The sequence below is a fragment of the Cucumis melo genome, chromosome 6 (assembly GCF_025177605.1).
Source record: "Cucumis melo cultivar AY chromosome 6, USDA_Cmelo_AY_1.0, whole genome shotgun sequence".
Lineage (NCBI taxonomy): Eukaryota > Viridiplantae > Streptophyta > Magnoliopsida > Cucurbitales > Cucurbitaceae > Cucumis > Cucumis melo.
This window is the reverse complement of record NC_066862.1, coordinates 19,530,828-19,602,916: the sequence shown is the minus strand read 5'-3', so window position 1 is coordinate 19,602,916 and position 72,089 is coordinate 19,530,828. Positions and strand designations below refer to the sequence as shown.

At 34.1% G+C, this 72,089-nt stretch overlaps 3 protein-coding genes and 1 long non-coding RNA gene across 17 annotated transcripts; 2 read left to right on the top strand and 2 right to left on the bottom strand.

Moving 5' to 3' along the window:
* The first annotated feature begins 12,704 nt into the window (after positions 1-12,704).
* LOC103493278 (uncharacterized) lies at positions 12,705-18,055 on the top strand. 4 transcript variants are annotated; one of them, XM_008453958.3, is made up of 6 exons: positions 12,705-13,159; positions 13,932-14,203; positions 15,207-15,443; positions 15,562-15,779; positions 16,387-16,614; positions 17,468-18,055. In XM_008453958.3, exons 2-6 carry the CDS (start codon positions 13,952-13,954, stop codon positions 17,601-17,603), a joined length of 1,071 nt encoding a protein of 356 aa, XP_008452180.1. In that variant the 5' UTR covers positions 12,705-13,159; positions 13,932-13,951; the 3' UTR covers positions 17,604-18,055. The 4 variants fall into 4 exon arrangements, with proteins under 4 accessions (XP_008452180.1, XP_008452181.1, XP_050941445.1 ...); XM_008453959.3 differs by having other exon boundaries at positions 12,739-13,159; positions 13,939-14,203; XM_051085488.1 differs by having other exon boundaries at positions 12,739-13,159; positions 13,506-14,203.
* Positions 18,056-18,102: 47 nt separating this feature from the next.
* On the bottom strand, positions 18,103-21,815 carry LOC103493279 (endoglucanase 25-like). The gene is given in 6 exon segments (NM_001297520.1): positions 18,103-18,881; positions 19,050-19,222; positions 19,352-19,487; positions 19,714-20,175; positions 20,408-20,715; positions 21,292-21,815. Coding segments are annotated over 6 exon segments (1,869 nt in total). The 5' UTR covers positions 21,671-21,815; the 3' UTR covers positions 18,103-18,470.
* Positions 21,816-30,391: 8,576 nt separating this feature from the next.
* On the top strand, positions 30,392-58,283 carry LOC103493280 (uncharacterized). 11 transcript variants are annotated; one of them, XM_051086265.1, is made up of 20 exons: positions 30,482-30,642; positions 30,765-30,868; positions 32,754-32,806; positions 35,610-36,242; positions 36,337-36,543; positions 36,639-36,725; positions 36,805-36,912; positions 49,325-49,957; positions 50,048-50,254; positions 50,342-50,431; positions 50,509-50,616; positions 55,193-55,849; positions 55,942-56,148; positions 56,243-56,332; positions 56,410-56,517; positions 56,940-57,009; positions 57,097-57,344; positions 57,436-57,522; positions 57,685-57,949; positions 58,048-58,283. In XM_051086265.1, exons 3-20 carry the CDS (start codon positions 32,804-32,806, stop codon positions 58,050-58,052), a joined length of 3,813 nt encoding a protein of 1,270 aa, XP_050942222.1. In that variant the 5' UTR covers positions 30,482-30,642; positions 30,765-30,868; positions 32,754-32,803; the 3' UTR covers positions 58,053-58,283. The 11 variants fall into 11 exon arrangements, with proteins under 11 accessions (XP_050942220.1, XP_050942222.1, XP_050942221.1 ...); XM_051086264.1 differs by having other exon boundaries at positions 36,669-36,725; positions 56,940-57,344; XM_051086267.1 differs by lacking the exon at positions 56,940-57,009 and having other exon boundaries at positions 57,204-57,344.
* LOC127149895 (uncharacterized) lies at positions 52,633-54,360 on the bottom strand. The gene is made up of 2 exons (XR_007821754.1): positions 52,996-54,360; positions 52,633-52,789 (listed from the first exon to the last, which is right to left on the bottom strand). It is a non-coding gene; the product is annotated as an uncharacterized LOC127149895 (long non-coding RNA).
* Positions 58,284-72,089: the final 13,806 nt, after the last annotated feature.

The window sequence follows — 72,089 nt, the reverse complement described above, 5'->3', positions numbered from 1 at the left end:
TCGAAAATGGAAAAAGCCCAGAGACCCAACGTGAAAAATACCAAAAATGTCCCGTCAACAATGCGCGTAATATATTTGGTAACGCTATTTGGTACACAATCGTTTAGATTTGACTAATTTGTTACATGATAGTTTAATTAATTAGGTTACATGATTGTTTAGATTTAGTTGCATGATCGTTTAGATTTAGCAGCATGATCGTTTAGATTTGGCTGCATGATCGTTTAGATTTAGCTACCCCAAATCTAAACCATTTTTTTCAAAATTTGGTTACGATGGTTTAGATTTGGCTACACGATCGTTTAGATTTGGGGTTCCAAATCTAAACGATTTTTTTCAAAATTTGGTATACGATCGTTTAGATTTGGCTACACGATCGTTTAGATTTGGGGTTCCAAATCTAAACGATTTTTTTTTTCAAATTTTGGTATACGATCGTTTAGATTTGACTATACGATCGTTTGGATTTGGCTACACAATCGTTTAGATTTGACTACACGATCATTTAGATTTGGCTACCCCAAATCTAAACGATTTTTTTTCAAAATTTGGTATACGATCGTTTAAATTTGGTTACACGATCGTTTAGATTTAGGGTTTGGCTACCCCAAATCTAAACGATTTTTTTTTCAAAATTTGGTATAAACGATCTTTTTAATATTCTTTATACACAATCATTTAGTTTTAGTTATCCTAATTTAAATGCTTAACCAATTTTTTCAAGATTCTTATACACCATTAGATTTGGTTACCTAATCTAAACGTAAAAAAAAAAAAAAAAAAAAAAAAAAAAAAAAAAAAAGACGATACAATGCATGTAGTGAATGAAAAAAAGAAGAAGAAATAGAAAGAAAGACTTGCACGTATCTAAAAAAGAGAGAAAAACAAGAAAGACGATAGAAAGAAATAGATTTGGTTACCCAAATCTAAAACAAAAAAAAAAAGAAAAAATCGCAACTAAAAAAAGGGTATAGAGGAAGACGATTAAAAAATCGCAGGGAGGAGAAAAAGATGGAAGGGCAAACCTGAAATATTTAAAAAAATGACTAACTTTATGGACTTTATTACCCGAATCGTAAATATTTCAATATTTTGTTATATTTAGGAAAGCTTCCCTAAACATAAACTATATCAAATATATTACCAATATATATGAGATATATCAAAGAGGATAAAACTAAAATAATGAAATGGTGAAATAAGCTTTTTTTTTTTTTCTTTGCTACGTTTGTAAATTTCAAAAACCAATTAGTAAATTAGAAAAAAAATTAAATGTCTTTTTCTTTTCTATTTTGCAGCTGCTTCAGCTTCAATGTATAAACCAAAAAGTTGAAAGGATTGTTTAGCACATATTCTAAAAAGCAAATGTCTAAAATCCAATACCGATAAGAACTACAATGTCTCAATTTCCCGAATGTCAATGTTAAATAATGCATGTGAAAAAATTTATAAAAACAAAAAAATTATAATAAAAAATAAATATATATATTTACACATTTTAATGGTATAATAAAAATTAATATTTACAATCTTGACAAATTGAAATAGAAATAACCAAAAAAGAAAAAAAGAAAAAAAGAGAGAGAGAGAGAATAATTGTTTTTTAAAAGAATTTATCAAATTTGAATATCGTTATTTTTTCTATTTTTTATGTTTTACTTTTGAAAGAATCATTAGGGTTGTTAGGTGTTCCAATATAAATCACATGTTGTTATCCCTAGCCATGATGCAACATGTATAAAATAATAATAATATATAACTCTAATTTAAAAAATAATAATATAATTTAGATTGGGTTATTTAGCTAGGGTAATGTAGGGTTGTAAGAAAGTAAAAATAGGATAAGATAGGGTTATTTAGGGATTAGGATTATTTATCATATTCCTTGGGCCAAACACGGTTTGGCCAAATTTCCTAATCCTTTTCCCCCTAAAACCTCATCTCAAACACACCCTTAAAGTTAAATTCAAATGTAAGGGAGTGGTTGAAAGTGATTTTAAGATACCAAAATTACATTGTTTGACATTCATTTTAGAGGAATTAGGTCATAGATATTTTTGTTATATTGTTGGTCAGTCATTTGTGAAAATTTTTTTCTTTAATTCTACGTATTTGAAGGAAAGACTCATTAAATTGTTAATTATAGGATGAAAAATTATAAAAAATTATGAAACGTTTATTACAAATTAATTATTTAACCGTTAAACGTTACAAAATTAATTTTTTAACCGTTAAACGTTACAAATTAATTTTTTGACCGTTAAACGTTACAAAATTAATTTTTTAATCGTTAAAGTTTTATTATAATAAATTTTGTAACGTTTCAAAATTAATTTCTTTTGACCGTTACTAATCCTCCACCACTATAAATAGATCTCTCACTCTCATTCTCAGAACATAACAAAAAATAATCTTTTCTCAATTTCTCATTCTCTTAAAAGTTTTCTGAGCTGTTCTTTTTTTAGTGTTTCGGTTCCAATTAGTTTCTGTGCAAAACTAATTGACGAAAAAATGGTTGTTTTATCCTGGGGACGACGAGGCATAATTCTGTTTGCATGATTCAGAGCAGAGCCGCGAAACGTCTTAAAGAGAGCGTGTTCAGCGACTCAGCCTTTCACTAATCCAGTTTCTGTTTTGCTGTCTTTGTTCCTTTAACAATCCATTTAGTTTCTACCTCGTTTCTTTCATCATTATTTGTCGGACTTGGACGATTTTTTGCATTGAAGACCGAAGTGGAACAACAATTTTAAGACGTTCTTTTTTGCTGTGATGGCCGGACAAATCCAATCCGACTTGATGTCTTCTGATCTCAACCGTCTATTCCGTTTTGAAGGAGCACATTTCAAAAGGTGGAAACAAAAAATGTTATTTTTCCTCACGCTGAAGAAGGTGGCTACTGCTTGTACTACTGAAAAGCCAAAGGTTTCAGAAAAAAATCCTACAGAAGAACAACTAAAGAACCTTGACACCTGGACAGAAACTGACTTCATCTGTAAAAACCTAATTCTTAATGGTCTTACTGATGAACTATATGATTATTACAGCACCATGACTACTGCAAAAGAAGTGTGGGACGCACTACAAAAGAAGTACGATACTGAGGAAGCGGGGTCAAAGAAGTACGCTGTCAGCTGATATCTGAGATATCAAATGACAGATGACAAATCCGTAGAGGCACAGTCACATGAAATTCAGAAAATAGCCCACGAGATTATCAGTGAAGGTATGCCACTCGATGATCAATTTCAAGTTGTTGTTATTATTGATAAATTACCTCCACTGTGGAAGGATTTCAAGAACACCCTAAGGCACAAAACCAAGGAGTTCTCACTGGAAAGTTTAATCACGAGGCTAAGGATAGAGGAGGAAGCAAGGAAGCATGATTAAAAAGAAGAGGTGAACGCTATCCCCAGAAAGAAGCCCACTGCAGTTCTGAAATCGGACCTGAAGCCGAAAAGAAACAAGATGAAACGAGGATCAAACAAACAAAACAACCCACAGTCCAGAAGTACGGTACAAATTGTTTGTTATAATTGTAATAAGCCTGGTCATTTAGCTAGAAATTGTAGAAACAAGAGTCGTCCTGCTGCGCATGCGAACCTGATAGAAGATGAATTAGTAGCTATGATATCTGAAGTTAATGTGATTGAGGGGTCTGAAGGTTGGTGGCTAGACACTAGTGCATCCCGCCATGTCTGCCACGACCTTAGTCTTTTTAGAAAATATAATGAAGTTAAGGATAAAAATATCCTTCTAGGAGATCATCACACGACCAAGGTGGCCGGCATTGGAGAAGTAGAACTGAAATTCACATCCGGCAAGATGCTTGTGCTGAAGGAATTTCTGCATCCAGAAATTCAAAAGAATTTGGTCTCCAGATATCTCCTCAACAAGGCTGGATTCACACAAACCATAGAATCAGACTTGTTTACTTTAACTAAAAACAATGTGTTTGTGGAGAAGGGTTACGCTACTGATGGCATGTTCAAATTGAATCTGGAAATTAATAAGATTGCATCTTCTGCTTACATGTTGACTTCTTTTAATGTTTGGCATGCTAGACTTTGTCATGTTAATAAAAGATTAATTAGTAACATGAGTAGGTTAAATCTTATACCTAAGTTATCTCTGCATGATTTTGAGAAATGTGCATGTTGTAGTCAAGCTAAGATAACTAAAACCTCGCATAAGTCTGTAACTAGAGTAACAGAGCCTTTAGAATTAATTCATTCAGACTTATGTGAATTTGATGGCACTTTAACTAGAAACAGTAAAAGGTATGTAATTACCTTTATAGATGATTGTTCTGACTACACTTTTATTTATCTGCTTAAAAATAAAAGTGATGCCTATGAAATGTTCAAAGTCTTTGTAACTGAAATAGAGAACCAGTTTAACAAAAGAATTAAGAGACTTCGTAGTGATAGAGGAATTAAATATGATTCAGTTGCTTTCAATGAGTTTTATAGCTCAAAAGGAATAATACATGAAACTACTGCGCCTTATTCTCCTGAAATGAATGGAAAAGCAGAAAGAAAGAATAGAACTCTAACTGAGTTAGTAATTGCTATCTTACTTGAGTCAGGAGTCGCACCATCTTGGTGGAGAGAAATATTTAAGACTATTAATTATGTTCTTAATAGGATTCCTAAATCAAACAGTAAAACTTCACCATACGAAGTCCTTAAACATAAAGCACCAAACCTATCTTATCTTCGAACTTGGGGTTGTCTAGCTTATGTTAGAATACCTGATCCAAAAAGAAGGAAATTAGCAAGTAGAGCCTATGAATGTGTCTTCATAGGATACGCTAAAAATAATAAAGCCTATAGATTCTATGACTTAGAAAACAAAGTAATTATAGAATGAAATGACGTAGATTTTTTCGTGGACAAATTTCCTTTTAAATCTAGAAATAGTGGGGGCCTATATAGTCAAACTAGTGGGGGTTCAATTTCCAATAGTCTACCTTCAATTAGGATCCAAACCCAAGACAAGGAAGTAGATCCTGAACCTAGAAGAAGCAAGAGAGCTAGAACAGTAAAAGACTTTGGAGAAGACTTCGAAATGTACAACGTAGAAGATCCAAAAGATCTAACAGAAGCATTGTCATCAGTAGATGCTAATTTATGGCAAGAAGCTATCAATAATGAAATGGACTCTCTTGAACCCAATAGAACTTGGCACCTAGTTGACTTACCCCCTGGATGTAAAGCTATAGACTGCAAATGGGTTTTAAGGAAGAAACTCAAATCTGATGGATCAGTAGATAAGTATAAGGCTAGTTTAGTAGCAAAAGGATTTAGGCAGAGGGAAAACATAGACTTCTTTGATACTTTTTCCCCGGTCACTAGAATCACCTCTATTAGAGTGCTGATATCTATATCTGCCCTAAACAATCTCTTAATCCATCAGATGGATGTTAAAACAGCTTTCCTAAATGGTGATTTAGAAGAAGAGATTTACATGGAACAACCTGAAGGTTTCATAGTTCACAACCAAGAATCCAAAGTTTGCAAACGAGATAAATCCCTCTATGGCCTAAAACAAGCTCCCAAGCAATGGCACGAAAAGTTTGACAACTTACTCATGTCAAAAGGATTCAAAGTAAATGAAAGTGACAAATGTATCTACTATAAGACTGAAGGTAGACTATGTATTATTATATGCCTATACGTAGATGACATGTTAATCTTTGGATCAAACTTGCACGTCATAAATGATGTAAAATCTATGTTGAGTGTAAATTTTGACATGAAAGACCTAGGTGAAGCTGATGTAATCTTAGGCATCAAAATTACAAGAACTGAAAATGGAATTTTCTTAGATCAATCTCATTACATAGAAAAGACTCTAAAGAAGTACAACTACTTCCATAGTAAACCAACTTGTACACCTTATGACTCTAGTGTGAAATTATTCAAGAACACTGGTGACAGTGTTAACCAAACTGAGTACGCTAGTATCATAGGTAGTTTGAGGTATGTTGCTGATTACACTAGACCAGGCATAGCTTATGCTGTAGGATTACTATGTAGGTTTACCAGCAGACCCAGTCTAGAACATTGGAATGTGATAGAGAGAGTAATGAGATACCTTAAGAAAACTCAAAACCTAGGATTACATTATAACAAGTTTCCCGCTGTACTTGAAGGTTATAGTGATGCTGATTGGAACTCCCTCTCAGATGACTCAAAGGCTACAAGTGACTATATTTTTAATATAGCAGGAGGAGCTATGGCTTAAAAATCCAAGAAACATACAATCTTAGCCCAGTCAACGATGGAGTCAGTGATGATAGCACTAGTTGCTGCAAGTGAAGAAGCAAGTTGGCTTCGAAGCTTGTTATCAGAGATTCCCACATGGGAAAGACCGATACCAGCGATACTAATCCATTGTGATAGTACTGCAGCTATCGCAAAAGCTCAAAACCGTTATTATAATGGTAAGAGACGACAGATACGTCGTAAGCACAGTACCATTAGAGAATTGCTCACTACTGGTGCAGTGATAATGGATTATGTACGATCTGACAATAACTTGGCTGATCCTTTGACGAAAGGACTTGCTAGAGAAAAGGTTTTTAAAACCTCAGAAAGAATGGGACTCAAGCCTATCAAAACTTGAATTACTGTGAGATAAACCCAACTTGAAAGACTGAAGATCCCAAGAAACAAGTTCAATGGGTAATAACTGATCACAAGTAATATGATAAGAATCATGCTAAATATTTGTCTCATTCTTATGGTTTAACGATTAGCATGATATTCTGAAGCGTATGATGAGGCTGAACTTTGTTCTTAATGAAATCTATGCTTGATCTCAAGTAGGGTACCTACCTACAAGAGTACTTTTGATAGATTCACCTTTGTGAATGTGGAAGTGAAGGCCGCTTTCTATGGAATTTTGGGCAGATTCCTAGAGCATTCACTAAACTGGGATATACGTGCAAGGCCATAAAGCACGGGCTATTTTAGAACTTCACTCGAATAATGTTGTGTGTGCAATAGCGTTAGAAGTAAAGTTCAAAACTACGAGTTACTTTACAATACTCTAAACTATTGACACTACGTAAAAGTTCAAGTCACCAGACACCTTTACTTAAGCACAACATTATAGAGACAGACATTGCTCGATGAAAATGTTTTTAAAAAATCTTCAAGTGGGGGACTGATAGTAAAAAAATTTCAAGTGGGGGATTATAGGATGAAAAATTATAAGAAATTATGAAACGTTTATTACAAATTAATTATTTTATCGTTAAACGTTACAAAATTAATTTTTTAACCGTTAAAGTTTTAGTATAATAAATTTGTAACGTTTCAAAATTAATTTCTTTTGACCGTTACTAATCCTCCACCACTATAAATAGATCCCTCACTCTCATTCTCAGAACATAACAAAAAACAATCTTCTCTCAATTTCTCATTCTCTTAAAGGTTTTCCGAGCTGTTTTTTTTTTAGTGTTTCGGTTCCAATTAGTTTCTGTGCAAAACTAATTGACGAAAAAATGGTTGTTTTATCCTGGAGACGACGAGGCATAATTCTGTTTGCACGATTCAGAGCAGAGCCACGAAACGTCTTAAATAGAGCGTGTTCCGCGACTCAGCCTTTCACTAATCCAGTTTCTATTTTGCAGTCTTTGTTCCTTTAACAATCCATTCAGTTTCTGCCTCGTTTCTTTCATCATTATTTGTCGAACTTGGACGATTTTTTGCATTGAAGACCGAAGTGCAACAACATTAATAAAATAGATAATTATATATGTTTTGAATTTTCTTTCGATAGGTATATACAAATATATATTAATGATTCTGATAAGAATTTAACAATAAAATAAATAAAAATAGTTCTTTGCCATAGTTATTTAGTTAGATAATTATTTCTCAAATAAAATATAATTAATAATTGGTAACACTAAATTAACTTTGGTAATCAATATAATTAAGACATTTTTAAATATATAAAAATCACTATTACATACATAAATTTGATGGTTTGAAGATCAATTCGTACCTAAACCTCCATTTTTAAAATCAATATTACAACTATTACTTCCAAACATATCCTAAATTGATCATGGACGATATTTTTAAGAGTTCAGTAACAGTTTTAAAAAATTGTAAATATGATAAACTATATTACTACATACTTATTAGCGATGTATAGTCTATCATTGCTAGATTGTGAGAATTGAATCTAAACATTTTTATACATGCTTTTTTATTTATTTATTTATTTTGCATTTTGTTATATCTGTTAATACTTTAGGTCTTACCACTATTACTGTATTTGCAACTAAATGAGGCATATTGAATACATAATTGAAAATTTAAGGACTTATTGAACACAAGATTGAAAGTTGAATAACTTGGTACACTTTTTAAGTTATCAATTAATACAAAATTAAAAGTTTAGAAATTTATTAGATCTTTCATTCAAAAAAAAAAAGTTGAGACAAGATAGACACGTAAACAGCAGATCCAAAAATTTTATTGACAGAGGTTTTAAATATTAGTAAAAATAATATTGGAAAAATATAAGAAAGAGGCTTGGACCTGGGTTTAAAGGAAGCTAGGAGGCAATTTTACCACCATGATAACTTTTGAAATTAGTATTTACTTCAATATTTTTAGATATGTGTAATATAAAGAACATTAAGTTGAGGGGAACTCGATCTAGGCTAAATTTATGAATGTATGTACAACTAGACTTGTAATTTAATCAACTAATAAAATAAAAGTTAATTACAAATTTATTTTCTAACTTTTATGGTTGTTTATTTTGTTCTTAAACTTTTAAAAGTATATCTCTTAAAAGTTTAGTTTTGTGTCAAAGAAAGTGAATTATAAAAATGTACCTAATAGATTTATAAACTTTAAATTTTATTTTCATTAACTTTATAAACTTTAAATTTTATTTTGATTAACCTTATAAACTTTATAGCTTGTCCTTTCCTTTCAATTTCTTGATAGATCCTTAATGGTGCGTAGTTTTAAAATCTTATGCCTCAAAATATTAAACATCATAGTTTTGTTGTGAGGTTTAGGTAGCCTAAGTTTAGGAAATTGTATTTAGAGTGCAGATTTTGGTAGTTACTGTCACACTCTGTTCCAAATTACTTAACACAACTTAAATAAAATTTAAATAAGTACCATGCAACGGAAATTAAATCAATAAACTTCTCTTATTAATTCCAATCCAACAGTTTCTACAACAGAACATAACATATATACAAACTTTCTCAACAAGAATTAAACAAAGAAATGTTGAAAGTCTTCAACCTTTAACAATCGTTTAGGTTCCCAGTCTAATTATGTAGCTTCTTGACCGATGTTTACCCTTTCAGACACAACCGCTTAACTACCTAAGTGATCACTTACCTGTGATTTCTTACCTTTCTAAACGATCGCTTACCTCATACAACCTAGTGAGGGAAAACTTAAAATGTAAGTCAAAAGACTTACTAAGTGATGCTTTTGAAAACCTTTTGGGAATACAGTTTATAAATCATTTTTGTTTAACACAGCTGGCTCACTGTCTAAATTCAATAACACATTTCAAATCATAAATACACATTAGTTTCACTTATTCCTTTCACCAAGACATGAACCATTCTCGTGCATGGACTACTGTGATGGTCTTTTCATCAACAACATCCTTGAGAATTTCCCAGTTCATTCCTTATATATTGCTCGGGCTTCCTGGCGCAATACACATCTTTTATGCATTGTCCTGCTTCATTCCACCATACAGACCTTCTCTACATGGTTACTTTTACTCATTACGTGCACATAATAGCTAGCTCATTTATAGGAATAAAACTAATGGTTTACACTCAAACAAATCATACAATACAACCAATAGAACATTAAAATTTAACTTTAAAACATAACATTAAAGCTTTCTTTCTAATCATGCTTTTCTGTACACGTAGACACGCATTACATGACACATGAAACGTGAGACTTAGAAAGCAAAACTTTTGAAAATTATAATCATTTAGAAAAATCACTCATTGTCTAAATTTTCTTTCTTAGAATGCCCGGCCCTTCTCTACAACGCGTTCCATCTCTTAGCTTTTCTTCATAAAATCTCAGATTAATCGTCTTTTCCTTTTGTCTTCTTCTCTTATTTACATTAATCCTAAGTTGGATTAGTCATTCTTTAAATTTCTATAATTTTGTCACTCCTGCTTAACTAAATTCTACGTTTTCGCATGCCATGACGCCTGGAAACCACCCTACTAATTTAGTAATTAACCTGAGAACCTCTTTAATTTTCTACATAATCGTTTAACCTTTTACACGATAGTTTAACCTTTTACACAATCGTCCATCTTCTTATACGATTGGTTGAGTCTCTTATACAATCGTTCTATCTCTTTTACACGAACTTTTATCCTCGTTTCTATTTTCTTATACGATTGTATAGCTTGTCTTACACGATCGTTTATGTTCTTATACGATTGTGTAACCAAATCACATTTTATTGAGGAACGGGTCTCACAATCACGATTTAAGCAAACTGTGTGTTTGGAGTGTAGGCTTAGAAAGCCTGGAAATGGAGTACAAATTTTTAAATCTTAAGTTTTGGAATATTTTCTTGTATTTAATCACTTGTTAGATTTTATATCAGATTAAATTTGTCTTCTTAATTATTTTAATAAAGTTAAATTTAAAATAAACTAAAATTTTAGAAGAATATTTGTTTTTTCCAAGAATAAATTGAAATAGAGATTTAACTAAAATTATAATTTTATTTTATTTATGGTTTAATAATTTGATATTTTTATTTTAGATGTTGAAATAAATTATTCTAGACTTTTGTTCTTTTAACTAATTTGAGAAAAATTAGGGTTTTTTAGGGGTTCTTTCAAAATATAACAAACCGACAAAATATTTACAAGAACAATTTTGAAAACGAAAAAAATCCGCAATGAAAAATACAAAAAATGTTTAAGTCAACGCGCAATTAATTGACCGCACGCGTGTTTAATATTTCTTCTTCTAAACGATCATGATACATGATCGTGTAGAAAATGATACAAGATCGTATAGTTCTTTTTACGATGAGAAAAATAGTTTGTGTAATTCTTTTTCTAAATGGCCGTAATATGCAATCATGTAGGATATGATACACAATTGTGTAGGAAATGATACATGACCGTGTAATTTTTTTTAACGATGGAAAAAATGTTTTCTATAATTCTTCTAAAAAATCATGATACACGATCGTATACACAATCATGTAGGAGATCATACACAATCGTGTAGTTCTTTTTAATGATAGGAAAAATGTTTTGTGTAATTTTTCTTCTAAACTACCATGATACACAATCGTATTGGAAATGATACACGATCGGGTAGGAAATGTTTCAAATCTAAACTATCGTTTAAATCATATCAAAGTGATATTTAAGCGAGCTTGATATTCTGGAAGAGGAGCTGTAAGAAAGAAAAAGAAGATGAAGAAAGAAAGAAAGAAAAATAAAGATGAATAAAAATAGAAGAAAGAAAATGTTGGAAGAAATTTGTAATTTATTTACCCAAAAGAAGATGAAACTGAAGCTAGAGAAATCTAGAAGAGAATATAAATAAATCGCAAAGAAGAAGTTGAAAAATAAGTGACGAACAATCTGCAATATCATGGACATATTTGAATTTATGAAAAAATTCTATAGCATGACTTTTTTATTTTGTTACACGTGTCGAAAATATTTTGGTGTTTTTTTATATATATTTATGAAAACTAATCTTTTATTATCATAATATGCTAATCTCAAAATAAAATAAACTATTATTTCAATCCTAAATCAATTCTTGAAAAATTACAATTTTTATATCAAATTATATATGAGAAATAAAATAAATCATAAAATTGAAATTTTGACTTTTATACGGCTCCAACATTTTAATTTTGAGTTTAAAAAATTGATTCTATATCTTTGAGCGATTAAATGGAAAAAAAATGAAAATATTATTAAACAAAATTAGAGCTTTCTATCCAAAAAGATGAATGTAAATGAAGTCTATTTGATATGTATATATCACTGTATATTTGAATGTTTTATAAGTAAATTAGTGCACATTTGATAAGTGCGTGAAAAATGCAATTTGTAAAATATATTGTCCTAACAAATTGTCTTACTAATGCATTTAAGATTGCTCAATAGTGACTAAAAGGTGGTTGATGGTTGGTTGCAAAGTTGGTGGTTCGAAGTTTACGGTCAAAATCGCTAGTAACGATAACTACAAGTTTTAGGTAAAATCATTTTCAATAAAATTAAAGTGTTTTGTAACTTTTCAAAACGTATTTTTAAAAAAATGAGATTGAAAAATAATTCATTTTAAAAAAACGCTAAGAACCTAATTTTAAGAAAATAAATTTTTAAACCAAATTATATTTAAATTTTAAAATGATTCTAAAGAAAATATATATTTAAAAAATATTTTCTTTTATATAGATAATCGAAAGGCATTCTATAATAACCAGGGTGATAGTCCAAATGCCAAAAAGAGTATACAACATTGAATATAAATCTTAATAATTTTATTTAATTTAGATTTTTTTTTTCTTTTAAGAAACAGTGGAAATTATTTTTCAGAACATTCCAAGTAGCTCGGAAGCCACTAATATTTTTTTCCAAAAAGAAAAATATCAATAATAATAATATAATAATAAACCACAAAAATCTGGAGAGAAGAAACGTTGGCCTTCAGAAAAGAAAATGAAAATCATTTCATACGAAAGCCAAAAAAGAAAAAAGAAGAGGAAAAAGTATTTTTGTGGGGAATCTTCCATGGAAGTACGAACGCACAGCATTGAGCGGTGTAGCGCAACAGAATCATTTTCACATTTTTCGTTTTTATTTATTTAAAATCCATTCTCTACTTTCAACTTCTTGCTTTCAATTCCTTCTTTCTTTCCTTTCTTTTTTTTCTTATTTTTTATTCTTAATCAGCAAAACACATTCTTGTAAGCAAAGCAATCGCCCAATTCCCAACTTCCCTCCCCCTCTCTCTCCCTACTCTTTCTTTTCCTCCTCCCCCTCCGGTGGGTCGCCACCCTTTTCGACGGACTTCCGACCAACCCTCTCCTTGATTGTCTTCACCTTCTCCTCAATCCTCCACAACTTCCTTTAACTCTTCCATAACTGGTGGGTATCTGTAATTTGTTGCTCACCTTCTTTTCTTAATTGTTTTTCCTTTTCCAGTACTACTCGATCATTTCTCCAAACCCTAGTTTTTCGTCTTCTTCTCTTGATTCCCCTTCCCCCCTCTTCTTTGATTTCTATTGTTTTTTGATCTGTGATGCTTAATTTTACTTTTTTTCCGACTTGACTAATTTGTAATTACCCTGCTGCTTCTCTCCAAGCTAACAGAATTTCTTGGAGGGGACGCTTTTGGGTTGTTTCATGGCTATGTTCCGTTTTGCATGTCATCTTCCTCTTTTGTGTTATCTTTATGGGAGTAAATAGTTTGAAGTATTTTACTTTCTTGCAGCTCCTTCATCTTTATGTTGCTTCAGAATCTTGGGACGTTGATTTGTTGAGTGACATGCATGCTTGAGAACTTGATTCTACCTGTTGATTATAGAAAGTTTCAGTGACCACTTTTATTCTTTCTGGATTACTTCTGTTTGTAGTCAAATGAGCTTTGCTTTACGAAATAATAGCTTCAAACTCCGTCATGTTTGTTTATAATATTCTTGGGAATTGTTTTTTCTTTTTTGCGAATCGGTAGCTGAAACGCTTGTACCACAGTCATGGCTGCTATTTGTATGTTTGATTACGGGGCAGGATGAAATATTAGAGAAATTTTTTGATGAAAGTCGTCACTTTAGAGATGCTTTACTACTACGTTAAATCTGGTGATGCACTTGTATACCCTGAATTATCTTTTTAAAAGTTGCTGCTTCTGCTGTCTTAGACTCCAGGTTTTTGATCAACATGCTCAAATCAACGGAAGAACTAGGTGAAAATGAAAGTAGCAGGCATGAAACAAGTCAGAACAATGAATATGTAAGGCTAGTCATTGCCAATGAAGCAAGTCCTTTGGAATTAGAGATTCTACGGCCTCAAGAAAAATCAGAAAATACATTTTCTTTGAAGTGGTGGATCAAAGTCTCACTATGGAGCATTATTAGTATAATATTTCTTCTTGCTTTCTTCAAGTGGGGAGTGCCATTTCTTTTTGAGAAGGTAGTTCCCCTTAATTACATCAACTCTTTTTTCTGTTTTTACCCTATATTTCAGTTGAACTGCAGTTGCTTTAACCTGTCCCTGTTACTTATATTTAGATTTCCTCCTTTGTGCTCATAATCTTTGATATACTTGCAAACTTATGCAACTAAGTTTGATTGAATATAGAATAAGCATATCTGTAACTTGATATATATAATCATTGTCATATTTGCAAATCTTAATGTTGGTTCGTGATAAGAGCATCCTTACTGGAAACAGAAAGTAATTAGTATTTGATTGTCTTAGCTGTAAAGCATCAAATCATCTTAAAGAATGCAAATTTGTTGAGCTAATATTAATCTTTTTGGCTTTTGGAGAGTAGGACTGGGAGGATGAGGTCGTTTTTCCCTCTTATAAACATCTTTCTTTGTTCTACCTAATGTTCCTTTTTTAAAAAGAAATGTAATATTACATGAATGGCTTTCTGCACTATGCCAGATTGGCTGAAAACCAGTTGTTGCTTCCAACCTGTTGATACGGCACCATTTTGATTTGAATAAAAAGTATTAAGCAAGAGTGTTGTAAAATATGCTTATACAACGAGGATGGTCAATTTCATATGTTGAAGAGGATTTTGTGCTTGGGGATTTTTTTAGTATTGTTTGTAGGCGCAAAATTCATATACTTTGAAATGGGAGGTCATCGTGATTATTGTATGTATTATTGGGAGAACTACAGTACTTGTTCTACCGAGGTCTCTAGAGCTCAAACTATTCTGATTGCAGATGCATGGCCAAAATTATGTGACAAAACAAACAATTTAATGTAGTGAAGATATGATCAGCCAAGTGGTATATATTATGAGTTGTGATTAGCCTACTGTATGATTTTGTTCACTTGTCCAGAATATGCATGGCCTTTTTATGGTGTTTTTAGTGATTTTTGCATATTGAATCTCTCTCTCTAACGTCTGTTCTTCCTATGATTTATTTGACCTTTTTTATCCCTGGGTTCATTTCAGGTCATCATCCCAATCATGAAGTGGGAAGCTACTGCCTTTGGTAGACCTATGCTTGCACTAATGCTTGTGGCTTCTCTGGCATTATTTCCCGTATTTTTTATTCCCTCTGGCCCTTCAATGTGGCTGGCTGGTATGATCTTTGGCTATGGCCTTGGGTTCGTTATAATAATGGTTGGAACAACTATTGGGATGGTCCTGCCATATTTAATTGGATTACTTTTCCGTGATCGAATTCATGTAAGACTTCTATCGGCTTTTTTTTTAAATAACTATCCTGGTAGACAACTGGAGCCATACTTTATATCTATAATCTTTCATTTGGTTCCCTGATCTCTGTTTATTCATTATTATGCAGCAATGGTTAATGAGATGGCCTAAAAAAGCTGAAATGCTCCGGCTTGCAGGGGAAGGAAGCTGGTTTCGTCAGTTTCAAGTTGTTGCACTTTTTAGGGTTTCACCATTTCCCTACACTATTTTCAATTATGCAATTGTGGTAACAAGTATGAGGTTTTGGCCCTACTTGTGCGGGTCAATTGCAGGAATGATACCAGAGGCTTTCATTTACATTTACAGGTTTCTTTCTTAGTTCCTTGGATGACTTACCAAACAATGGAAGAGAAGTTTTTTTTTTTTTTTTTGCATGCATATTCATATAGAAAATAAGCCATCGTGTTTATATTTACAAATATTCTTTCAAGAATTGTGGATCCGTTTTACCTTTCAAAACTAGAATGTATCCCAAATTGCTTAGATTATTCTTATGAAACAGGAATTATCTAGCGAGATAAATATAAAGATGGGAGTGCATTTTTTGGTCAATATTAATATATTGCTATAGTTAGAATGTTTAAGGTGACAATATGCGTAACTGTCTATTCTGTTGCCATCATTTACGTCAAAGGTTCTTTTAATCCTCAGTTGTCTCAGACATGAGTGATGCAGTTGATTTTGTACATTCTTTTTTATCACTCGGGATGTTTTCATTATTAAAGTAAAAAAGAACAGTGAGCAATGTCAACATTCGTTTTAGTGTTAATATTCCCAATTTATCAATGTCATATGCTTGTGTGGATTCAGGCAAATAAATGTAATCTTGTTTTGCATAATCGGATGTTTATTTCTGCAGCGTTCTTTGCACTCATTAACATATGCTAAATATATCGACTTTACTTTTATGCAGTGGTCGGCTAATGAGGACACTAGCAGATGTACAATATGGAAAACAGCATCTGACAACTGTTGAGATTGTGTACAACGTCATCTCCTTCATTATCGCCATCATCACTGTTGTTATTTTCACTGTTTATGCAAAAAGGATGCTGAACAGCCTTCAAATGGCAGAAGATGATCGAAAGTATTCGGTCTCCCACCCTGGCAGTTTCGAGGTGGAGAATCTTTCACATGAAAGGTACAAGTAGTTTGGTTTACTATCTGTTGATGGACTCACTTCAGTTAGATGTAGGTTAGTTTCTCCAAAATTAACAATTAACCCAAAGTATTCTGAACACTTCTACTGAATTTAGTTGTGTGTAAAGGTTTTCAGGCTCTTAGGCTTAAATTTACTTATCCTACAAACTGTTTCCCCTATTCCTTTCCTTTTTCCATCCCCAACGAATCTTTAGAATGTGGGAGAATAGGGTTCATGTAATGGAAATGGGTTTGTGTGAGTCTGGTTGATTTTGAGAGGAAATGTGGGAAAAAAGGAATTTTTGGATGATTTATTTCTAAAGTACTACATACGATAGCTGTCAGCTGACTTTGAAATTGTATATTTAATTCATGAATTTGTACTATCAGCACCGAGACCATTTCTTTAAGGAGTCTGAACTTTTTCAAAATCTAAAGTATGAGCTGGGGGTTGTCATTAGACCTTGGAAGAACTCACGTTCTCTCTACAAATAACAAAGATACAGAGTAAAATTCTTGTAAAGAGGAAAAGAATCACCTTCAATTAACTGTTACTACACAGTGAATCTTGATGACAAATTAAGTGAGGTAAAAGTAAAACTTACAAGGTTCTAAGACTAAGAACAACTACAGACATACAGTTCTACCGTGTATTAATAGGAACTTGCAAATTTAGGAGAAAAATAATCATTATTAGAATCATTTGCAGTTTGATATAGAATTCATTAAGAAACTAGAGAAGGCTTGCAATATTTTCATTAAGTCTAGCCAATTGACAATGTGAGGATACATTGGTCGTCTATGTTCGTTTATATGAAACCTTGCCATCCTGACTTGGAAGATGGGGTGTGCAGATCTCCAATCAATGTGATGAAGGAAGATAGAGCGGTAGAAGAGGTCGTAGCTGAGATTACCCACAAAATAAGACTTGCTGGAATACTCGATAAAGTGGAAAGGGCTCCTAAACCAAGCGATCAGTTTAGAGGGTGATGAAGGAAAGCCTAGAGGCTTTCTAGTCAGAATATTGATCTATTTCTTGCATCGATCAACGAGGATTTCAACTTACTAGGGTGGATATTGCGGCTATGCTTGTCTTAGTACATTGCTTACCTACCTACAGCCGCAAGCTCAAGCTCAAGACAGTACATTGTTTACCTACCTACAGCCGCAAGTTCAAGACGCCCTCCCTCTCATGATGCAATTTAATTAACTTCTAGTTCGAATATAATTTTTGGGCAACTTCACTTTGCACGTCTTCGCTTATTGTAAGCGAATGACCACGGAATGTATAACCTATAATCCCCCTTAACTATACCATCAAACTTCATTTTCCCTTGCCTCAATTTCCTTATGTTCTCTCTTTTTAAGCCTACGATGTGCTCAGAATGAAGGCTGCTGTAGTTTCACCTTCCTTGTTATGAGTAATACAAGGGAAATTGCGACACGTTCATGTAAAATATTCAGAAATTTGATCAGAACAAGGAAATTATAAGAGAAGAAAAGACTTAACCTGCAAAGAAACCATGGCAACTTATTGTCAAACATTTTCACCTCTACAACTTTTTTCGTGTTTAAAGAATACATTATGTACTATCTATATCACAAACTCCAAAACAAGAGTTGCAGAATTAATGGATTAAAACAGGTATCAAAAACACCATCTCCTCCCTAAAGCCAAAATCCTTATAGTTTATCTCAATCATTTGGCTTGTGGTTTCTCTGCCAAGAAATATTGTTTTACATTCTTGCACTAAAGTCCTCAGTTTCACCTCGACAGACAGTATCAAAATCCAACCACAACCAACAGCATTTCTGCAACTTACGTGACATGCTTCCAGAAGAATGAGTCATATATGATCAAGGTTTCCAAGGGGCTGGAGGTGGTGGTGGAGTTGGAAACATGGGAGGCACAGCAGAGAATATGGTGTTCTTGTCAATTCCAGTTGCCTTTTCACTATTTTCACCAGACAGTGCAACGAGCGCGGCAACCAAGCCTGCATTTCCAGCTAGAGTTGGCTCAGTGTAGTTATAATTGGTGCGAACGTCGTGAAACCCGTCACGTCTGTCCGGACCAGCAACCATGGCACCAACAAGTGTATTTGGGTTAGGCTTTGTTGTGTCCCTCCATTTCCATCCTCCTTTGCAGTTATATTTGATCTTATTCTTTGGGATTGATGCACCTCTATGATGCACGTGTTTTGGATAATGATTGCCAAAACCAACAACGTAGCTCATCTTACGGGGGTTTTTTCCCAGGATATAATCAATCTGTAGAATACCCAAGAAAAGTAATGAATTAGATGTCTGTAATTGGAGGGTAAGAAACTGAACTAGATTGATGAACCAAGCTGAACCAATAGTCGAGTTGATTCAGTTCGATAAATCATTAGTGTTCAGTCAGTGGTTCATAATGTGTAAAGAAGAATGTAATAATACCTGGGTCTTGGCAAAGTCACGCAAAACCTCAGTTGAATAGAAATTGGGTCCACAGTACCAACCAGGTGTATCTGCCGCTTCCAAGTAATCACTGTAAAGGGTAGCTAAAAAGGCTGCATTGACGATGTACTGAAGAGGTTGTGGCCTTCCATGGTTTAGCTGAATTAGGCCTCCTAGAAGATCACCCCAACAAAATAGCAAAAATGTAAACTATATTAGTACATTATGAAAACTAATAATGACGGTGCAAGGTACTAAGGTTAAGCTTTGAAGTGTTCAATTTCCATGGAATGGTTGGATACCTCTAGTACGATTAAATTTTGTGAAAAATGGCAGGTAGGAACACATGACTATGCTCGTTTGATTGTGGAAAGTCCTCAAGATTTCCTCATATGGATATCCAGGGCTCAAGAAAAGTCGCAAACGACTTAGAAGAACCTACAAGAAGAGGTAGAAGGTTTAGTTCAAGCAATGAATTGCACACTACTTTATGACCTTCCATAGTTATTAAAGTAAGATTTCCAACAGATAGCCATAATCCATAGCAAGAAACTAACGAGTGCCCTTCAATATTGTGACAATAACGTATTAAATATTAATTCATCACAAGTCTAACAGAAATGCCACATTACTTATAAGAAGAAACCGAAACTGTAAAACTAACCTGAGCCCCGGCAAGCTTGTTGTCCCAGCTCAACACTCCATAATCAGGTCCACCCCAGAAAGCACCCGCATGTTTGGCAATGCCAGGAGTGGTAGAAAGTTGAAGATAACTAGAATTTCCAGTAGCATAATACAACCAAGCTCCACCCCACACAAACTCATCCCAATAACTTGTTGAATTGTAGAAGATTGCAGCTTCTGCATTACCTGCACTGTATCTGCCTCTCTGCTCTCTGGCAAACTTGAAAAGTGTTCTGGCACCATGGACAAGTTTCTGTGAGTATGCCTTGTTGTCTTTGAAAACAATGGACGCTGAAGCTAAAGCAGCAGCCATTTCGGCAGCAAGATCTGAGCAACTACTGCATGTTAGCACAGGTCGTACATAATCAATGTCCTCTGGGCGCATCCAGCAATAATGATCATTTGGACTTGTATTTCCTCCAGAGGTATCTCCCACTCCGACCTGTCACATGATGGATTAAAACATATTAATCATCGGTGAACAGCAAAAAAATCAAACAAAAAGCTATCAACAACATCCACATGATAGGAAAGGAAATTATTTGTTGGGGCCTTACATGTGACATTCAGAATTCACTTATAATTATTTCTATAAGAATTTTGTGGGATATACACCCCCAAGTCATCCACAACATTGAAAATAAGCATTGAGCCCGAGTGAGAATTTTTCATACCTGCATGACAATGGTACTGATCGAATCAGCAGTATGGTTAAAAGTCTTGAGGAAGTAATCACTTCCCCACTTAATAATATCTTTCACATGGTTGAGTTCTCCAGCAGCTTCATATTTTGCACTGTATTCAATGACACTCCAGCTTAACATGGTCATGGCAAAAGAGGCAGGAAAGTTAAACTTAATTGCATCTCCAGCATCATAGTAGCCACCAGAAAGATCTTTAAATAGAGACGATGAACCATCGCCATCCCTTGTGCAGGAATTGCCCCTCCAGGACACATTATTATGCTTCGGGAGCTTACCAGCTACATTCGAACGAAAGCAAAGTAAATAACACCATTCCAAATCATGTGCTCTCTTGATTATTAAACAATAACAAGCATAAAGCTAATTCTTTAAGGCCTAAATCTACAAGTTTATCAAGTCCGATTTCATCAGAACTTGTCCATAGCAAGTCAAATTTCAAATTTTTTAAGGGTTAGCAATTAATAAATTTGGAAATTGACAGGATGATATATCAGTATGATCTATTTATTCACCGAAGGGATCATCAATTCACATGTAGATCTTAAGATGACACAATAAACATTTCCATTACCAACTAATTTCCTTAACTATGAATCCCAAATTTTCAACAGACAAATCAAAGAAAAGAAGACAAATTTTCAACGAAAACCAATTAATTATAAACAAGAACTTCAGGGAACGAATTAAAAAAAATGAGATCTCGTGTTCTGATTCAAACCCAGTTGGAAAAAATAAGGCGAAAAAACCAGATCTAGTTGGATAAGCAAAGAAAGGAACAAAAAAATAAAACCAATCTTAATCCACAACGATCAAAAACCAGGGCAACAGTAGTTAGGAATGCACAATATACATACATCGCTGAGCGTTGAAGAACATGAGAGCTTTATGGAGAGCGAGGGTGTAATTGTCCGGCGGGGGATGGGGGTGGTGGTGGCGCGGCACCGTTTTAACGATTAAAGTAATAAGACCGGCTAGAAACCCAGAAACAAGTAGGGTTCCAACAGTCCAAACGAAGATCTTGCGACTGACAATAATGCAGCCAAGATCGACATACTTCTTCTTCTTCTGCTCACCAGGTCCAAGCAACCAGCTCTGTTGAGTCTCATCAAGAGGCCGAGACAGAGCAGCCCTGTCCAAATCCTGCAAATTCCGACTCCGATCATCGTCGGTGGCGGAATCCGCGGCGTTAATCTCAAGCGGACCCCCCCACGGATCTCGCCCGTACATACTCATCCTCAATCTTTCTCCTCTTTAACACTGTGAATCGGAAGAAATTCAGATGAAAGAGTGAGAAATTGAGAGCAAAGGGATGGGGATTGGGCACCGACAAGTAGAGAGAAGAAACCCAGATCTGGGAAAGCAAGGAAATGGAGAATGGGGAAATGAAGAGAGAGAGAGAGAGAGAGAGAGAGAGAGAATAGAATTAATGGCAGTGAAGCAGAGAAGGAGTATATGAAGAAGAAAGGAAAGCAGAGCAATAGCTGTCTGTGTTCTGTTTGCTCAAACACTTTATTGGATTTTATTTTATTTTTTTCTTTTTAATTGATATAATTTGATTTTAGGAAAGGCAAGTGACGGTGCTCAAAATGAGTCAAAAATTATTGTATAATTAGTAGTAGACTATAATTATATTAATACTAATAATAATTTCTTGAATTTACTAAAATGCCCTCTTACATTTTTTTTTTCTTGGATTTTCGTGAATTTACTCCATCTATGGACTTTTATCACTCCTAGTTGGACATGTTCGCTTAACCATGGATTAGATTGGAGAATATTTTATCACATGAGGGAGAGACTATGGAAGGGAGCGACCAGAACAACTTTGATCTAAATTCTCTCATTTTTCATCTCACCTACTTTCTTTGTTATTATTTTTATTATTCAAAATACGAAGATTTAATACTTTAACTATACATAAACTATTGTTTCTTTTATTGTAAAATTTAAAATAATCTTTTATTTAAAGGAATATTGTAATGTTTAAAAAACAAATATTTTATTTGAAAAATTCTCATCCCGGGGCCAATTTCCCGATTCCCCTAAACTAAAATCAAAAGTTGTACTATAATCAATATTAAAATACCTCCTTCATTTCAAAATCTTGACATAATATATATATATATATATATATATGTATATGTATGTATGTATGTATGTATGTATTCAATGAATGTGTGAAAAAAATTATTATCCTTTAGTAAAATCACATACATACATATTTTGGAAACACTAATAAAAAGAACATAAACCAAATTAAAAATTTTTAAAGCCAATGGAGACAACAAGAAAAACTAAATTTTGATATTAAAAAAAAAAAAAAAAAAAAGAAAGATGCATTTTCTATATCCTTCCTCTCTAGAGAATGAAACTATGAGGCTGAAATAGTAATTTCAAATATTTATTATAAAAGAAATGTTTAAAATAATAAACTCATAACGTGGACGTTGGAATTAAATAATTCAGTGGACAAATTTAGGGGAAAAAAAAAAGAAATAAGCATTATGATTTGGTGTAGAGAGGGAGAGAGATTGTGACGGAACCACTAATCGACGGCGACAACCTGTCTACCATTTCTTTATTATCAATTTATTACAAACCCCTATTATTTGTTTCTGTCATTTTCTCCTCATATAATTCAATCGCAATTCCCCTTTCTTTTTTTCTATTTTAGTTTCACGTCAATTACATTATTAATGTATTTTCCTATTAAAACTTTAATTGGACATATAAAAGGTTTACTTTCTATGTTTTTTCTTTCTTAAACCCAAATTTCATATTTTTCTTTTTTTTATATTTGAATTTTGAAAAGGTAATGGTTGGATTTTACTATGTCTCTATCCTCAACAAACCATCTCTTGCAAGAATGAGAAATTTTCACCCCAAGTTTAGTTTTGGATTAAATTGTACCTTAAATTTAAATTATTTGTTTTTAAAATTGAAAATTTATTATAAATGATAAAACGGTTGAAAATATTTACTAACACAATAATATTTTATAATTTATCAATCATAGACACTATTATAGATTTTGAAATTTTGATATGCTTTGTATATATTTTGGTTTATTTTATTATGTTTTGTAAACATTTTGGTTTATTTTATTATATTTAAAATCAGTTCTTTCAATTTTGTAGGATGAAATATCAGACTTATCTTGTTTTAAACATACACATAAGTAAAGTTATAGCTTCTCTACTTCATTTGAAACCATTTAGATCTAAGTTGTTGAATTTTATTTAGATCTAAGTCGTTGAATTTCAAAATCGACATTGTTTCCCTCATATAAAATTTCTGTCATTCATCTTGAAGATATGATTTTCTCATCTCGTTCCACGTGTCATACACAAAAGGTAGGAAGAGAGCTCTAGTAAGCCTACCATCCTTCTTTCCTCTGATAAATCCTTCATGTAATTAAAAAGGATGAGGCCTAGAAACATGTTTAAAATATAAAACAAAGTAAATCTAGACACTTAAAAGAATATATATATATATATATATATATATATATATATATATATGTTATATGATTTTTATTTTCCATGCAAATTTGTTATTATTATAATATAAAAGTTGGTATGTTAAAATATTTTCATTTAATATTTAAAGCTAATGTAATCGAAATTTAGATAATGAATGTAAAAATTTTCATTCAAAGTTAGAGGTTTAAATTCTTGTATACAAAAATATATTATAATAAATAAATATAGAAGTACCAGTAAGATAATATCCGATGGAATGTTTTTTCCTAGTAAATTACAATGTTAAATTAATTGGAAAAAAAAAAGTGAAAAGATAGGGTTTGAGGTGGTGGGTTTGCTTGGTTTACACTTTTATTATGGTTATATATTATATATAAAAAGATGAAGATATGTTGAAGAAGGAATCTAATTCTTTTTCTGTGTTTGGAAGCATTTGTCTCCAAAGTCCAACTAACGTTAGGTTTAACCAAAGCCTCCAATTACACACTCACCCCTTTGCCGACACTCAAAGAAACTCCTTTTTTTTTTTTTTTTTCTTTTTTCTATTTTTCTACTTTTCTATATCCAAACAAATAAACCATACACTTTTCTTTGTCTCACATTATTTCATTTTCTTCTTCTTACCATTTTAAATTCATAGCTCTTTTCTTGGTTCAATAATATATACTTGAATATTCTAACTATTTTAACCTTTTAACTAAATATTGTGCTTTTCTAGTTATCATGCATTCACTTAAAATCCGGATCAATAGAATTGTCTCAAGATTACTTAATATATGTATAAAAAAAATGAAATATATATATATATATATATATATATATTTTTTTTTTTTTTTTTTTTTTTTGCTTGAAACCATATAATTCAACCAACGGAAGATGAAATCATGCCTCAAGGACTACAACGAATATGAGACACATCTAGACTAATAGCCTTACAAAGCCATCTAGGAAGCAAATAAAACTGTAAAGTAAACTCAAACAATGGACATCGCCAATGAGTGCATGTGTTACCATCACGAGGAACATATACAAGCTTAGAAAAAGCAAAAGAGGACGTACCAGAACAAACATCATGCACCCCTATTTTAGCCAAAGATGGAGAAGACGACAGAACCAACCGAACGAGAGAAAGACAATCATAATCAAAAGATACCAATCAAAGATGCAACTGACGAGCAAAAAAGAGGAGAATAGAGAACTAGCACATGACCAACCGAGGTAGCCACCATTGAACAAAACTCATAAAAAACGCACATAAACATCAGCCAAAGTGCTAAAAACGTTGGGATATGGTTTCCCAAAGCAGAAGGCGATGTCGGAAGAAATGCGTCGGGAGAACAATTTTCAACATGTCATGAACAAGGCGTTAGGAATAACCTTCTCCCGACATACCCTTTTCTGACGCCACCGCTACGTTGGCAATATGTAATTCTCGACGTCCTCATTGTCGACGTCACCTGTGCGTCGGAAATACCTACTCCCGACGTCATGATATCCGACATCACTTGTGAGTCGGAAAAAATATTATCCCCGATGTCTTGTTTGCAACATATTCCCAATGTTTTTTGCGTCGAAAGTTTCTTTTATATGTATTTTTTTAATATGTAATTTTTATTTTTTTCCTAAAATAAACTATAACAAATCAAGTCTCTATTTTGTGAAATATTCACATTCGTTTTGGATTAAATTAAAGGAAATTCAAAATAAATCAGTAAATTACAAAATATTGATAATTTAGATAATACAAAGAAGTTCAAAAAATATAATAGCGTTCATAATACAAAAAATATAATGCTCATAATAGAAAAAAGCGCAAAGAAAGTCGTACGTCTTCTAACGAGCCTCATTCGTCATTCTACACCTGGGGTCCTACAGTGATACAAAAGTGGTTAAGTTTAGTACATATATATCCATATCATCACTGTCATTAAGAATAGTGGAAACATATATACGTACCGCAAAGCTAGGGATCATGTGGTGGTCCTTGCTATGCCCGAGTCATATCTTGTATCAGCTTCCGCATTTGTTCCACTTCTGAAGCTAATGCTTGGTGATTTCTTGTATGCTCTTCAATCTGTTTCAAAGCTTCATCAAGCTTAGCTTGTAATTGAATCTCTCTTTCTGTGGACTGCGAACATGATGTCGAGGAACTGCTTCAACTTGTCATCTTGCGAGCTTTCGACTTGGGTTCCTAACCAAGGCCTTTTGAGTAGCTTGGTCATCTACCCAACACCTGATCGCATATCTCATCCTCAGAGAGTGGCTGACTATCCTCTATGGTAAGCTGGGATGGCTAACTACCCTCTAGGGAAGGCTGGGACTGGAGTTTCAACATTTGATTCTACAACAAATTACATCGACAATATGACCACTCTCACCCGTACAAATCAAAGAACAATTCCTCACAAATAATAGTTCATAATACACTCAGGATTAAGACTAAGTTACCTAGGTCATCCTAATGAAATAGAAACCTAACTAGTTAACAAAGTTACATCTAGTGGTTACTATTTCGTGGTCCGGTCTTATGTAAACTCATTGCATAGGATACCCTCACTCGCATGTCACCTACACGAATGCATTGGATCATTGCGTTTGTATCAAATACAAAGTGAGTCGTATCCATAGTGTTACCAAGATAAGGTACCCAACTTTATCCCTATACTATAGACCCTTTAAGTTGATCTCGAACATTGATCCTTGTATGTCTCTACATACTATTCAAGACTCATCAAACAACTTACAATATTAATTTATTGGATTTAAGTTATTAAGACAAAGCTAATAATATAATCAATAACACCCATTGAAATTACAGCAACAACACTTTATATATTAACAACGATCAATGAATTATATTTACTATCTTTGAGTTTTAGGACATAAAACCCAACAGTACGAGCATATTGAAAAACAAGCGCATATAAAGGTTTAGTCATCTCCCACAATCGGCCAAATTTCGAAGCATAATTCAACAACCAACAACATTTATCACCTACCTCTAGAGCAACACTCCTTAGTCTTATAGGCATTTCGATCATTCCAAAGCCCTCAATAGGGCAAACACCACATGGAAAAATCAGAGACAACAAGCTTCTATAAAAAAACAACACACAAATCTTGAAAATGTAACATATGAACTCTACTTGAAAAGGGCATGAAACCAACTAAAGCCAGACCCCCTGCGCTCGTTGACAATCACAAAAAAGATGTAAAGCAATCTCAGGGTGCTTATGACATACCACAAATTAGGGAGAAGCCTCAAAATCTCTATCCACGAGCGTTGTGATTGAAGAGATGCATTGATGAAAGGCTCTCCACATAAATAGTTTTTCCTTTTGAAGGAATAGCAAGCTTCCATAAAGACTTCTACCAACCAACCATATGCGAGGAATTCGAACTTCCAACACCACATTTTAAAGACATGAACAACTTATACCAACTCTTCACACTGTAGTGTCCATTTTTATTAAAGTGCCACATTCATGAATCTTCAGCCAACTGACCTCTAATAGGCATCCAAAGCATAGTAGCACCTCTTCCTCAGTTAGATAAGGTTCCATCATCGCAGATTTTCAACATCGGTCTATTGTGATAAAATGATTCACCAACAATGTCTAAGGCACACAATCTGGGTTAGCATGAGAAATGGGCTTGAAGGAGTAAAGATGTGGAATCCAAGGATGGAAGAAGAGAAAAGTTGTCTCCCTATTGCCAATATAGATGGACTAGATAAAACACGCCAGACCTTATTTGACTACTAAAGCCTGGTTGAATCCCTCTGATTCATGGAAATTTAACCCCCCCCCCCCCCAATTTCTTAGGTTGGCACATAAAACCCCAATACCGACTAATCACCCAGGATGAAAGAATTCTACCTTTAATTCATTCGATCTTGAGAGTACACAATGTCCCAAATGTTGAGTTTTATGTCCTAAAACTCGTAGATAGTAAATATAATTTGTTGATCGTTATTAATAAAGTGTTATTATTATAATTTCAATAAGTATTTTTTTATTATATTATTAGTTTTGTCTTAATAATCTAATCTCAATAAACTAATATCCTAAGTTGTTTGATGAGTCTTAAACAATATGTAGAGACATACAGAGATCCATGTTTGAGATACATCTTAAAGGGTCTATAGTATATAGATAAAGTTGGATACTTTATCTTGGTAACATTATAGATATGACTCACTTTGTATTCGATACAAACACAACGATCCAACGTGTTCGTGTAGGTGACATGCAAGTAAAGGTATCCTATGCAATGAGTTTGTATAAGACTGGACCACAAAATAGTAACCATTAGATGTAACCCCGTTAACTAGTTATTTAGGTTTCTATTTCATTAAGATGACCTAGGTAACTTAGTCTTAATCTGAGTATATTATGAACTCTTGTTCACGAGGGATTATCCTTTAATTTGTAGGGTGGGAGTGACCAGATTGTCGACTCAATATACTTATCATTTTGGGGACAAGATCGTGTAGGGAGATGAGAACATAATCATACAAGATCAAATTCACTCATTCCCGACTTTAGGATAAGTAGATAAGTGTTTCTTTAAATGGTGTATCTGAGACTTGAATAAATGGGTCCTACCCTCTCTATGACATAAGAGCGGTTTCTGTTTATTGGTTGGATCATAAACATGTTTTTCATTAGATGAGCATTAGTATTTAAGAACTAGAAGTAACCTAGGGGTCAAACGGTAATTTGTGACCTAGTTGGTTTTACGAATACTTGTGAAAGATTAATTTATTGTTATTGGTCTATATCTATGGACACATAAATATGTCTATAGTGAGAAAAGTTTAGTTGTGAGTCTTTAGTGGAGTATACACACAATTAACAACCATTGATTAATGTGGTTAATGAGTTTAGCCAATTAATCTCATATCGTTGTAGCTTCTGATCTGTAGATCCATCAGGTCCCTTTTTTAGCTCGTAAAGGGTAATGAGTTTTGTTTGTATTAATTGTAATTTGAAATGTTCAAATTTACTTTGGGAATTAATATAATGTATAGTGATAGATTATAATATAAAATTTATATCTTAATTAAACTTTATTATATAAATTTAATTTTGGATATGATTCAAAATTAATTTATGAAAGAATAAAATATTTGAATGAGTTCAATAATGTGAATTAGATTCATATTAAAACTATAGGTTAAAATTTAATGTGTATATGATACACATTAAAACTATAAATTATGAGAGATTTATATTTGAATATGATTTAAACTTGGACTAAATTAAATATAAATAATTAATTAATTGGAGAACTAATTAATAGATTAGTTGAATTTGATTTAATTAAATTAAAACTATAGATTATGTGAGAGATATTCATTTACGTATGATTTAAATGAAATATTAATTAAATATGATCTAATTAATTATTAATTTAATTTAATCAACTAATTAATTTAATATTAATATTAATTTAATTTGTTAAATTTATAAGTAACGTGGTTGGTTTTCCTACGTTTCTATATTCTCTTTAACTTCGCTCTTCTTTAGAAGAAACAGTTATATGTACGACAAATATACATAAGTGCTTTTGGATTTTTGATGTACTGCAATTCTCTCCGGAAGAAAATTCTCGCTCTGTAAAAATTATCCTTATCTAATTTTTGTTCCCACAAACCAAAATCTTAGTCTAGAGAATGAAGAGGTCTCCAAGTGGTAGTGCCTAAAATTGGTGATTGTCAGATACAAAATCGTCAACGAACATAAGTTTCCTTTATTTATTCTCTGTATTTTTTTAGAAGCATGCTTAGACGCCTTAGAGTAATTTAGTCTCTGTATTTATTTGCCAATGTACTAGTATTTTTAGATTCTAATTAAATTGACTAATGATTTTTGTTAAATTTTCCACTGCATAGAGCTCTCATCCCTCCACCGAGATGCCTCAAGATAAAAAAAATTCTTCCTTTAGTTAATGGATCTTAGACCTTAGTGGCACCGAGATGGTTCAGATGAAAGAATTCTACCTTTATTTTATTCAATCTCGAGAATATATTGTCCCGAGATGCCATAAGATATAAATCGTAAAGACTTTTGCCTTCAGTTATTCGATCTCAAGCTTTCATTGCACCAAGATGAGCTGATATTAATAAATCGTAAATAAGATACAAATCACAACGACATATATGGAATTTATGAAAAAATGGCGTCATGGGCTTTTCTTATTTTGTTATATTTATGTAAATTAACCTATAATAAACATGTTATTACTTATGTAAAAGATTATTTTATATGAATCGTATTCATATGTCATATGAAGTAATTGCGATTACAAAACCTTTGTTTTTCGAAAACTTAAAACAAAAACAAAAACAAATTTTAAAAAACCAAAAACTAAAAAAATAAAAGTTTAGCAAAGGATGCCTCAAAATTTTATTCACTTGATTCCCACAATTTTAATTTTGTAGCTGAAAGGTCTTAAAATGGAGCATAATTTTATCCACCGTGAGATCAACAACGTTATTCTCCTCTGGTACAAAAGTTTGACGACAAACATAGCTTTTAAAGCAAAATGCTATAGAAGAAACCTAAAATTTTTAGCGGCAAAAATGCGGTGCTTTTTTGTTCTGAAAAAAGGTAATTAATTATTTGCCCACTCTCCACTCTCTCCCATTCTCCTCCTTCTTCACACTCTCCGTTCCATATCCGCAAACAATTTCTCCTCTCCGAATTTCCACTTCCATAGGTCGATCCTCCTACTCAAGCTTTCTTTGTGTTAAATCTTCTTTTGTTCTTTTAAAAATCGTTTATGGGCTGCTACTTCACTGATTTCTTTCTATTTATTTTCATTTTTCTGCAATTTTGTAGGGTTTTCGAATTTGGTGGTGTTGGAGTTGGGTATTGGAGGTGTTGACCCAAATTATTCTTTTCTCTCAACCCATTTTTAAAGTGGCTCAGCCTTAGGTGAAGAGGTATGTGTATTTTAACTTTCTATCCTTTGGTAAGTTGTTTTTTCCTAATCATTTATCTTCACAATTCTGATATTGTAAGATTTTTCTTGAATCTATGTTGCATTTCCTTGTTGCATATGTGCAATTCGTAATTTAAAGATGATCTTGGATTGGTTGTGTATTTCTATTTCTTGAGTGTTATTTTTATTTCTTTTGGTCTACACTGTTAACTAGCACCTTTGCCTATATGTCTTCCACTGAAATTTGGAAAACAGAGAATAGAAAAAAAAATTAGAAGAAAGTAATACAGAAAATTCTATACGCCCATTATTGATTAAAGAAAAGAGAAAGAATAACTTCCTACAGAACAACTAAGTGAGCGCCATCTGAGACGACGATTTATTTTTTCTTTGCCCTTTATTTCTTTTTAGTGGGATTCCGTGGTTTTGTCTGCTATGGTTGGTGTTTCAGCAAAGGAGTTTCTGGTAAACTAAGTTTTTTCTTGGAATAACGTTGTAACCTTATGTTTTCTCTATATCCTTGCAAAAAATTCTCAAAATTTGAAATAAAGCTAACGTTTTTCTGTTTTTTTGGAGTAATTGTTCATACGCAAACTTAGTGCAGAAAAACGTTATTCCAAACTTATTGTAGAAAATGTTTTTCAAGAAGTAATACATAATTTCTCTTTCAATTTAGTTTTCAGCTTAAGGGATTGCATAGCTCACCATCCAAAGAATTTTGTTTCATTCCTTTGTTTAGTTGCAGGATATCACTGTGAAGACATCCAATATCTTTCTAAACTTGTTTAATGAGTTTTCTATAGTTCCAAGGTGGCGGTCAAGTTTTTGACCAACCTGACCTAAAAAGGGAAGCTAAACTATGAAATTAAGCAACAAATAAAATTTATAAATTAACTTTCAAGGTTTTAACCCATAGCTAATTTATACATATATCTGTTTGTGAAATAGATAGTTTGTGGCATTGGTTAGTTTCATTTCTTGTTTTTATCAATAAAATGATTGCTTCATGTTATAATTTATTATCCATCTAGTTGTGATTACATTATGTTAATAAGGTGCATATAATTGGATAAAAAATTGAAGATTCTGCACGTCTTATTAGCATTTCTGACTTAGGCCATTGCTTTAAAATTTTCATGTGCATGCTTGTTGTGGAAAGAATGTCCCCTTGTATTACTTTTGTTTGATTTAATCCATTGAAACTCTCAGAAGTATTCATATGGGACACAAGATTATTTAGAACAAATTTAGAAAAGTGCTACAAGTTCTAAGACTAATGAAAAACAAATTAAAGTTGTGAATTGTATTACTGTAAAAGAATAATAGATTCAACCTTTGAGATGCTCTTTTCCTTTTTCTCTCTCTTTTTTAAACATCATTTACAAAGTTTTCTTTGTCAGTAGTTATGTTCCTGCTCCGAGTTCTTCAACCCCCAATTATTCTTTCAATTTTGTTTGTTGCCATTTTCTTGTCTGTTTATTTGGGAGTTAGAGAGAGAAGAAGGATTTTTTTTTCTAATATTATTAAAGAAAGTGTTGAAATGGTGTAAGTGATTGAGTGGTGTGTTTATTTTCCCATATTAATTGATCACCACCAACACCAAACCTCTAACTTTTTGACCTCTTTCCTTAAACTCTCGGCTTATGTTTATTATATAATCTCACTATTTAAGCAAAGTTTTCAATGATTTTCTGTAGTTATTGCACTAATATCAATGAAAATAATTAATGATATATATATATAGACACACTTATGTTTGTGTGTATCGGGTAAGCTTTGGCGTGTGCTTGAGATATCTAAAGATAGTTGTTAATAAATAGAATTTCTAGGGTGGAAAAGTTGTAAAATGCTTGGCAAATGTTTTCACCTGTTGCATTTGGTTGCAGGAAATAGTAAATTTTCAAAGTCCAATAGCTTGTCTTAGTGTCATGATACCATGGTTAGCCGCTTGCCTTTTGATTAAGTTTTGTTTGCTTGTTTTCTTCTCCATTTTATAATTTGGTCTCTAATTTTTCCTTTTCTTCTTCTCTATTTTTAGTATAAAAATTACTAATAAAAGGAGAAGAAGAAACAATAACACTTGTGTATGTGGAAAACCCTAGATTAGGGAGAAAAAACCGCGATATAAGTCTTTGTGTATTTCTCTATCTCAAAAGATCACAAGGGATGGAATATATATAGACCATAATGGGCCTTGACAAAAAAGGAAATAAACAACGGTATAAAGATTACACAAATATCCTTAGTACAATTATTTTCAACACTCCCTCTCAAGTTTGGGATGTAGATGTCAATCAGACCCAACTTGCAAATACATGAGTCAAAATTCTGCCTGAGCAACCCTTTAGTAAGTGCATCAACAATTTGTTGATTTAATGGAATGTGCGGAATACAAATACTGCTATCGTCAAGTTTCTTCCGAATGAAGTGTCTGTCAATCTCAACATGTTTAATTATGTCATGTTGAATGGGGTTATTAGCTATGCTAATAGCGGTTTTGTTATCATAGAATAGCTTACTCACCATCCTAGCGAAGGTTAGACAGAACCTTCTGGAACCAAATCTCTTCACAAATTCCCAAACTCATAGCTCGCTATTAAGTTTCTGCATAACTCCTAGCAACAACTCCCTGTTTCTTGCTCCTCCAAGTTACAAGGTTGCTTGACATAAAGGTACGATATCCCGAAGTAGACTTTTTGTTAGTCATCGATTTTGCCTAATTTGAGTCGGTATAGGACTCAATGTACCTTTTGCTGGTCTTCCTGAACATCAAACCTTTTCTTGGAGTAGTTTTCAAATATCTCAAAATACGGTTCATAGCTTCCATGTGTTCTTCATACGGTGCCTGCATAAATTGACTCACTGTACTAATTATATAGGAGATATTTGGTCTAGTATGTGATAAATAAATCAATTTTCCCACTAATTGTTGATACTTTTCTTTATCCACAGGAATTTTGTCAACAAAACTTCCTAGTTTTACATTGAACTTCATAGGGGTATTGACTGGACGACATCAGTTCTATCTGTTTCTTTCAGTAGGTCAAGTGTATATTTCCTTTGTGAAACTGAAATTTCTTCCCTTGATCGTGCAACCTCCATCCCAAGGAAGCACTTTAGATTGCCTAGGTCTATGATCTCAAACTCGTCACCCATCTTTCTTTTTAGCCTGATAATCTCTACAGTATCGTCCACTAACAAGACAATATCATCAACATAAGCAATCAACACAACAATTTTTTCAAATTCAAATCTCTTCATAAGATCAGAGTGTCCCTGAGTGTAATCTTGGGACTTAACAAATGTTCTGAATCTATTGAACCAAGCCTTGGGAGATTGTTTCAAGCCATAGAGAGATTTCTGAAGTTTACACACTTGATGGTTAAATTGGACCTCAAATTATGGAGGAGAACTCACGTACACTTATTCTTCCAAATCACCATTTAGGAATGCATTTTTTACATAAGTTGGTGAAGAGGCCACTCCTTATTGACTGCAACGGACAAGACCTTGACTGTGTTTAACTTTGCCACAGGTGAAAACGTCTCTGAGTAGTTTATTCCGTATGTCTATGTGAACCCTTTTGCAACTAGCCTAGCCTTGTACTGGTCTAATGTCCTATCTAATTTATACTTTAGAGTGAATACCCATTCGCACCCTACTGTTTTGTTATCCTTTGGGAAGATTACACAGATCCCATGTCTTGTTTTTTTCAAGAGCTCTCATTTCTTCCATGACAGCCACCTTCCACTTAGGACTTTCCATAGCTTCATATATGTTCTTTGGTAATATTGCAGCATTAAAAGTTGTAGTGAAAGCCTCGAGCTTCGGTGATAGACTGCCGTAAGATATGTAGTTGCACATAAAGTTCTTCGTGCATAACCTCGTTCCCTTTCTCAAGGCAATGGGAAAGTCAAGAGAGGGATTGTAACTCCCTGGTTTATTTGAGTCATCTGAACTAGTTTCACGTAGTTATATTTTGCCTTTATTTTCATCACATCTAGTGGCCTTCCCTTCTTGAACTGTTACATTATCCTAGTCTTCTTCAAACACATCGTCAACCACATCAACAATATTATCCTCAATACACAAGTTATTGTTATTAGAATTAGTAGTACCTTGAGCATGGGTTGGTTGTCAAGGTTTTCGTGGTAGGGTTTTCCATTGGTTGATTTTTGTCAATGACGGCTAGGGTGTTGTTATCCATGGCTATGATACTATATAAAAATTAATAATAAAAGGAGAAGAAGAAAGAATAACACTTGTGTTCGTGAAAAACCCTAGATCATGGAGAAAAAACCACGACATGAGTCTTTGTACATTTCTCTATCCCAAAGAAATAAGAGGGATGGAATATATATAAGCCACAATGGGCGTTGATGAAAAAGGAAATAAACAATGGTATAAATATTACGCAAGTATCCTTAGTACAATTATTTTCAACATTAAGATTTTATCTCACCAATGCATTGGTTGTAACCAACCATCATTAGACCTAGAAAATTGTTGAGCCACATTTCCATAATGCATTGAAGCATATTTGACTAACATTATCTAATTCATATTCCTTGCATAGGTGGGCAGGTGTCTCCTGTACATGGATAAAATACAATATCTTTATGAATTGAGCTTAGGAAGCTTCTTTTTATTTATATGTTCCTTACATCATGTATCATATGATTGATCTACATTAATGTGCTTGATAATCGTAAACTAGCTTATTATAGTATTTTTTTTTCTAGGGAATGAAGAAGAAACTAAGAGATATTGTTGCCAAAAGATGTATTGATTTTGATCCAAAGGCACCACGAAAGAGACGTTCCAAGCGCTTAAAATCTCTTTCAATAGACCTAGCAACTACTGAGAATGGCAACGACGGAGAAATGAATGAGAGGGAAGGAGATAACATCGGAAATAAGTTGTTTGTTGACCAATCTCAAGATTCTTTGCCAGTAGTAGGAAATAAGCCACCTAATATTAGAGACAGTCTTGATAGTACACACATAACTCCTAGATCACCTTTACCATCGGATTCCCTAGCATCTCTTGCCCTTTTGAAGTTAGCTTCTAAGGGACAAGTTTCACCAATTTTAGATAGATCACAAAATGTAGTAGAACTTATCAATGTTTTTGAGCCAACTATGCAACAACTCCCTAAGAAACGTAGAGGCCCTACAAAAATTGAACCCATTGCAATTGAGGAATGCAATAAAGTGGGTATAACCTTCGACCAGTTTGGACAACCAATTGAGGAGGATTCAATTGGGTTGTCTTCATTTTTAGGTCCACTCGTGAGAGAGGTAGTGCCTGTGACTTTAAGCGATTGGAGAAAATTGTCTACAAGATCCAAAGAAATTTTATGGACATCAATTCAAGTAAGTATTTCATATTTCCATATTACATGTTTTGATTGATTATAGGATATACACACACATTCACATATGCTCAAAATTATTTGAAATATTGTAGTTAAGATATAATGTGAAAGAAGATTGGCAAAGAAAATGTATTTTTCAAAAGATGGGTAGATTGTGGAGAGCAGAAAAATCACGAATTTTGTCACAAATTCAATCAACTTCCACTAATGAAGAGCTTGTTAAAATGAAGCCATCCAATATACAATCTATGTACGATTGGATGGAGTTTGTGAAAGAAAAGAAGAGCACAAGGTTAAAGGTAATTCATCGTCATTTGTGTTAAATATATATACTAGTACAATTAATGCCTTTGTGATCAAATTGTATGTATGTGTGTATATTATATATGATTAGGCTAAAAGTGAAAAGTTCAAATCTATGAAGGAGATGCAACTTCCAAGTACACGTTGTAAGAGTTATACTCGATTGGCAGAAGAAATGGTATTGATTATTCTAAATTAGAACTATATTCACAATTTAAATTTATTACTAATTGAATATGCTTATTTTTGTTTTTAAGAAAAAAAGCTGTTTAGATTCATCACCAGTGAGAAGGGTTGCATTACGGGAAAAAGCACACAGGAAAGAAGATGGAAATCATGTTAACTCACAAGTTGCAAAAACATTGGTAAAGTTACAGAAGCTCTATTATTAATTAAACATACAAGTGATAAATGTGTCATATTGGACGTAGTCCCAAGTTTGGGACGAACGGTATATTTTGGGTGTTCTCTTTTTTTTTTTGCCCTTTGCTTTATTATTTATAATTTTATGATCGTTGCTCTTTTTGGTTCTAGCTTGTGGAAGTGTGAGTTTGAGATATAATATAGTTTATTTCGCATTTATTTATATCAAACGTAAATTCCCAACATTGAAGATGGATTGTTATGGAAGGGTGCTTCTCTTGGTGATGTTGGAATAAAAAGTTGGTGAATTGGGCTTGTCTAGTCATTGAAATAGGAGGAAGTAGCGGTGTAAGGAAAAACCGAAGAAATCGAACAAATCGATTAAGTCGACCAAAACCGCTTGTTAGGTCAGTTAGAGTCGAGTTGAAAATATTAAAAATCAAACATTATAGGTTGCTTTCGGGTTTGGAAAAAAACTTGGGTTGGGAAATCGAATTGGCCGACAACATAGATAAAATAATGTGTAATTAATGTCTCAAAGAATTTCGTAGCAAGAGTAGGTGCTTCTGGCCACAGGAGGTTGCGAGTTCAAATTTGTATAGTGCATGAAATTTTATTTTGTTTAAGATTATATAGGTTAAAACATGTGACGTCTCTTTTCTTCTGTGTGCCCTGCTGATCCAACCAAACCCGTTGATATAGACGGTTCGACTGGCTGGATTTAGGACTATATTCGGTTTGACATTGGTTCATGTCAATTCTTCCTCCAAATGAGCAATTTGATTATGGTTTTCTATAAAAACCAAGCTGAACCAAACTGCTTGCATCCCTAGGAGGAGGAATTGCCAAAGGGCGTTGTGCCTCTATAAGGTTTGTTACAGAGTATATGTAATTATAAGAGCTTATTAGTCTTTTGTCCTTTATTGTAATTTACTAGTCTTTATTTAGGGTTTCCATATATGCTATATATATTGAATTCTATTGTATAGAATGAAGTAAGGAGTTGTTTCATATTTTGCTCTATCTACAAGGGTAGAACAATCATATATTGGTTTATTCTATGACGGCTACATTCCGTTAGGGTTAAGTTTGGGTCACCAAGTTTGAGTGACTGTTTGTTGACATCGCCCACCTCAAAATGACTACCATCGTGACTGAGAACAAAAGCAGTGCACCCAACCACACGGAGAGGAACATCAGCAATAAGTTGTGTGGTAGGGTAAGACTTCTTGGGACATTCAAAAGATGTTTGGAGGTGGAGGTTGCGAGATGACATTCTATTGATAAGATGAACTACAGTGAGCACTGCATCCCCCATAAGTAGGAAGGAAGAGAAGTAGACAACATGAGAATGAGAAAGCGAGAAACCTTGAGGAGGTGGCAGTTTTTTTTGTTTAACCACCCCGTTTTGTTGAGGAGTATAGACATAGGAACTTTGATGTACAATCCCTTTAGAGGACAAAAATTCATGAAGGGTATTATTCAAGAACTCACAACTGTTACCGCTACGTAGAATAGCAATTTTGGCGTAGAATAGCAATGGTTGTGTAAAATTGTTGAAATATTGATGAGACATCGAATTTATTGATGAGGAGAAAGATCCATGTGAGACGAGTATGATCATCAATATAGGTCATAAACCGATGTTTTTTTGAAGTGGCAGTGATTCGCGATGGCCCCCAAACATCACTATGAATGTGGGTAAAAAGTTGGTAGGTTTGTAGGACTAAGGCATAAATGAGACTCTATGCTGTTTCACACGAATACACACATCACAAGATAGAGAAGTGACGTTCGTTTAGAAAATAAACGAGAAAATAGATATTTCATATACTGAAAATTTGGGTGGCTAAAGTGCCACAAAATATGATCTTTTTCAGAAGTTGAAGAATAAAATGACAATAAACTAGTCCTATAACAATCCCTAGAAGAAGCATTATCGTCAAGGAAATAGAGTCCCCTATTGTGCTGCGTAGTGCCAATCATCTTCCTTGAGCTAATTCTTGAAAAAAAACAATATTAGGTGAGAAGACAGTAATTGTAAGATATCTTAGGCACATGTAGCACATTCTGTGGAGTGAGACCATCAAAAGGGGAAATATGACCCTTGCCCACTTTAGGAGCAAAGGACCATCTGCAATCCTAATTTTTCCATTGCAGCATAGGGAAGATATAATAGAAAATGTTCAAAGGATTGAGTTAAATGGTCTGTAGCACTTGAATCAAGTGTGTAGAGTTTCTTCCCATCGATGCTAATAAGATTGAAGGATTGAGAGTTACCTGGTCTGTAGCATTGGAACAAGCTTCCCATTTTACTTTTCAGTGTGGGAATTAGAGGACATCGCATTGAAGGCTGCAGAATCAATGGTAGAAACAACCACGATGTTTATTGCACTTGTGCAATCTTCCTTTAAACAAACTTCAGAATACACCTCCATCAATAAAGGGATAGGCTTCTGACCCAGTATACGACCACGAACTAAGTCAAACTTGGAATTCAATCCAACAAGAAAATCATATACACGATTAACTTCCTTAATTTTGGAGTATTGAACACCTCAATGAGGACAGTCTCAGACTATATCTTGACACTGATCCATCTCTTGCCAAATCAAGGACAATTTGTTAAAGTATGGAGTGATCTCCATTGTCCTCTGCTTGCACTCGTGAATATGCTTATGCAAAGCATAAAAGTGAGATGCATTTTGCCTCTTTAAGTATAACTTCTGAACTGTATCCTATATGTCTCGAGTGGTAGTGACATACAAAAAAAGTTTCCCAATTTGATGTTCCATAATATTAGTTTACAAAGACCAAAGAAGAGAGTTCTCCTCTTTCCAAATTCGCTCTTGAGGGTCTTCTAGTTTAGGTCTCGGTGCCTCTTCTGTCAGATACCCAAATTTGTGAGGCTCTTAAGGGCCATAATGGACTAAGACCACGAGAAATAATCTTGGCCATTCAATTTCAACCCTTCAATCAACCTGTGGAATTTCCCATGAAGCTAGATAAATAATTTGCAGTAGTTAAGGTAGGAAAAGAGGTTATTGAGTTCTTCGAATACATTGTTAAGATTGAAGGAGAGGTAGAACTCGTGGAGGTGGAGTCTGGGTTTGAGAAAGCACCTAGAAAGTTACCAACTTCATTTTTGCTCCAGCCACTTGCTCCTTATCAGCCACACATATCTGCCTTACAAACTCACTAGCTTTGTTTTTGCTCCGCCACATACTGCTCGTCAACCACAAATATGTCGTACAAATCATCTCGTCACCCATGGATTTATTGCTTCAAACTTGCATAGATTCAACCCAGTTTTGAAACTACTCTGAACATCAGACTAAATCCATGGAGTTTCTATATTCATTTGTTGGGATCTTCTATTCTTAGACCCATTCCACACATTCACTTGCTTGTTTCAATTCAAGACTGATCCATTTAAGTCTTTGTTCGGTTTTGGCCAATCGGCTCTATTTAGTTTGGTTGGTTCAACCATTCTCAGTCTAGTTTAGTCAAGTCGACTTGGTTCAGTTCGGTTTGGTTATCTTGGTTCACTTAGTTTGGTCTAATTCAAGTTGGCCCATTTTAGTTCGTTTGCAATTATGGAAAATCTGAAAAGGAAAGTTATTGGTCGTGTTCTGTTTTCAAATCAGTCATTCGTGGGTATTATAGATCTCTCTTTGAGGATCTTTGTTATTGCCCAGAAGTTTTTGTTTGGTTCTTCGTAGGTTTTGTTATAGATCTCTATATGAGGACCTATGTTTCTAACCTAGAAGTCTTTGGTTTCATTCTTCATGGGTTTGTCTTTAGCCTAGAAGTTATTTCCGTGTTTGGTTTTTCGTGAGTTTCTAATTCTATCCTAGATCTACTAATTTGATTCAGACGTTTTCTTAGCAAACTCAAGTTGTTTGTGATTATACCACCTTGAGTTTAAGGGAGGGTGTTAAAGGAAATTAGGGTTTATTCCTATTTAATATTTTCCGTATTTGTATTTTTCCTTCATTATATTTTGGTCTTTTTATTCAGTAATGTAATAGGTCATTGTGTATACTTTGATTTATTCAATATATTATATTAAATTATCACGTACAACAAAGTTTGGTGTCTACTGGATATGTGAAGACTGGAGAAAAATTGAAAAATATCTTTACAAAATTTGAGTTGAGTTGAATAGAATACCTATGTGACTGTGTAACAAGCTAGACATGATTAATATATATGCTCTAGCTTGAGGGGAGTATTATAGTATGTATGCAATTATATTGAATTCTATTGCATAGAATGAAGTAAGGAGTTATTTAATATTTCGCTCTAACTACAACATCACCAAACACAACATCATTTGGAGGGTGAGGGGCGTGATCGTCTTTGTTAGCTATTGGGCTTGAGATATATGCTTTCAGTGTATGATTAAAAACAGGTTGGTGTTTCTAATGTGGTGTATTGTTTACATAATAAGATTAGATGCGCCCTCATGGAAAGTCACAGCCAAGATGATGGTTGATTAAATGAGAGAGAGGTGAAATTGTGGGACTGGTCGAGAGGGAGAGGTGAACAATGGGTAGAGAAGGTGTTTTGTAGGTGATTTTGTGGGGTCCTTCGAAGGTTTGGGATGGATTATTGAAGGATGGAATATGTTTATGAGACCAACCAAGGGATGAGGATGGTTAGATGAAGGGGGAGAAGATTTTGTAGGGTTGTGAATAATTATGTGAAGCACCGGTTGGATAATGAAGTGATTCCTTCTGGGAAATATTCTCCAGTACCAAATTAGGGAGATTTTTTGAGTTTTATGGCTGCTGAAAAGGAGGAGAATCTGCCTTAAATTCATTGACTACAATTGGGGATTTACCTTTTTCAACCGATGATGCCATTAATGTTGTAGTCTCAGTAGATTTTCGATTCAAAACTTCCAAATCTTATGCTCGCAATGCTGTGGGAGATGATGATTTGTCCAACTGGTGTCTAATGGATACACCTCAGATGTTCACCATGGTTTCCTTTCAAGTCAGTTTGGATGGCAGGAGGAGATGAGTTGAGAGAAGCAAGTAATCAGGTGGACTTTCAGCCTTGCAGCCTTCAAATCAATTCCCCTTTCTATTTGACTAGTTGCACGAACAAAGCCACCACATCATCCTCAATATACTTGAAGATCTTTTTTGTCCATAGGATTGGAGGAAGGTTAAGAACATCTATCCAGCCACCATGTGATGAAGCATAATTTTGTTGATAGGAGGAGGAGATTGTGGCATCCAAGATCATCAGATGATACTTCCCAACAAACCCATTCCATTCAAATTGTAGCATCGAGGTTAGGATTATATACATGAAGCAATGCTTTATCATCATCTTTGTTGAAAGATGTTGAGAGTCCCACATTGGAAAAACCAAGGGGACTCACACTTCTTATATAGATGAGCTACTCCTCTCAATGCCAATTGGTTTGAATGAAACCCTATACTATCAAATATGGTATCAAAGCCCGTAAGTTCAAACAGGTATTCGGTCCAAGATTGGTGAACTCAAAGAAGCACCTACTTAAGGGGGCATGTTGAGATGTTGAGAATCACATCTTGGAAAAACCAAGGGATTCACACTCCTTATAGACAGATGAGCTACTCTCATTGTCAATTGGTTTTGAGATAGAACCTCATACTATCAAATATGGTATTAGATCCCATTAAATCTAAACGTGTATTTAGTCTGAGATTGATAAACCCAAAGAGGCACCATCTTAAGGGAGCTTGTTGAGAGATGTTGAGAATTGCACATTAGAAAAACCAAGGAGACTTCCACTCCTTATCATTTAGATGGGCTACTCTTTATTGCCAGATGATTTTGTGATGGAACCCCATACTATCAAATAATCTCCAATGGGGTTGATGGTACATCGGGGAAAAGTGTAGATTGAATGTCAGACAAAATTTCTTGCCATGTATCATGAAGCTTCTGTTGTTGTATCTCCACCATGGAAATCCAATCAAATTGTGGGTAACTAAGTACACCATCAGTAGATGGAGGGGACAAGGATGTAAATTTCTGTTGTTGGGGCATGGTTTATCAAAACCAGTTGTTCGGTTTGAGCAGCATCCTTGCATATGTGATTCTTGTTATGGAGAGGAGATGAACCAACCTTGTAATCTGCTAACAAAGAGTGAAAAGAGAACCATTCTTGTTTGTTATCATCCTATGGTATGAAGAGCTTGGTTTGTCGCCCTGTATGAAAGAGATTAGTGAGCTCAACATAATAACCATTTTTGATATTTGGTTTTCCAGCCATACAGTAGCTCCTACATCATTGCAATTTTTTTTTAAAGAATTTGTAGTTGTAGGGGTCTCGATGAAGAGAATTGAACAAGGTAGTCAGCCAGTCAAGAGCTTTCCATAAGAAGCCAAGGGATTGTGATGAAGTTCTTCCCTTTTCAATTATTTTAATTGAGCTCCCATTGTTAGAGACTTCCAAGTAGTGCGAACAACTTTCAATCAATGTGAATATAACTGATGCGATAGGGCTTGGTTAGTGGTTCAATGGTGGCAGCCAACTGACGGATGGTTATGGGAAGTGTGGTGAGAGAGAGGATGGAGGAGGGAGGAGAGAGGGGAGAGGGGAATGCATGTCTTTAGCGATTGGAGAAATTCTATTTTAACTAGCGATGAATATGTGTAAGAGTAATTTAAAAGGTCTTAGGGTTCGTGAAACAACAAAAGCTATTTATATTTGTTAGTTTATGGCTCGGGAGGGGGTTATGAAACATTTGACTTGTTCATTTGGAGATTTTAATTGTATTGCTGAAGTTCTTGAAATGAAAAACTATTGATATGTTTGACATGATTTGGGGGGCGAGGTGTGGAGGTTTATTAGACCATCGATTATTCATCAATATCAGAGAAGGAAGAAGAACATAAATAAGAAGTGATAGGAAAGTTGTTAGTCGGTTATAAGGGGGACCACTTAAAAGAGTATAAATAGATAGACGAGAGAGAAAGTCAGGGGAATATTTTCATTGGGGTAGTTGAGAGATAGGGTTATAGTCAGAGAATTGTTGGTGAATGAATTACAACAATGAATTACAATTCGTAATTCATTTTTTGTTTCTTATATTGTAAGCATTTTACCTTGAAGTTCAATAAAATTGTTCATTCTCTTCTTGAGAATTCTGTGTTGGATTTGAGATCCAACATATTGGTATCAGATCAACAAACCTGGGGAAACCAAAGAAAATGGCTAAGAAACATGAGGAAAGATTTGAATCGTTGGAGTAGGAGGTTTTGGGAAATGAAGATCGACTTATAAACGTTGCCGATGATGGAAGAAAAGCTGTTGACGATCATGAAAAACCATAGAGCACTTGAATGTGCAGAACGAAAAACAGCAACAACATTAGCAAGCGTTGATGAAGAACTTGGATCGGTTGAGTTCGAAAGCCGATACTTTGTAACAACATCAGGTACTTATGAAGTATATTGAAAGTATTGTTAATGATAAATTAGTTACGACTTCTGATATGGAAGGCTTGTTGAGTAAGATGAAAGAAGAGGTGGTTAGCGAAGATTCGAACGATGAATCAAAAAAAATATCGAAGGACGAAGAAGATAAGACAGTTGAACGAAACAAATTTAAAAAGGTTGAAATGCCTGTTTTTAATGGAAACAATCCGGACTTGTGGTTATTCCGAGCCAATCGGTATTTCCAAATTCACAAACTAACCGATTCCGAGAAGATGACTGTTTCGGTTATAAGTTTCGATGGACCGACACTCGACTGGTATCGTTCACAAGAACCGCGTGATAAGTTTACCGATTGGTCAAACTTAAAAGGGAGACTGTTAGAAAGATTTCGATCAATCAGTGAAGGTTCTCTGTATGGCAGATTTTTTCGCAATTAAGCAAACAACAACAGTTGAAGAATATCGGAATTTATTTGATCGACTTGTGACACCATTATCTGATCTTTCAAATAAAGTCTTAAAAGACACTTTTATGAATGACCTATTTTCGTGGATTAAAGCTGAAGTCAAATACTCAGAACTAGTTGGTTTACCACAAATGATGCGGTTAGCATTGAAAGTGGAAATTAGAGAGATTATTTGAAGAGAAGCTAATTTGTACGAGTATTCAGGAGGAAAGTATTTGTACAATCCGGCCAATTATAATAAACTGAATGCATCTTCAACATACAACGATGGGAAGAGTAATAGTACGACTCCAATGAGAACGATTACACTACGAAGTGCTGCGAATGGTGAAGCCAAGAAGGAAGCTCTGAGTAAACGTCTCTCTGATGCAGAGTTTAAAGCTAAAAGAGAGAAAGGTCTATGTTTCAAGTGTGATGAGAAATATCATTCCGGGCATAAATGTAAAGACATGGAACTCAAAGAGTTGAGAATGTTCGTGGTACACGATGACAATGTAGAAGAAGAGATCATTGCAGAAGATTGTTATCACCCGAAGAAGTTGAACATGTTTGAGATGGAAGGAGGAGTTAATGCTGTGGTGGAATTGTTCATTAATTCGGTGGTTGGTCTCACAAATCCTGGAACCATGAAAGTTAGAGGAAAGCTACAAGGAGAAGAGGTAGTTGTATTAATTGATTGTGGAGCAACTCATAACTTTATCTCAGAAAAATTGGTGAATGAGATGAAGTTGCATTCCAAGGAGACTTCCCATTATGGTGTAATTCTGGGGTTTGGAACACTATTAAAGGGGGGTGTTGGTGAAAATGTTGAGATCATGTTAATTGATTGGAAGGTGACGACAAATTTCCTACCTTTGGAGTTGGGGGGTTAATGCAATTTTAGGTATGTAGTGGTTGTACTCCCTCGGAGTTACTGAAACAGATTGGAGGAATTTGACCATTACCTTCTTACATGAAGGCAAGAAAATTCTAATTAAAGGGAGATTCGAGTCTAACAAAAACCCGAGTGGGACTGAAAAAAATGATGAAAGCGTGGACTGATTCTAATCAAGGATATCTGGTTGAGTGCATAGCATTGGAGGGAGGAGTAATTTTACTTGAAGATGTAGTGGAAGAAGAAGTCACTATGGTACCAACTAATGTGCAGAAAATGTTAGACAAATTTACTAATGTCTTTGAGTGGCCAGAAACATTGCCTCCAAGGAGAGCAATTGAACATCAGATTCATTTGAAATAGGGACTGAACAGTGAATGTCATACCTTACAGATATGCATTTCACCAAAAAGCAAAGATGGAAATGCTGGTTGATGAAATGTTATCTTTTGGAATTATATAGCCAAGTTAGTCCCTACTCTAGTCCAGTGTTATTGGTCAAGAAAAAAGATGGAAGCAGGAGATTCTGTGTGGACTATCGTGCACTCAATAACGTAAAAATACTAGATAAGTTTCCCATTCCTATTATTGAGGAATTATTTGATGAACTTAATGGTGCAAATCTCTTTTCTAAAATTGACTTAAAAGATGGATACCATCATATAAGAATGCATAAGGAAGATATAGAGAAAACTGCATTTAGAACTCATGAGGGACACTGAATTTTTAGTGATGCCTTTTGGTTTAACGAATGCACCGGCTACATTTCAGTCTCATGAATTCTATTTTTCGGTCATATATAAGGAAATTTGTCTTGGTGTTTTTTGATGATATTTTGATATACAATAGAGGAATGGATGAGCATATATATCATTTAGAACTGGTGTTTGAAGTTTTACGTGAGCACAAGCTATATGCTAACAAAAAGAAATGTATTTTTGCTTTTCAGAAGGTGGAGTATCTTGGCCACATTGTTTCAGGTCAAGGTCTAGAAGTTGATCCAGAAAAAATCAGATCAATTAAACAGTGGCCAGTACCAACAAACATGAGGGAGTTGCGGGGATTTCTAGGACTTACTGGATACTGCAAGAGATTTGTGCAGAGCTCTATTGTGGCTTCTCTAACTCGGCTATTGAAATTGGGAGCTTTTAAATGGAATGAGGAAGCCCAGTTGGCATTTGACAAATTAAAGGAAGCTATGATGACCTTGCCAGTGTTGGCGTTACCAGACTTTAATTTGCCCTTTGAAGTGGAGACAGATGCATCAGGATATGGTGTAGGAGCGGTTTTAATACAGAACAAGAGACCAATTGCATTTTTCAGCCATAATTTAGCTTTAAGGGATCGTGCCAAGCCTGTATATGAGAGGGAACTTATGGCTGTAGTCTTGGTTGTTCAGCGTTGGCGACGACCATATTTGTTAGGAAGAAGATTTGTGGTGAAGACTGGCCAGAGATCCCTTAAATTTTTACTTGAACAACGGGTAATTCAACCGCAGTACCAGAAATGGTTTGCAAAATTGTTAGGATATTTCTTTGAGGTGATTTACAATTCCGGATTGGAAAACAAAGCAGTTGATGCTTTGTCCAGAGTGACTTCTATGGTGCATCTAAATCAATTGACAGCTCCAGCATTGATTGATTTAAAGGTCATCAAGGAAGAAGTGGAAAATGATGATCATCTTAAGGATATTATAAGAAGAATCAAAGGGGGAGAAGAGGTACAAAAGTATACATTACAGCAAGATATGCTACAGTATAAAGGGAGGTTGGTCATTGCAAAGAACTCAACTTTGATTCCAACTATCCTTTATACCTACCACGACTCTGTTTTTTGTGGTCATTTGGGTTACCTTCGAACATATAAAAGACTAACAGGAGAATTATTTTGGCAAGGAATGAAGGGAGATGTATAGAAACACTATGAAGAATGTGCAGTGTGTCAACGGAATAAGTCCATGTCTTTGTCACTAGCGGGCTTATTGACACCGTTACAGATTACAAGCAGAGTTTGGGATGACATCTCAATGGATTTCATTGAAGGATTACCCAAAGCAGCCAGATTTGAAGTAATTTTGGTAGTGGTGGATTGGTTTAGTAAGTATGGTCATTTTCTTACATTGAAACACCCTTTTGATGCCAAAATTGTGGCAGAATTGTTTGTCAAAAGGTGGGTAGACTGCATGGTTTCCCACAGTCAATTGTGCCTGATAGAGAGAATTTTCTTAAGCCATTTCGAAGGAGTTATTTCGTTTGGCTGGAATGAAATTAAACAGGAGCACAACTTATCATCCTCAAACAAATGGGCAAACAGAGGTGGTTAATCGTTCGGTAGAAGCTTATTTGCGATGTTTTTGTGGGGAGAGGTCAAAAGAATGGATCAAATGGATTCATTGGGCGGAATACTGGTATAACACAACATACCAGCAATCACTTGGAGTATCCCCTTTTCAGGTTGTGTATGGCAGAACCCCTCCACCATTGGTGTTTTATGGAGATCACAACAAAATTAACTCTACACTTGATGATCAACTAAAGCAAAGAGATATAGCTTTGGGAGCGCTGAAGGAACACTTGAGGAAGGTGATATGATTTATTTGAAACTAAGACCATATAGACAAGTTACTATGAGGAAACGAAGGAATGAGAAACTTTCACCCAAGTATTTTGGGCCATATAAAGTACTTAAAAGGATAGGAGCTGTTGCTTATAAGCTAGAGTTGCCACCTTCTGCAACTATTCGTCTTGTGTATCCTGTGTTCCCTATTTCTCAATTGAAGAGAGCTTTCTGTGAGTGTCAAAATCCATAGGATTTGGCTCCTTACATGACGGAAAATCATGAGTGGCTAGCGGTTCCACATGAGGCCTATGGTTACTAGAAGAATGATAAAGGAGAATGGGAGGTATTGATGAGCTGGAAAGGACTACCGAGTCATGAGGCGACATGGGAGAAATATGATGACTTTCAACAATCATTTCCGGACTTCCACCTGAGGACAAGGTGAAACTGGAGTGGGAATTTAATGTTAGACAACCGATTATTCATCAATATCAGGGAAGGAAGAAGAATGTAAATAAGAAGTGATAGGAAAGTTTTTAGTGAAAGTTGTTAGTCGGTTATAAGGGGGACCACGTAGAAGAGTATAAATAGATAGATGAGAGAGAAAGTCAGAGGAATATTTTCATTGGGGTAGTTTCTACTGTGGGCTCTTGAGAGATAGGGTTACAGATAGAGAATTGTTGGTGAATGAATTACAATTCGTAATTCATTTTCTGTTTCTTATGTTGTAAGCATTTTACATTGAAATTCAATAAAATTGTTCATTCTCTTCTTGAGAATTCTTAAAATGCTTGTTGTTAGTTGTTGTTGGTCTTATAAATGCACTAATATCGATGAAAATAATTAATGACACACATACACATGTGTGTAGGATAAGCTTTGGCGTGTGCATGAGATATATAAAGATAGTTAATAAATATAATTTCTAGGGAGGAAGATTTGTAGAATGATTGTCAAGTGTTTTCACCTGTTGCATTTAGGAAAATAGCAAATGTTAGAAGTTCAATATGATTAATCTACATTAATGTGCTTGATAATCGTAAACCAGCACATTATATTATATCTTTTCTAGGCAATGCAGAATAAATTAAGTGATAATATGGCCAAAAGATGTATTGATTTTGATCCAAAGGCACCACGAAGGAGACGCTCCAAGCGCTTAAAATCTTTTTCAGTAGACCTAGCAACTACTGAGGATGGCAACGATGGAGAAATAAATGCGATGGAAGGAGATAACATCACAAATAAGTTGTTTGTCGACCAATCTCAAGATTCTTTGCCAGTAGCTGGAAATGAGCGACCTAATATTGTAGACAATCTTGATAGTACACACACCACTCCAAAATCACCGTTACCATCAGATTCGCTAGCATCTCTTGCCCTTTTGAAGTTAGCTTCTAGGGGACAAGTTTCACCAATTTTAGATAGATCACAAAATGTAGGAGAGCGTATTAATGTTTCCGAACCAACCATGCAACAACTCCCCAAGAAACATAGAGGCCCTACAAAAATGAAACCCATTGCAATTGAGGAGTGCAATAAAGTGGATATAACCTTCGACCAGTTTGGACAACCAATTGGGGAGGCTTCAATTGGGTTGTCTTCATTTTTAGGTGCACTCGTGAGAGAGATAGTGCCTGTGACTTTAAGCGATTGGAGAAAATTGTCAACAAGATCCAAAGAAATTTTATGGACATCAATTCAAGTAAGTATCTCATATTTCCATATTACATGTTTTGATTGATTATAGTATGTTTATATTCATGTACACTCTAAATTATTTGAAATATTGTAGTTAAGATATAATGTGAAAGAAGATTGGCAAAGAAAATGTATTTTTCGAAAGATGGGTAGATTATGGAGAGCAGGAAAATCACGAATTGTGTCACAAATTCAATCAACTTCCACTAACGAAGAACTTGTTAAAATGAAGCCATCTAATATACAATCTATGCATGATTGGATGGACTTTGTGAAAGAAAAGAAGAGTGCAACGTTCAAGGTAATTCATTGTCATTTGTGTTAAACACACGTACGAGTACAATTAATACCTCTGATGATCAATTTTTATGCATATATATATAATTAGGCTAAAAGTGAAAAGTTCAAATCAATGAAGAAGATGCAACTTCCACACACATGTAGTCGTAAGGGTTATGCTCGATTGACAGAAGAAATGGTATTGGTTATTCTAAATGAGAACTATATTCATAATTTAAATTTATTACTAAAATTAATGCTTATTTTGTTTTCAAGAGAAAAAGTTGTTTGGATTCATCATCAGTGACAAGGATTGCATTGCTGGCAAAAGCACATAGGAAGAAAGATGAAAATCCTGTGAACTCACAAGTGGCAGAAACATTGGTAAAGTTACAGAAACTCTATCATAGTTAAACATACAAGTAATTAATGTGTTCAACATTTGTAGGAACCTTTATCACTTGTCACATTTTTATGTTCGATTTGCAACCGTTGATGTGTTAGTATTTAGTTTATGATTTATGATCTTTTTTTTTTGGGGGGGGGGGGGGATGTATCAAATTTAAAATACTTGTTAGGTTTAGTTGGCCTTTTCTGTTCCTTGGAAATGAATCTTACAGAGGAGGAATCCTACTTTAGCTAGGTATGAGCATGTGTAAGTTTGATTTAGATGGTCTTGAGGTTCTCGAAATAACAAAAGTTATTTATATTTGTTGGTTTATGGTTGGGGATTGGAGTTATCAAATATTTGACTTGTTTCATTTGGATGAAAACCACAACTTTCATTGAGGAAAAAAATGAAAGAATACACAACATTAAAAAAACTAAGCCTACAAAGAAAGGGGAAGCTCTTTCTATGAGAAGAGTCTTCAACTATGCAACAACATGACTGCATGATAATTTAAAAAGTCCTTCGAAATCGAAGCTGAAAGGGAATCATGAAAAGAAACGAAGTACCAAACATCTTTAACTTTTCCGCAAGAACTTTGGCTATGACCTTGTAAGAGAGTATCGTAAGACTGATTGGCCTAAAATCTTTAACTAGCATCGCATCCTCCTTTCTCTGAATCAAACATATAAATTTCTCCTGAACCCACGTATTAAGTTTTCCATTCTCATGAAGTTCTGTGAAAAGGGCTTGAAAACTGTCTTTCACCAAATTCCAATGTTTTACAAGAAACTCAGCCGTGTATCCATCCTGACCAGGGGCTTTATTCTTCCCTAGTGCTTTTATTGCTGAAAAAATTTCTGTTTCGGAAAAGTGGGCTGTAAATGTAACATTTTCAGCTGTGGAAATGCATGGCCAATCGGAAATGAGAGGAATATATCTATTTCCAGGAATTCTATTGTATAGACTCATAAAAGACCAATATAAGGCAATCAGTTCAGTGGAAGAATTTAGTTGCCACCCCTTGGATCGTTTACTACTTCAGTGATTAAGTTTTTCCTTCTTTTTTTGGCTGATAAGAACCGATGGAAAAACCCTGGACTTTAATCTCGAACTCTTGACCAATTAAGCTTGCACTTCTGAACCTGGTTTCTTTCTTCCACAAGATAAATGCTCATTAACTCAGCTTTTGAAGAATTTTGAAGCTCGAGTTCCCCTGCATTTAACCCAATGGTTTCTGCCAAGCGTCCCACTTATCTATATCACATAATAATTCCTTTTCCCTTCTCATTGCATCTAAAGCAAAGGCCCTTATCCAAACGAGCCCTAAACTTTGCATCCGATAGTCTCTTCACTGGAAGCTCTCCCTTAGGGTAATTCTCTTTGATGGGAATAGTGATTTGCTTCATGTGAAACTCATTCTTCCTCTGGTTCCCTTTATCACTTCCCATTGGATTCTTAGTAGGTTGGGATTCTACCCCCCTTGGTTCAGGAATTCCCAATTCTGCCCGTGCAAATTTCAGAGCCAAGTTTCTAGCGTTAACCACTTCTGCTTGTAAGGCTGGTTCTAATCCAGTCACAAAGGCATCCACACTCTCTGCCATATCAGGTAAAGCTCCTAAAGGAGCCAAGTAGTTCACAAATTTCTTCACACAGTCATTATAAGACCCTTCTTGCTTAATGCGGTCTAGCCCCTAAGCTTATCTGTCCAGTATCATGGAATGCTCAAACATTCTCTCTTTCAGATCTTCCCAAGATTCTACATTCTTTCGGTTGTTACTCCATCTATACCAATCAACTTCATCGTGACCGAAACTCAACTGCTACCTTAACCTTCTCGGATTCTGGTAAATCATTAATCTAAAAAAAATGTTCAGCCATGTACACCCAAGACTCTGGGTTCTCTCCCACGAACATAAACATCTCAAGTTTCTTATACTTGCTTCTGTCCACTGTTACTGTTCCATTGTCTGTCAGTGTCTCCAAATCTTCCATCTTTCCCTTCAGTTTCAATACTAACCCATCAGATGTGCACGATTCGTCCTTGCGCTTATGGGTGTTGCTTTCTCGCATGTCTTCTGCCATTTTGTCGACAACCTTCTTAAGTTCGAGCATTATCTCTTTCAGGCCCAGATTTTCCTTTTTTGTCCCCTCTAATCTCTCTTCCATCTGTTTATGAGCCATCAAGTGCGTCACCACACCAGATTTTTGGGCTTTGATACCAATTTGTTAGGATTCTACTTTAAAATAACTCAATAATCCTAACATAAGGCTAAAAACAGAGGCAACACTCTGTTGTATTATTTATGTTAACAAAAATAAGAAGTCACAAGATGTTTTTAGCAAGAAAATAACCAAGCAAAAAGACAACATACCCAGCACCTTATAGAGGATTGGAAACTCTCCCCTAAGCTTCAGCAGCTTTTTACACAAAATAAACCCTACCTGCAGCAATCCCCATAATATTCTATTTATATCTCTCCTCTACCCGTGGGCCCCACCTGTCAAGATCTTTTCCCCAATCATTATCCCATCAGTTAAATGACCTTTCTGCTCCTTTTATATTTGTGAATGATTGGAGGCCTAACACCCTGCTTGTCTTCCCGGGAGAAAACATGAATGTAAGATTGGTAACGAGAGGTTGGCCTCATGACACACCTTAAAACGCATCCTGAAGATGCACAAAATTTCGTCAATCTCGTGGCTCCACTCTCATCTTTGCCAATTCTAAGAAAAAATCTGTTATTTTAACCCTGAATCGGTTTGTTGATGGATTCAATGAACCATCATAACTGATGCTTCATGACTTGAGGATTTTGTTGAAATCTACATCCTCGATGTTGTATACCACTTTTGTCTTCAAACCAGATGCAGTAGTAGGAATTAACCACTTTGCTGCTTACCACTTCCATTGGTCCCTGCAAGTTGAAAATCACAAGAGGAGAGGTGAAAGATGGACTGCTCTATCGGTCAGAGAAATTGCCGGGGAGAAAGGTGAAGGGACAGGGGAGGGGAGGAGAGAGGAGAGAGATGGGAGAGAGAACAGTCTTCCAAAAATTAACTTAACCTGTCTTTCATTTCCAGCAGACTTATGCAAAACAAACGATTTTCTATCCACCACATCCTTCCCCATGGAACTCACATTACTTTATGGCTATTTGAAACTTGATTTCACTGGTTAGCCCCTATCTTTCTATTTCCTATAGCAGAACTGGGTTCCCAGATGGAACTACAATAAGAGACTCCAAATTCTTCACTATTGAACCTATTTGAGGATCGACTGGTCAACATATATAAACATTTCAACTTTACTACAATAAAAACTGATAAAATTCCCTACAGTAAGTGTAGATCTCAATTAGATTTCATATAAATCAAATTGGTTTTGACTGAAAAGACAAAGCCAGCTGATAGAAGGAAATCGAGAAACAAGGTTAGGAACAGGTGTTGTATTGCCCTCAGGGCTTACTCAACCACTAAATCACATGTTTCAAGAGATCCAACAACAAATATGAAAAAAGGGGTATAGTTAAAGAGAGAGAGAAGAAGAATCAAATGAAACCCATGATGGCTTTGTTTGAATACGCTAAGTTAACTCATCCCCCATGGCAAGAACTAGTAAAAATTGAGCAGACCAACCATTTCTCGAGGGGGTTCAAGGAAAACAGAATCAATTGATGAACAGTGAGTGAGTGATTTGGAGGAAATCAAGAAGATGGGTCCTCGAGAAAACTATTTTGTTGAGGTTTTTTTGTTGTTAGTTGTTGTTGGCCCTATAAAGGCACTAATATCAATAAAAATAATTAATGATATAACACACGTGTGTGTGGAGTACGCTTTGGGTTCTTGAAATTCAGAGAGGTTTAATTGTATGGCTGAGGTTCTTGAAATAACAAAAACTATTATGTGATAGTTAATGATTGGGGGTGGAGGTTATCCAGTTTAAAATACTTGTTAGTTGTTGTAGGTCCTATAAATGCACTAATATTAATGAAAATAATAATGATATATATAAAGTATACACATACGTATGTGGTGGGGTAAGCTAGATCGTGGGTATCAAATATAGTTAATCAATAGAATTTCTGTAAAATGCATGCCGAATTGTTTTCATGTGTTGCATTTGGTTGCAAGAAGATAATAAAATTTCAAAGTCCAATAGCTTGTCTTAGTGTCTTGCTCCCATGGTGAGCCACTTGCCTTTTGATTAAGTTTTGCTTTTTTTGTTTTCTTCTCTATTTTATCAATTTGTCTCCTTTTTCCCATTTGTTTTTCTCTATTTTTTAAGATTTAATCCTACCAATGCATTGTTTGTGCCAAACCTGCAGGCTGCATTAGACCTTAAAATTTGTTGAGCCACACTTCGATAATGCATTGAAGCATATTTGACTAACATTATTTGATTCGTATTCCTTTTAATGGTGTATATTGATAGAATATATTTTCTTTATGAATTGAGCTCAGGAAGCTTCTTTTTATTTATATGTTCCTTACGTTACCTATCATATTTTTGATCTACATTAATGGGTTGATAATTTTAAACTAGCTTATTATAATATATTTTTTTTCTAGGGAATGGAGAAGAAACTAAGTGATACAGTTGCCAAAAGATGTATTGATTTTGATCCAAAGGCACTACAAAAGAGACGTTCTAAACGCTTGAAATCTCTTTCAATAGGTCCAACAACTACTGAGGATGACAATGATGAAAAAATGAATGAGGAAGGAGATAACATCACAAACAAGTTCTTTGTTGACCAATCTCAAGATTCCATGCCAGTAGCTGGAAATAAGGCATCTAATATTGGAGACGATCATGACAGTACACACACAATTCCAAGTTCACCTTTACCATTAGATAATGACAGTACAGACAGGACTCCAAGTTCACCTTTACCATTTGATAGTGACAGTACACACACAACTCCAAGTTCACCTTTCTCATTAGATAGATCGCAAAATTCAGGAGAACATATCAATGTTTCTGAACAAACTATGGAACAGCTCCCCAACAATTGTAGAGGTCCTACTAAAATGAGAACCAATGCAATTGAAGAGTGCAATAAAGTGGATATAATCTTCAACGAGTTTGGACAACCAATTGGGGAGGCTTCAATTGGATTGTCTTCATTTCTAGGTCTACTCGTGAGAGAGGTAGTGCCTGTGACTTTAAACGATTGGAGAAAATTGTCAACAAGATCCAAGGAAATTTTATGGAAATCAGTTCAAGTAAGTGTCTTGTACTTCCATATTTACATATTTTTATTGAATATAGTATATTTATATTTGTACACAATCAAAGCTATTTAAAAATGTTGTAGTTAAGATATAATATGAGAGAAGATTGGCAAAGAAAATATATCTTTCAAAAGATGGGTAGATTGTGGAGAGCAGGAAAATCACGAATTGTGTCACAAATTCAATCGACTTCCACTAGTGAAGAGCTTGTTAAAATGAAGCCATCCAATATAAAATCTATGCACGATTGGATGGACTTTGTGAAAGAAAAGAACAGCGCATTGTTCAAGGTAATTCATTGTCATTTGTGTTATGTATCATATGAGTACGATTGATGCCTTTGATGATCAATTTTTATGTGTGCGTGTATATATTTACGATTAGGCTAAAAGTGAAAAGTTCAAATCAATGAAGAAGAAGCAACTTCCACATACATGTAGTCGCAAGGGTTATGCTCGATTGGAAGAAGAAATGGTATTGATTATTCTAAATTAGAACTATATTCATGATTTAATTTATTACTAATCGAATGTGGTTATTTTGTTTCTAAGAAAAAAAGTTCTCCAGATTCATCAGCGGTGACTAGGGTTGCGGTATGGGCAAAAGCACATAGGAAAAAAGACGGAAATCCTGTCAACTCACAAGTTGCAGAAGCATTGGTAAAGTTACAAAAGTTCTATTATTAATTAAACGTACAAGTAATTAATGTGTTTGACATATTGTATGAAGCCTTTTATCATTTTTCACGTGTATGTTTGATTGTTAGTTTATGATTGGGGAGTGGACTATCAAATATTTGACTTGTTCGATTGTATTGCTGAGGTTCTTGGAATAACAAAATGAATTTATACATGTTAGTTTATGATATAGGGAGATGGGGTTTAGAGGTTATCCAATTTAAGATACTTGTTAACTGTTGTTGGTTCTATAAATGCATTTTATTGCATTGTTGAGGTTTTAAGTTGGAACAATGAAAACTAAATATTGATATGTGTTAAGTTATGATGATTTGGGAGGATGGGGGTAGTTACCAATTTGAAGATAGTTGACAACTTTTGTTTGGGTATTTATGTAATTTTAGGAGCGTATTGAACAAATTGACAATGAAGGGATAAACACTATCTCAAATAATGCTGTCAACGAAACAATAAGTAAAGTTCTTGGTTCTGATCGAAGTCATATTGGAGCACTTGGATTTGGAGCCACCATAAAAAAGTTTTCTTTATTGTCTCAACTAGATAGCCATTATGCCGAACTTGAAGAAACAAATGACAATAAAGGAATAATGACTGGTTCAGATAATGTGATCAATGATGCTATAAGCAAAGTTCTTGGTCCTAATCAGGGTGGAGCACTTGGATTTGGAGTCATCGTCAAAAAGTTTTCTCAACGAGAACATTATACCAAACTGGAAGAAAAGTATAAGAAGATGGAAAGAGAAATGTCTGAAATGAGATCTTTAATGTCTCAACTTCTAAAATCTCAAGTATGGAGTACTTTAGTAGAATTAACATTGGTCTATTTTCACATTTTCTATTTGTTTGACTTGTATACATTTTTTAATTCTTCGTTTTCAGGGTAATGGAAGTGAGCACCTTTCTAATGCTACAAATGAACAAATTGTCAACAATGTTGCTATTGACCCTATTGGATCTTCACCTTTGGTATAGTATTTATTGCTCATTTCTTATGCTCTATTTTAATTCTAGTATTTCTTATGCTCTATTTTAATTCTAGTATTTTGTTGAACTATGTGAGACAATAAATTTTTATAACTTTTGCTAATTATGCTAAATATTGCCTCTTATATTGTTTTGTTGGTAAAGAGTATTAATGACAACAATGCTCTTCGCAAGTGCAAAATGTTAGATTGGTGTGGTACAGGAGAGGTAGTTGCTGAAGGTCGATGGTCTTCAAATGACCCTAAAGTCATTGTTCATCATGTTCCCCTCGGTCCACAAGCCGTAAGAGTGTGGGTGGACTTGCCAAAGAGGCCGGATGCATTTTTATGGAGACCTAACTCAGAAATGACATACGTCAAGGATGCTGTTGGTAGTACAATAGCATGGCCTTTTGACAAAGTTATTATAAGTATGTCCATTATTTAATCATTATTTAGAACTAATTTTTCGTCAACTAATTTTTCTTTTATGTATCTATTCATTTATTTTGTTCACAACTTTTTGTAGGTTGATAAAAGATTACTTTACTACCAAAAAATTTCATCGTCACAAGCTTAGTATTCAATTTTTTGTAAAAACAAATTTTGTAACGAATAGATGGTATGTTAGATCAGCTTTATGTTAAATTGATATTACTACCTATCTCTTATTGTGGGGCAATATGGAACTTTTGGGAATAGTTGTACACATAAACATGCATTTTAATTATATGACCTAATTTTTATGGATAATTATTTATTGTTCGACTTTTCTTAATTAACAATATATGAAATATGAACCATAACATTTTGATTTAGATGTTGATATTGGATGAGTAAATTTTGCATTTATAACATTTACCAAGCAATTTTAAAAGAAATATAAATACTATGAAAAGATTCCGGATAAAGATGTGCTTTTATTTAAGGTTAATTTTTATATATGTAACAAAACACCAAAATATTTATGGCCTATATAACAAAAATGAAAAGTCCATGAAGTTGGTAAAATGTTTTCATAAATTTCAGATTTGCCCTTGATATTTTTGATTATGTCACTTCTTCTTGATTTCTTCAAATCTTCTTTTAGATTTTCTTTATTCTATTTTTATTTAACTTCTCGTTCTTTCTTCATTCATCTTCTCGTTCTTTCTTTTAGCTCATCTTCTAGAATATTAAGATTCTTTTAATAACTTCTTGATATGATCTAAACAATCAATTCTAGTCAACACGATTGTTTAGCATTGGCAACATGATCGTAAAGATTGAAGCTCTTTTTTTCATCGTTTAAAAAAAGTTACACGATCGTGTGGATATGATATAAATGATCGTTTACCACAACCAACATGATTGTTTAACATGATTAACACGATTATTTAAAATTGAACCTATTTTCACATCATTTAAAAAGAACTGCATGATCATGTGGATTTGATCTAAACGATCATTTACCATAGTTAACACGATCATTTAGCGTAGTCAATATGATTGTTTAGATTTGAAGCTCCTTTCTCATTATTTAGAAAGAACTATATGATCGTGTGGATATAATCTAAATAATCACTTACCATAGTTAACATGATCGTTTAGCATGATCAACACGATCATTTAGATTTGAATCATTTTTTCCATCATTAAAAAAAAACTACATAATCGTGTTGATACTACATATACGATCGTGTATCATTTCCTACATGATCAAGTATCATGATTGTTTAGAAGAAGAATTACATGTGCAGGCGTGGTCGATCATTGCGTGCTGATTTGAGCATTTTTGTATTTCCCATTGTGGGTCTATAGACTTTTTTCATTTTCAAAATTGTTCTATACAGTGTAAATATTCTGTCCGTTTATTATATTTTTGAAAAAACCTCTTGAATTAAAGGTCTACATAAATATTTTTTTTGTTAATAAATGCTATTAGAAAAAAGCAATAGCCTTGTAGTTATAAAAAGTCTTATCATAGCTTTTCTGAAACATGATCATCCATTAAAAAAAATGTTGTTAAAGGGACAATTGCCGAAAATAGCAAATATAGGCAAAATATTTATCCTCCCTAGTAAAATCAAGTGAAATGAATTTTTGTGTGTTTTTTGAAATAGTTTTATTATTATTATTATTATTTTTGAAAAAACACTTGTTAAAACTTAAAACAATGTATTTATCCTTGTAATTTGCCACCTTGGAAATGCATGAAAGAGTCAAACTTCTTCATGTCATTGCTCATACATGGTCCAAGATCTTCGGTAGAGAAATTGAGTTTACCTACAACCGTTGATTGATGAATTGAAAGAGTTATGGACTTTTGGTGTGTGTACTTATGATTCTCTTACCAGTTAGTTCTTTCAACTGTATGCAGTCTTGTTGTGGATAATTAATGAATTCTTTGCGTATGGTGACATATCTGGGTGGAGTACGAAATGGTTTTAGACATGTTCCATATGCGTGGGAGATCAATTGTCATTGGGATAAGAGGAAAAATATATTTCATGGGACATCGACGTTATCTTCCAGAGAACCACATTTAGCATAAAAGTAAGTTACATGATGGAAAGGTAGAGCGTAAGACTCCTTCAATTGTAATGAATGGGCATGATATCTTAGAACAAGTAGATTCGTTGGTTTTCTAATTATGAGTAAACATCCCTCATTGAAAGATAAGAATAGAAATCGAGCTCTCAATTGGACTAAGAGAAGTATCTTTTTCGAACTTTCTTACTGGTCTAGATTACTATTATGTCATAAACTGTATGTAATACATATTGAAAAGAATGTTGGTACGTTGTTGAATATTGAAGAAAAAACAAAAGATACCACGAATGCTTGGTTAGACTTACAAAATTTGAAAATAAGAAAGGATTTATACATACTAGAAGTCGGTAACAGATTTGTGAAGCCACATGCAACATACACGTTGACTAGAAACGAGCAAGTTGCATTTTACAAGTATCTGAAATCATTTAAGTTTTTCGATGGATTTATTTCTAATATTTCACGATGTTTGAATGACAAAGACGAGAAAATATCATGTCTTAAGACCATGACTGCCATGTTTTGCTACATCGACTTCTCCCTATTGGTGTTCGAGCATATCTACCAAAAATGTGACCTTTGCTATTACTGAATTGTGTGGTTTTTTCGTGACTTGTGCGCAAGAACGATAAGAATAAGTGATTTGGACTGATTGTAATCAGATATCATAATCATACTTTATAAATTGGAAAGAATATTCCCATTTACCTTTTTTTGATGTAATTATACACCTTGCCGTTCACCTATCATATGAAACCAAAGTTGTTGATCCAGTCTCTTATAGTTGTATGTATTACATTACAAGAAGTTTACACACTTTTTAAACAATTTGTTCAAAACAAAGTACGTCCTGAGGGGTCTATTGCAAAAGCATATGTGATGGATGAATGAGAGATTTTTTGTTTGAGATATCTAAGTGGGATTGAAAGATTCACTAGAGATAGACGAAATGATGTTAGCATTTCCAATGACAAGGTAATTGGTGAGTTTGAAGTGTTCATGCAGAAAGTACAACCATTCAGAGCATCAAGTTTACGAATTCTATCACAAGAAATAGTGAACCATCACAAGTATGCATTTCCAACTTTATATTTCATTGGCTATTTTAAGTATTTGTTATTGCTGTCGTAGAAACTCACAATTATCTAATTTAGGAAACACTTGAGGTTAATACGTCTTCAAGTTCAAAGCGCTTCTGACTTATATAAAAAACATAAATGAGCATTTTCTGATTGGTTCAGAGCTCAGGCATATAGCATACATGAATTTGGGAATTGGTATATCTTATTTCAGAGTATATAAGTATATATATCTATACACATCAATTTCAGGTTCTAGAAATGCGTGAGAGAGAACCTTTCTCATGATTTCTTCTCACTTCCGATTAGACCTTCAACTGAGATTCGCTCTTACAGTGGATGCACTATCTGTGGGTACGATTTCACACAGTAGAGCGTGATTCCAAATGCACTACACAAAAATAGTGGAGTCATGATAGTCGATGAAAGCAGTGGCAGTAGAAGTGGCAACAACAATTTCTATGGTGTTTTAGATGAAGTGTTGGACGTTCAATATCTGCTGAGACGACGTGTTTGGCTATTCAAGTGTAGATTGTTTGACACTCAAAACAACAAAAGTCAAAGGACACACGTAGAATTAGGCTACAAATCAATCAACACGTCGTGTACAAACCTGACGTTGATCCCACAGTGGTAGAAAGACCGATTGTGCGTCATGTCGTTGATGACATCATAAATGATGATGATAAAAAATTATCACCTCAAATTGGATCAAGCAGTGACGAATAATAACGAATCACGTATCCACATATTGTTTTTAGATTATGTTTGAAATATTCTCATTTGCTTAATTAATCTTGATTTTCATGTCCACAGGTACTATGTCATCATTTCCCATTTGTTTTCAAGAGACAGATGATCTGTTTCTGAAGTTCGGAGACGTTCTAAATAACAATAACATGGGATCATCCTCGGTGAGCAACATTTCAGGTTAGTCCCATTACTTTGATGATAATTCTGAACATATAGAGTTGTATTTCTGATAGTTTTTTGTTTTCTTAGATGACTCTCAACCCACTCCCACTCCTAGAAGACGTCAATACTCCTAAAACATGGAGTTGGAGAGATATGTCCAAAAGAATGGGAAGATTTCGATTACCATTGCCCCAAGAGTGAAGAAACCAACCTCTCCACATTCTATTCAGTTCAGCAACACTATTGGTGTATTTATAGATTTCAAGTCCGCTGCTTAAGTGGGCTGGTGTTCTACCAGAATATATCAAGGTGGTCAAAGGCACTCTATAGGTAAGTAGTAATTTATTCCATTTATTTTAAACGTACATATGTATAAACCTAGCTAATCCATATGTTCTTTAATTTGTAGCGCTATTTCATGCTTTGTTTCACATATCAAGCACTTGATAGATTTTGTGGACATCAAATGCTCACATCTTTCAAGGAGTTTAGGGGAGACTGCCATAGACATTTTAAAAAGTAAGACCCTGAACAAGCATGTATCAACCCACCGCACAATTGGTGAATCGTCTGAAAGATTGGCATTTCCTATACGATTATTACTTAAGTCGAGCATTTCAAGTGGCTTACATATTGTAATGTTACTTCACATTACATTTTTTTGTATGCATGTATATTTTTTAAAAATGCTTACATGTAAGAGCAATCAAGGACCAACAAGGTTGCTAAACTTGAATAACCTTACAATCATAATAACAGGTTCAAGTCGTTCCTACAATGACAGCATGAACTCACTGAAGAACGGGGTCAGCCAGTGGGATGTGTGAATTTGATTAGAGAAACACACGCCAATAGGAGTGGCCAATTCATTTCACATACGACCACGAACGCGCATGTAAGTTTATGGTTTATTTTGTTTTATTTTCTACATTTAATTGTGAGTTCATAACTTAAAACTGTTGGTGCAGAATCAAATGCTGGAACTCCAGTCCCAACCCACCTTAGAAGGTTCTCAACCACTATTCGGGGACGAGATATGCAAGACCATCTGTCTCTTGAAAATCAATGGGGTCCCAAGCCTAAGTCTCGAAAGAGTGGTAGCAGTTTTTCATCTTCATATTCGCGAGAAATGCACTCTAGAGAGGTTAGCGAACTAAGAGATACCTTGAGTGCTTGCAATCGAAGATTGAAGAATAAAGAAATGTGCGTGGAAAAGCTAAACGATTGATTGAAGAACAACGAAGAACATCTAGGATGCATGCCCTACAAATGGAAGAAAATGCCTAACAAATTAAAGAAATGAAGAAGATGATTGAGGAAATGAGTCAGACACACAGAGGATCTTGAACATTTGTGGTATGTATTTTTGAACTTTTAAGTTGTTTAATTTGTTTAATTTGTTATCGTGATATATAAATTTACTTTCATGTCATTGTAGGTATGGACTTGTTCGAAGATGACATTCGTGGCGACTAGAAGATGATGTACTTTTTTATGTAATTGCTTCAAACAATTTGTAATTGTTCGAATAGTTAGATTTAGTTTCTAATTATATAAATTACAATTTGGTATTTTATTAATTTTATTTTAATTGTCTTTCAAAATTTTATTGAATTTAAATCGAATTGAAACTAAAAAGAGTACGTCATGATAAAAAAAAAACTGAACATAATTATTGGAAAAAATATATCTTAAAATTATCTCCCGACGCATTAAAGGCGTTGAGAATTATGCCCTTCCTTCGACGTCGTAAGCAACACATCAAGTTAACCGTCCTCGATGCTGTGTTAGGAGTACATTTCTCTCGATGCAAGGATAGGATGTCGGAAGTCACCTATTGTCGATGTGTACCATCAATCAGCATTTCTGACGTCTGGAGTAAGTCATTCCCAATGACTTTTAGTTTGCGTCTCGGGAATTCCTCCCCGATGCACTACTATTGACTTCCTTTTCTTCGACACTATGTACGTTAAGAGATCCATCGACGCTTTTGGGTATATATGTTGACGCTTGACGGCGTTGGAAGACCTCCGATTTCTTATAGTGTATCTTAAAATATAAATGGGCATTTGAATATGATTATAATGTACATTTAATTAAATATGAGATACTTAATTTAAAAAATAATTAATTAATTTGATTAGTTAATTGTTTGATTTAATCTAAGTTCATTTTAATCAATAATCAATTTAATTAAAGGGTCTTTTAAAAAATATAACAAAGTGGAAAATTTTTTACACCGTATAGAATAATTCTAAAAATGGAAAAGCCCACAGACCCACAATGGAAAATACCAAAAATTTCTCGTTAACCACGTTGTCAACAACGCGCGTAATATATTTGGTACACGATCATTTAGATTTGGCTATTGTTTGGTACACGATCGTTTAGATTTGTTTAGTAAGTTTAGATCTGGATAGCCAAATCTAAACGATTTGTTTTTTCAATTCTATTTTTTAATTTGGTTACATGATTGTTTAGATTTGGTCGTTTAGATTTGGTTACACGATCGTTTAGATTTGTCTACCCAAAATCTAGACGATTTTTTTCAAAATTTGGTACACGATCGTTTAGATTTAACTAAACGATTTTTTTCAAGATTCTTTTGGTACACGATCATTTAGATTTGTTTACACGATTGTTTATTTTTTCAAGATTCTTTGCTACACGATTATTTAGATTTGGCTAAACGATTTTTTTTTAATTCTTTTGGTACATTATTGTTTATTTTTTTACATAATTGTTTAGATTTGGCTACGTTAATCTAAACGATTTGTTTCAAGAGTCTTTATACACAATCTTTTAGATTTGGTTACTCTAATCTAAATGACGTAGAAAAAAGAGAAAAATAGGAAAAGAAGAAAGACGATGGAGGTAGCAAAAAAAGAGAAAAAGAAGAAAGACGATAGAAAGAAATCAAATTTGGTTACCCAAATTTAAACGACGTCAAAAAAGAAGAGGAAAAGAAGAAAGACGATGGAAAGAAATCGCAGCGAAAAAAAAAGAGTAAAGGAAAAAAGACGATAGAAAAAATTACAGCGGAGAGGAGAAGAAAGACGAAAGAACAAATATAGAATATTTAAAAAATGGCTAACTTTATGTGCTTTGTTACACGGACCGTAAATATTTTAGTAGTTTGTTATATTTATAAAAATTTTACTTTAATTAAATTAAATAGTTTTAGATCAATTTAATAAAATAATATGAGTGGTTAAAAGAAAAATCCGAGTTTACGTATAATAATATATATAAAAGAATAGAAGTGGAGAAACTTTTTAGCCCCATTTTACCCTTTCATTATAATTTTTCTTTAGTGGAAAATTTTCCATTCACTTAGATTTAATGTTTGTGGTCATTTTTACATTCAACAAGTTAGAAGGTACACTTAGTTAAATTTTCATTTTCTTATTAACTTTGCCTCACATGTGTCACGCCCTGCCTTACAAGATGTCTTGGCCTTCTTGTTACGAGCCGTGAATGTGACTTGAGTAGCCTTGATGTCTCTAAAGCCAAACGTCAGGATACTCAGTTTCAAACTTTGATCCTTGAACTTAACGTTTAAACTTGAAACTTAGAATATATGGTGAAAAAAAAAACCCACAATGTATGATAATAAAAACAACTTTCTTTTTAATATTAAATAACATGCTTTCTTGAATAAAACGAATTAAAAGTAAAGGTTTCCAATGCCTAGTGCAACATCCTCATATTCACACTTAGAATGTCTAGCTCAACGCCTTAATGGCAGCTGAAAGTCTTACCCTTCGTAACGTGGCCTCCACGCCTTGTATCGTAGGGAAGGGAAACTTAAAACCATAAGTCAAATACTTAGTGAGTGAGGTTTTAGAAATCCTTTTTGGGCATACGGTCACGTAAATTCATTTTCATAAACAGGCTTACAACGTCTCGTTCAAAAATATAAAAACACATTAGCTTCTACTAATTTCTTTCACTAAGAACATGAACCATTTTCATGCATAAACTACTGTGATTGCTCGCATCATTAGCATCTCTTAAAATTTTTTTTGATTCATTTCTTGTTGCTCAGGATGTTAACTCAATACACTTTTTTCAACACATTAGCCAACTTCTTACTGCCATGTGCTCCTTTCACCCCATGGTTGCCTTAAGTGCTCATTATGTGCACATAATAGCTAGCTTATGATAGAAAAAAACTAATGGTTTACGTTTACTTGCATACATGAAGATTATACAATCATCAAACATGAAAGCTTTAACTTAGAAACTCTTCTTTTAACAAATATGCTTTCTCATAAATATTAACAAGATTGTAGATGCATTAAAACATTAGCATAACAATACAATACTTTTAGTAAATAGACTTTAAAAACTATGTTCATCCTTTAGAAAATCACTCACAAAAATACTAAGTTTCATTTCTTTCTCTGAACGCCTAACTTCAAATCTTCTTCTCTTAACGCCTAGTGACTTCCTTAATAGGACAACCCTTAAGTAATGGAAGACATCATGAACTGTGTGGCAATGTTAAACGGTAAGCTACAGGACCTATTCGCTCAAGAATCTCAAATGGCCTTATAAAACGGAGACTAAGCTTCCCCTTCTTTTCAAATTGCAAGACATTTTTCATAGGTGCCACGTTCAAGAACACCTTATCCCCCACATCAAACTTAAGGTCTTTACGCCTTACATTAAGCATAACGTTTCTGTCCATTATGAGTTGTCTACATACGTACTCTAATCTTATGTATGGCTTTATTAGTACACTGATTAACTAACTCAAAACCGATCAATCTCTACTCACCAATTTCATCCTAACACACATAAGACCTGTGACACCATACAATGCTTCAAGTGGTGCTAAGCCAATGGTAGTTAGTATGATAACTATCATTATAAGCAAACTCCATCAAGTGCAAGTGAGAATCCCAACTTCTTGAAAACTCTAATTTCTAAAAGGGTCTTTAAGCCACCTTGGGCACACAGATTAGATTTCAATACAACTTTTTAGCTACAGACTGATGGTCAAACTGAACGTTTGAGTTCTCTGTCAGATATAATCAGTACAGGAACTTCATGCAACATCACCACCTCTTTCAAGTATAACTACGCCCATTTGTTTGCTATATAAGTAAATCTTCCAAGGATGAAATGTGTCGACTTAGTGAGTCTATCCACAATGATCATGTCATGGTTTGATTGTCCTAGGCAATCATAAGATGAAATTCATCGACACATTCTCCCATTTTCATTCTAGTACATTCAGAGGCTATATCAAACCTTTTGGTTTATGTCTTGGTGCTTTCACTTGCTGACTCACCAAGCAAGCATACAAATTCTAGAGATACTTGAATCATATACATTCTAAAGAATTATATTCAATCAAATTACAAAGATCATTATATGGATTGAAACAATTAGAATGAATATGGTCTAATCGTCTAAGTGAATGTTTATTGAATGAACATTATCAAGATAATTTGATTTATCGATCTGTCTTTATTAAGAATCATAACTAGGATTTGCTATTGTAGTTGTATATATTGATGATTAAAATATAATTGGAACTTTCGAAAAGCTTTCAAAGACAATAAAATATCTAAAAAAAAAATTTGAGATGAAAGATCTTGGCAAAAGAAAAATTTGCATTGACTTGAAAATCAAGCATTTAGCCTATGGAATTTTAATTCATCAATTGACATATACAAAAAAAGATTTTAAAAAATTGGATAAAACACACCAATTGAACATTCCAATGGTACTTTAAAGAATAGCTTTCGACCTTGAGAAGATAATTGTAACGCCCTCAGGTCCAAGATTTGGAATTCGGATCATTCCTCTGCATCCCCACCACCTGGCAACGTCATTTTTACTTGTCTTAAAAGCTTATTAGAGCGAACGTCTTCCCCACAAACCAACATGAGTCTTTTCAGCATGCTTTGTCCTCACTCACATGTATCCTAGGAAAATTCTCAAAAGGTTACCAACATAAAATTGTTCCAAGCTAAACACGCTTAACTTTGGAGTTCCTATGATTGAGCCACTGAAAAAGAAGGTGCACCTTGTTGGTATAGGTAGTAACTTTTAATTCTTTTAAGTCTTTCTTAACGTTACTTTCATGTCCTTAAGATCTCTCTCATTTAGATGTGATATTCGTTCATTTGTGACCCTCTACTAAACTTAGAGTGTTACAATAATGAGAACTACTTGAAAAAAATATCTTTCAACCTCGAGAAGATAATGAAGAACAACTCTGTCCTAATGTAAACTCTATCCTAATGTATTTTGCTAACAACATAAGACTAGATATAATATTTTCAGTGAATTTATTAGCAGGATATAGTTCTTCTCCAACAAAATGATAATGGAATGAAGTTAAGCATGTACTTTGTTATCTTTGAGGAATGATTGATGTGGTTTTGTTTTATTCAAACAAGTCAAACTTTGATCTAATTGGTTATGCAGATGCTGAACATTTATCTAACCCACATAAAGCAAGAAGTCAAATAGGTTATCTGTTTACATGTGGAGAAATTGCATCTATATCTTGACAATTTATAAAACAATCCATTACAGCCAATTCATCAAGTCATGCTAAAATTCTTGTATTGAATGGTGTGTGGTTGAGATCATTGACTCATCATATTCAAGAAACATATGGTTTGTCTTCTGATACAAATTTAGCAACGATATTATTTGAAAATAATACCGCATGTATACCACAAATCAAAGGAATGTATATAAAAGAAGATAGAACAATGGATCAAGTCAAGTGAAGGATGAATTTTAGGCATTGTAGCCCAATTAAGGAGGGAAGACAGAGTTACTCTGCAACTTTATGCAACATGACAATCGTGTCATCTTATCTCGATCTTAAGGAGCTGGTTGGAAAGCGCACTACTCCTTAGTGTAGCAATACCCAGGCTAGTATGGCTAAGCCAGGGAAGCCAAAGGGCCAGAAAGCTGAGACAGGGAAGAAACAACCCTAAACACGATTCGGTAAGAGAGGTGGCAAGGCGATGAAGGCAAAGGACGAAGTTATGCCGTTACTCCTCTAGGTACCTATTATAACAAGCAGTGTCTGATGGTGTAGAGTGAAAAGGGTTATGGAGGGCTGCCCTTGAGTGATGATGTTGATGACTCAAGGGGAAGTGGTTGAAGAAAGGGATCCTAGATTCTTAAAGACTTTGACGCGAAGAGCTGCACTTTGGTGGCAAAAAGGGAATAAGGTGCATTGCTACACGATGAGGCGAGTAAACCAGAAGTAAAGTGAAAAAGTTAAGCTAGGAAAACGGAGGCCTGAAGATTATGTTTGTCTTGTTGTAAGGAAAAGTCTAAGTTCTGTTTGAATATTGTAAAAGTGTTAAGTTAATAAAGAGATGTTTTGTACTTATTACGGTGTATTATTTTGTGCCTGTCGCGTAAATAGTGAAAGATATTGTTAAGTATTAAAGGCTCAATGATAATGCTAAGTTAATGAACTTATGTTGATGTATTCTGCTGCTGCGTCAAGAAATCTTGACGTTTAAAGCTTTGCGTTGAGGTTGTTAAAGGAGAAGTTGTTTCGCTTACTGTAATTTTGAAGTTTACTACGCGGCGTGGTAAGTATTGAAGGTCTAGGCGGCACGCCTCCACTAGGTTGCAGTAAGCGACTTTTAGGACGGGGCGTAACACCACCTAGATAAGAAGTGAACTTTATAACTAAGGTTAGATAGAATTTTCTTGTGTTTGACCTTGGGTTACCTAGGAAACCTATTGCTTCGCTTACACTTGGGCAAGTTATAGGAAGATTTATACTCAACATGGATATAATCGTTATGTGAGGAAGGATTTCGCATTTAATGACCATACTTACCGCATAATGCAACCGCAGAGTTAGAACCTCAATGATACACTAAAGCATTAATTGATTCTGCAAAGAGAGGTTTGCAATAGGATCATTAAAGAATGAATCTTACACATCAATCGTGCAAACCCATGCCATGAAGCACACACACCTAAGTCCATAGAGACACAAGTAATCTACAGTTTAAATTCTTTAAAAACTCATGATCCTTGTTTACCTGTTATGAGCTAGTTGGGGGACCTAATGGACATATAGATTAAAAGCTCCCATGGTTCAACATTAACTAGTTAAACTCTTTAATTATTTTAATGAACATTCATTAATTATGGGTCATTCCACTAAAGTGAAGGAATGAAAGCCCTTTGCACAGTGGAATAATTACAAAAGTCTTAACCCAATTTAAATTTGAACCTACAAAATACTAATAAATTGGCAATATAATTATAAAATTAATTTTTGTGGCTAAGCATGCTTTAAAAAAAAATTACAAAGAAGAACAAATAAGAGGAAACTTACGATTGTTGACATCTCTGTATCTACAAAACATCGAATTGAGGCAACACTACTTAAAAACCTTCATATCCTCTGGATTGAGATGGTTTATGGGAACTAATTGGTAGAGAATTTTTATTTTTATTTTTACAAAGAACTTTTTTCAGAAAGAAAAAAATTTTTCTTTAGAGAGAATAGGTCGTACGTAAAAAATTCACAGAACTCTTCTGCTTCATCGTACTAGTAACTCCGGAAGTTGAGAGAAAAGTGGGAACGTGGGAAAACCACCCACGTTTCCTATTAATTTAATATTAAAATTAATATTAAAATAAATAATTAACTTAATCATTAATTAAACCATATTTAATTAATATTTCATTTATATCATATTTAAATGAATATCTCTCATATAACCTATAGTTTTAATTTAATTAAATCAAATTTAATTAAATCAAAATAAATTAAACTATTAATTAATTCTCCAATTAATTAATTTCTAAATTAAATATCTTATATTTAATTTAATCCAAATTTGAATCATATTCAAATATGAGTTTCTCTCATAACCTATAGTTTTAATATGTGTCATATACATATTAAATTTTAACCTATAGTTTTAGTATGAATTTAATTAACATTAAATTAATATTTGAACTTATTCAAATATTTTATTCTCTCATAAATTAATTTCGAATCATATCCAAAATTAAATTTATATATTAAAGTCTAATTAAAATATAAACTTTATATTATAATGTATCACCATACATTATATTAATTCCCAAAGTAAATTTGAACATTTCAAATTACAACCAATATAAATAAATCTCATTACCCTTTACGAGCTAGGGAGGGGACTTAATGGACCTACAGATCAGAAGCTACAACGATATGAGATTAATTGGCTAAACTCATTAACCACATTAATCAATATTCGTTAACTGTGTGTACACTCCACTAAAGATTCACAACTGAGCTCTTCTCACTATAGATATATTTCTTGGTCCACGGATATAGACCAATACCAGTAAGTTAGTCCTTCACAAGTGTTCATAACACCAGCTGGGTCAAATTACCGTTTTACTCCTGGATAACTTCTAGTCTTTAAATATCGGTGCTCCTCTAATGAACAACCTATTTATAGTCCAATCACTAAATAGTAACCTTTCTCGTGCCATAGAGAGGGTAGGACCCTTTGTTCAAGTCCCGGAGACATCATTTAAGGGAACACTTATCTACTTACCCTAAAGTCAGAAAGGAGTGAATTCCATCTTGTGTGATTATGTTTCCAGCTCCCCTCTCAATCTTGTCCCCAAAATGATAAGCATATTGAGTCGACAATCTGGCCAGTCTCACCCGTGCAAATCAAATGACAATCCCTCGCAAACAGAAGTTCATAATACACTTAGGATTAAGACTAAGTTACTTAGGTCATCCTAATGAAATAAAACCCAATTAGTTAACAGAGTTACATCTAGTGATTACTATTTCGTGGTCCGGTTTTATGAAAACTCATTGCATAGGATACCTTCACTCGCATGTCGTATACATGAACACATTGGATCAATGTGTTTGTATCAAATACAAAATGAGCCGTATCCATAGTGTTACCAGGATAAGGTACCTAACCTTAACCCTATACATGGATCCTTTAAGTTGATCTTGAACATTGATTCCCGTATGTCTCTACGTACTGTTCAAGACTCATCAAACAACTTAGAATGTTAG

Excerpts from the sequence above, each read along its gene's own strand:
- LOC103493278 (XM_008453958.3), top strand. The coding sequence starts at position 13,952 with ATGCTCAAATCAACGGAAGAACTAGGTGAAAATGAAAGTAGCAGGCAT. Across the intron at positions 15,444-15,561 it reads TTTTCCGTGATCGAATTCAT|CAATGGTTAATGAGATGGCC; the intron begins GTAAGACTTCTA and ends ATTATTATGCAG. Across the intron at positions 16,615-17,467 it reads GAGAATCTTTCACATGAAAG|ATCTCCAATCAATGTGATGA; the intron begins GTACAAGTAGTT and ends TGGGGTGTGCAG.
- LOC103493280 (XM_051086261.1), top strand. Across the intron at positions 57,345-57,435 it reads CTCAACTTCTAAAATCTCAA|GGTAATGGAAGTGAGCACCT; the intron begins GTATGGAGTACT and ends CTTCGTTTTCAG. Across the intron at positions 57,523-57,684 it reads CTATTGGATCTTCACCTTTG|AGTATTAATGACAACAATGC; the intron begins GTATAGTATTTA and ends TTGTTGGTAAAG.